The sequence below is a fragment of the Clavelina lepadiformis genome, chromosome 1 (genome assembly GCF_947623445.1).
Source record: "Clavelina lepadiformis chromosome 1, kaClaLepa1.1, whole genome shotgun sequence".
Taxonomy (NCBI): domain Eukaryota; kingdom Metazoa; phylum Chordata; class Ascidiacea; order Aplousobranchia; family Clavelinidae; genus Clavelina; species Clavelina lepadiformis.
The window spans coordinates 3576262-3648350 of NC_135240.1; the positions used below are offsets into that span (position 1 = coordinate 3576262).

At 37.3% G+C, this 72089-nt stretch overlaps 2 protein-coding genes and 3 pseudogenes across 2 annotated transcripts; 2 read left to right on the top strand and 3 right to left on the bottom strand.

Moving 5' to 3' along the window:
• Positions 1 to 1164: 1164 nt before the first annotated feature.
• Positions 1165 to 11904, bottom strand: LOC143448657 (transcription factor COE1-like; annotated as a pseudogene).
• A 9221-nt stretch (positions 11905 to 21125) lies between these two features.
• On the top strand, positions 21126 to 24201 carry LOC143448666 (uncharacterized). Its single transcript, XM_076948494.1, has 2 exons — positions 21126 to 21756; positions 23267 to 24201. Exons 1-2 carry the CDS (start codon positions 21126 to 21128, stop codon positions 24199 to 24201), a joined length of 1566 nt encoding a protein of 521 aa, XP_076804609.1.
• Positions 24202 to 27045: 2844 nt separating this feature from the next.
• LOC143448675 (poly [ADP-ribose] polymerase tankyrase-like) lies at positions 27046 to 33430 on the bottom strand. The gene is made up of 7 exons (XM_076948507.1): positions 33377 to 33430; positions 30688 to 30790; positions 30386 to 30516; positions 30008 to 30166; positions 29719 to 29883; positions 29343 to 29557; positions 27046 to 27175 (listed from the first exon to the last, which is right to left on the bottom strand). The coding sequence occupies exons 1-7, from the start codon at positions 33428 to 33430 to the stop codon at positions 27046 to 27048; spliced, it is 957 nt and encodes a 318-aa protein (XP_076804622.1).
• Positions 33431 to 34767: 1337 nt separating this feature from the next.
• LOC143448678 (transcription factor COE2-like) lies at positions 34768 to 48363 on the top strand (annotated as a pseudogene).
• A 9375-nt stretch (positions 48364 to 57738) lies between these two features.
• LOC143448685 (protein phosphatase 1B pseudogene) lies at positions 57739 to 58811 on the bottom strand (annotated as a pseudogene).
• Positions 58812 to 72089: the final 13278 nt, after the last annotated feature.

Consider the following 72089-nt stretch of genomic DNA (forward strand, 5'->3'; position numbering starts at 1 on the left):
AACCTGCAAATTGATCGTGCGAAAAACATCACTGCTGTAATTTTAATTTTGCGGCACTGAGTGCATTTCCGAGTATTAAATGCCTAATTGTCTTTTGCGTGCTGTAGTTGGGTTCAATGTCGCCAACAAGAAACTAGTAAAGAAAAACTCATTAATGCCTAAAGACATACGTTAAGCTGGTTGTAAATATGTCTCAGTCGCCAAACCGACGGATTTTTATATTTTAGAGCCAGAACCCGTGAAAAATTCCCTTCCGAACACGTTGTAGATAGAACGTTGTAATAGGGTTTGTACTTTGTAGCATACAAGTATTTTTTTATTTATGAGATACTTTGAAGCGAATTAAAAATGTATTACTGTACCATCTGCAAGTTGCAACACAAAATTCCTAACCATTACATCACCCCGAAAGTTAAATTTGCCACAAAATATTTAATTGTGGACATAATGACGTAATAATTAATACAAAGCGTGATTGTTGTGCCTGCAATGTCGGTGGAATTTTTTGTTTCGATAGATTTTAAGATGAAATAAACGAATCATTGCAGTATTTGTTGGCCATGGTTTCATTTCGATAAACAACAAGTTTCTCATATAGAAGACCTTGAGATGCCAAACGTATACGAAATTTTTAGAAGTAGACATTTAGGTAGTAGAGTTATTGCAATCGAATGGTTTTTACATAAATATCAAACCCAATTAAAAACCTTAAAAAGAGTTAGATTCTCACAATTTTATCCACGTCAATTCCAATCATTAATCATTAAAGTCGAAGTCAATGAAATACGACTCATTTTTTGGTACAGCCACAGCGGTAAAATTTTCATTCCCCAGAGAAAATTAGAAATTCTAAATCACCGCGAGATCTGATTAGGCGTATCCGCGAGATCGATCGATCGCGAGATCTTGGGCGTAACTTTTTTCCCATACAGCTGCATGACGCAACATAATGTTATAAATTGGATGAAATGGAATCAATAATGTTCAATACAGTCATCTCCCGGTTAAGTACGCACCCGTTTAAGTTCGCCTCTCAGATAAGTACGCAAAAATTCTTCACAAATTCTGGGTCCAACTTTTTCAACAATTTATTTATTTTAAACAGCAAGCACATTAACTGGATGTCAGGAAAAGTTAAACGTCAACTTAACAATAGTTCACCGCTTAAACATTTCGTGCAAAGTCATCTGATGCATATTTTGCATTCTTTTTTGCTTGGCTTCCAACGTCACCTGGTTCAGTTTTCGCTGAAAGCATTCAAAAGTGCTTTTGAGATTATCGTAAGCACCTCCTGCTTGATCTTGTAAGGCAGGACACAGCAACTGATCCTCAACTTCAAGCACTTTGTTGTAAAGTTGTTTAAGGCCATGAAAAACGATGCTGTTTTCGGCAGGTGCACATTCGTTGCTTGGGCCAGCCTCATCGTCAGTGTCATCATTTTCGGTCTGGATCGTTTCCAACACCTCATGCACGTCACCTAAAATCGCCTGTGAAAGAACATACAGCTACAGTCTTTACAATATCTTGGAAATGCTGCACAGAATTTCTTAGAGGCACGATAGTAGTAGGCATATACTGTAAAAGTTGTCGTAGTTAAAGCTTGGTGAATGCTATTTTCATGTTAATTCGAACCTAATGCAACAGTTTTATGAGTTGTTTTAGAGTTAGAAATACCGCTTTGATTATTTGATTAATGCAATTAATATTTGCAAACCCTGTTTAGCAAATGGGTACAATCAGTCAATATTAAGTTAATATTTTAGCTTATTTTTTAACTTTATTTAGCAAATGGGTACATTCAGTCGCCATTTGTAAACCCTGTTTAGCAAATGGGTACAATCAGTCACCATTTGTAAGTTATACTTCGCACGGGTACAAATGTGCACGACGTAACTATTACCAAATGTATCTCGCAACAAATACGGGTATCAAATTGCACGAAGTAAAAAATATACAAAAAATATACGAAAGATATACCTGTATGAATTTTTGTAGCCATTTGCCAGATTAACTTGCAAATCACTACTCCAAATTAGAAATTTGACGGGGAAACTCGCAAACACATACCTAACTGACAATAAAGTACCGTATTGAATTGTCAAAGACCATATCTCGTATCTCGAAAAAATATACCTGTATGAAATTGCACGATGTATAAATTACCAAATGTGTCTTGCAAAAAATACGGGTATCAAATTGCACGAAGCAAAATTTTTGTAGCCAATTGCCAGATTAACTTGCAAATCACTACTCCAAATTACAAATTACAAATAGTATTTCTTACAAACAAAATAAAATACTACTAACTGTTTGACTTGTAAACGCAATAGCTTGGTATAAAACTTAAACATACCACGATGATAACTCAACTGATAAATAGCAATTTAACTCACATTTAAAATAGGTGGACCATGGATCCTACACAACATGTCCAACAGTTCCACTTGGTGGATGGGTTGTATTTATCATGGCGAGATCGACATTTAGACGCTATATATCGCCGGTCCTGTACTCCGACCAGTACAGGTAACGTATTAATGGTCCAGGTTGATCGTCGTTGTCTAAATCTTCTTCGAAAAAAGTGACGGCAAAAGGATTGCTGACGTAACCATGGAAGCAGGACGTAGTACTGGGCAATAGCACCTGTAGAATTCGGCGAAAACAGATGACTATTTAAATCTAGCAATATCTTACAGACCGTTGTAAATAATCGTATTCTATAATTGCAACACTTTAAGAGACAAGAATTAAGCTAAGCTGCAAGACAACAAGTAAATTAAGACAAAAGCCTAAAAAGGAAACTGGAATACTTTGTGTCTATCCATCCACCATTCGCTGGGATTTATATAACAAATCTTGCAAATGAACAGACGTAAATATTACCAAATGTATCTCGCAACAAATACGGGTATCAAATTGCACGAAGTAAAAAATATACAAAAAATATACGAAAAATATACCTGTATGAATTTTTGTAGCCATTTGCCAGATTAACTTGCAAATCGCTACTCCAAATTAGAAATTTGACGGGGTAACTCGCAAACACATACCTAACTGACAATAAAGTACCGTATTGAATTGTCAAAGACCATATCTCGTATCTCAAAAAAAATATACCTGTATGAAATTGCACGATGTATTAATTACCAAATGTGTATTGCAAAAAATACGGGTATCAAATTGCACGAAGCAAAATTTTTGTAGCCATTTGCCAGATTAACTTGCAAATCACTACTCCAAATTAGAAATTTGACGGGGTAACTCGCAAACACATACCTAACTGACAATAAAGTACCGTATTGAATTGTCAAAGACCATATCTCGTATCTCAAAAAAAATATACCTGTATGAAATTGCACGATGTATAAATTACCAAATGTGTCTTGCAAAAAATACGGGTATCAAATTGCAAGAAGCAAAATTTTAGAGTTAGAAAATTAAACAAAAGCATAAAAAGGAAACTGGTAATCTGAAAATGGTGAATCGTAGTCACGCAAATGAGGCAGTTAGCAAGATCTGTCATGAAACCTCGTCGCTTTGAACTTTGTATGAATATGTTATTTGTAGGGAACATACATACAAGAACATACAGCTAGAGTCTTTACAATATCTTGGAAATGCTGCACAGAATTTCTTAGAGGCACGATAGTAGTAGGCATATACTGTAAAAGTTGTCGTAGTTAAAGCTTGGTGAATGCTATTTTCATGTTAATTCGAACCTAATGCAACAGTTTTATGAGTTGTTTTAGAGTTAGAAATACCGCTTTGATTATTTGATTAATGCAATTAATATTTGCAAACCCTGTTTAGCAAATGGGTACAATCAGTCAATATTAAGTTAATATTTTAGCTTATTTTTTACCTTTATTTAGCAAATGGGTACATTCAGTCGCCATTTGTAAACCCTGTTTAGCAAATGGGTACAATCAGTCACCATTTGTAAGTTATACTTCGCACGGGTACAAATGTGCACGACGTAACTATTACCAAATGTATCTCGCAACAAATACGGGTATCAAATTGCACGAAGTAAAATATATACGAAAAATATACGAAAAATATACCTGTATGAATTATATACCACGCATAAAATATACCACGCATAAAACGGTTGGAGTGGTATCGGAACACAAATTTCTGTAGATTGTGATTCACGCAACTGCTGGAAAGAGTTATTGCCGACGGATTAAATGCGACAACCTAGCAATGCGATTGTATTTAATTGGAAATGCTCATGATTTTTACTGTTATTGTTTACATATCTTATTGTATGATCATCGCCATGGTAATATAGCCTACGTACGGTAATTAGCAACTACCACTGCAAGCATTTAATATAATCAGTTAATCACTACAAAATAATATCGTGTTTGTAACGAACCACGACAGCATTCGAAAATATAAATTAGGCAGCGATAGTATTTCTTACAAACAAAATAAAATACTACTAACTGTTTGACTTGTAAACGCAATAGCTTGGTATAAAACTTAAACATACCACGATGATAACTCAACTGATAAATAGCAATTTAACTCACATTTAAAATAGGTGGACCATCGATCGTACACAACATGTCCAACAGTTCCACTTGGTGGGTGGGTTGTATTTATCATGGCGAGATCGACATTTAGACGCTATATATCGCCGGTCCTGTACTCCGACCAGTACAGGTAACGTATTAATGGTCCAGGTTGATCGTCGTTGTCTAAATCTTCTTCGAAAAAAGTGACGGCAAAAGGATTGCTGACGTAACCATGGAAGCAGGACGTAGTACTGGGCAATAGCACCTGTAGAATTCGGCGAAAACAGATGACTATTTAAATCTAGCAATATCTTACAGACCGTTGTAATCAATCGTATTCTATAATTGCACCACTTTAAGAGACAAGAATTAAGCTAAGCTGCAAGACAACAAGTAAATGAAGACAAAAGCCTAAAAAGGAAACTGGTATACTTTGTGTCTATCCATCCACCATTCGCTGGGGTTTATATAACAAATCTTGCAACGTGTGAACTGAACAGACGTAAATATTACCAAATGTATCTCGCAACAAATACGGTTCAAAGCTGCAACACAACAGTTATTAGAAATACCAACAAATGTTAGCAACTATTAAAGTTAATGAACTAGTGTTTCGCGATACGCAACAAGCTTATTGTAGATCTAAAAATTTACAAGTGTTAACAAACATATCCAACCTGAATCGCTTGCATCGTAGCGATCGGAAATTCCCCCAAACTGAGTTGCGTAACCGTTTATACTTTATAGCAACGGCTGCTACGGCGGCTGAGTGAGGCACGAAGCTACCCGTATCTCCCGGATGCGTAGTCAAGTGTGAAGGGGGCGGAGCAACGCTTCCTGGAGGAGAAATTTGAGGATGAGCGTTGTACTGCCGAGTGAAGGACGCCTCCATGAAGTCTGCCGCTCTCTTAAGGAAAACTTCCTGTCGGAGAAGCGTTTTTGGTTGTTTTTGCTTGTTTTGTTTTCGGAAAACTATATCAAAATTCGGTAACTTACTTTTGATAGGCGATCGGGGTCACCCTCGTACCTCGGTACCGTCTTTAACAAACGTTGAAAACCAGGATCCAATGTGCCAGGGGTGGATAATTACTTGAAACTTACAATTTCAAGTAGCATTCAACATTTACATTTAAAGTAGCCTTTTAAAAAAGCAACCAACGCCGCGTAACGATTAATAATATCCGAGCCGCACTGTATTAACATTTGGAGACCAATTCAAACCGTGACAAATTTTATTGCATGGGACAAAATGCAAAACTCTAGACTCAAAATGTCGTTTTGCCTTCGATCTGTTCGGTCTGGTTCTGGTCCCGTCTGTGACGCCCATATAGCTGAGTTGGCCTTAATTGTCATAAAGATATGTAAGGTTAAAAAATCTGCAAGCTTGTACGAATACTGGCTTGGTTCAATTTTGGTGATAATCAACCCCATTGGGCACATTTAGATAATTTATAGACGTCGATCGTGGTGGAAGGTCGATTGGGGTCGTATTGGTGCAGTAGGTTTCACCAATATGCGGAAAGAACAAAACTGAGTACAAAAATAGGTTATATTTTCTTCTAAAAGGCGTCAGTGGAAATTATTAAGGCACATTTAAGAATTCGAAGTAATAATAAAATCTGCCAAATCAAAATTTAATTCTTTTCCAATTTAAAGATCTCTCGATTTCGTCATTTTCAAGAACCGCTCTTTAGTCATCGTTTAACTTTAAAAGTAATTCATCAAGTTTACAGGGGGGGGGGGAGGGCAACCAAAAATAATTGTTTTGCTATAACTAGACCGCTTTGCAGAAACCTATCAGCGCAATATTATTTTCAAGTTTCTAGGACAATAGCAATGAGAAGGCACTCATCGATTTGAAACGAACTGAAATAACTTTGAATGACACGCGCATGTGGAAATGATAATCTGGTAAAATTATCGGTCGGCTTGATGACCGGGGTTTGCTTGATTGCCTTGATTAACCGCTTTGATGACCTGACCTTTTGATGACCTGGTTCCTGACAGCAACTGTTGGTCTTTGGAAAGCTAAATATTTTTTAACAAAAAAAAAAAACATTTTTCACGCAAAAGCGTAACTTTTTTCCCTTCGGAACAAGTTTTCATACCAGCCTTTTAGCTTTTTCATACCGGTAATAAGACCCGGGTAGGCTTAAACTTAAATCTCTAAACTTATATCATATTTCATTCCGCTTGGGTACAATGCAGGTCCCTAGGTGCACGGATAGTATATGAATAATATTCAGAGCAAATAGTTGTTGAGGAATTCGATCCTGTTTTTAAAGCTCCTGTTTTTAATAACTTCGAAATTTATAGAAATCCCAAAAGTTTCTTTTCTGTGTTGGTTAAAAGCTGATCACACAGAGTATTTGGGCAATAAATTTAATTGACAGCAAGCCGCTTACAGCCACAGGGGTCATTTTTGCGGGATCTTCTACCATGCTTTGAATTATTATGGACGTACATGTTTTGTGACTTTCCCAACACCACCTGATTATCGACAAAAACCGTTGTGGAAACGACAACCTAAAATAAACAAAGAAAGCGGAATTGCAATCCTGTTGGCCATAGATCATCTATATAACCGGAGTTTTAAGAATTTACATACAGGAAAGAAAATATATGCGAATTGTAAAGTAAAGAAAACTCGGAAAGAAAATGATTGATTTAAAACTTACCCGAAAATTTCGCAAATACCTTGGCTTGCCAGCGTTTTTCATGCAACTTTGATTGCATTTCAAAAAAAACTTCAAGTAATACCTGAAAAACATTTTACTGATATCGGTGCGCTAAACTTCCACTTGCAAAGAGTGAGTAACTATTGGTTGCCGAAGACACAATACGTTAACAACATGACTCAGATTATATCAGGCAATTAATCGCAAATGACTGTGGCATGGTCAAACGTCAATATAGGTCATCATCTATGCAATAATAACAAGACCAATATAATGGCATGAGTCTGATCATGCAAGCTTGCATAAGTGAAGACATACAGCCTTTGAAGACACACATCCGCGATGCTACGAAGTATTGATTTTTGTAGGCTATAGCGACTTGCAGATTCCCGACAAAGTACGATCTGTGTTGTGCTGATTATAGTGTTCCGAGCAGATTTAATTAACATAAGGCTTGGTGAATGACAAAAACTTGCTAAAAAACGCAAGCTAAAACTGTAGCGAAAAAACGAAGAACAAAAACGCGAACAACTTGAACAAAAACGCGAAGCTAAACTGTAAAATATGGTAACCACCGTATTTAGCCAAAAATCAACAACTGCATTGAAATGAACAAATGCTTTTGCGAGGAAAAATCCGTTATCAACGCTTCTGAAGTGGCGCTTCTCTGTCACCGTAAACGTTGGTGATTTAAATTGCTGAAAAATATTTTTTAGCTTTTCATATAATTGAAAACAACCGCCAACTTCGTTAAAAAATATCAAAAAGCTGATCAGCGAAAACAAGCCGATTACTTTGTGTCAGAGCCTTTCAAAAATCGTGACAATAAAAAATGATTAATTTAGAAGGGTGAGCCGTTACTTTATACCTATAGCCTAATGTGTTTAAATTTGTCCAAAAACGCACAAGCAGACAACAGGCCATTATTTGTTACGCTCATTAACTTTATAGTTGGCAGATACCATGTGCTACTTTCGCTGCAGAAACCATCAGAGAAACATGCAAGGCGCTGTGTTCTTGGACTGTATATTGGAGATGCATTACTTTAAGGGCGCATTAAGACATTTTAAAGTAATTATTTCGCCTTCTGACTTCCTAACTTTCTCCACTTAAACTTGCTTTCAATTTCTCGTTTATTGCAGGATCCCAAAAGTACGGGCATCTTCGCTGAAATGCCATATCCTTTTTGTGTTAATGCAGATTGGAAATAACATGCGAGAGTTGCAATTTTTATAAGCAAGTCAATATTAATTATACATGCGACAATGTGTTTGTTTTTGCATTTGCTTAATATATAAACCATACTTGACAAACCTCTCAAAAATGAAGGGGTCTGACGGCGTTTCGTTTCTGTTTCCGCAACGTTTCTTGTCGCAGCACCGACTGTAAATTAATTTTAATTTATTAAACTTTTAGTTTTAATCTTTACATATTTTTACATATCTCCATACGTAACTGAAAAATCGTGTGTAAATAAGGATTGAGTCAAATAATTTAATAACCAAAAGTTTCACCTGCACAAGATTTCGTGGGTTAGTAAAACTCTTCGCATTTCGGGGTTCTTGTCTTGGCCTTCGTATGGAATAGCCTAAACGAAAAAATATTTTCAAAAGTATCAACTATACAAGAGTCTCAGAAAATTAAACTCAGAGTCCATCACAGTTATTTCCACTTTACCTTCTCATCGGCGGCATCTACGAGGCGAATGTAAATACTCTGTTCCATTCGTATACCTAAAACATACTGTCATTGTTCTAATTACTCTTGCGGTTCTTATTATTTCTACATAGACATATGTAAGTTTTAAGCCTAGGGTAAGCCGAGCAAGGCGGTTGCCGTTCAGAAAGCGAATTAGAAAGTGAAAAACTGGGAAGAAACGCACGGGGTAAATTGTTTTTTGAAATAAAAGTGTGCATGTTAGAATGCGCGTAAAGTCAATTTTTTTGGGGCGCCATACCCCCAGAACCCGTAGGAAAGATTGCATCATTACATCTCCCGTAATTTTGGGGCCACAAAATCAAGTCGCGCCATACCTCGCTTCTCCTTCACTGTATATAAGCTCCTGGAGCGACTTGACTCCTTGAGCAACCACTGTATATAAGCGCATATGTACATAATTATTAATTAGTTCTTCGTGGGCATTTCTCCATAGCATTTATATTACAAATAATATTTCAATATTTTAATCTTAAATCCAAACGAAAAGATAATAATTCCAGGAGCAGAGGACAAGCGGTTGCAGAGAAGAGCAGCTAAAGATTTGAATAAAGCATGGCCGCCAAAAACGTTTACAGAGTGAAACAAAACTTACATTACAGTATCATGCTGCTTAACTGCACATTCTGTTCATGCCAGAGATTAATAAGCTATTAGCAGCGAAATTGATCAAAATTTGTGCGTACGATTATCACTTTACATATTTCTCGGAAATTCAGAGACTGTCAAGAAAGTGTTATCACGTATTGGCAGCGTACGGTGTGCAGAGAGCAAGTGTGAAGACTTATGTCGAGTAATCTTGAGAAAAGAGTCAGAGGAGGTCTCGCGATCGATAGGTGGGCGACATCAGTAATTTTAGGTGGCATCCAATCAAGACATGGATCGCACTTGCTCGAAAGGGGACTTTCGTTACTTCTGGGACCTTGTTTCGATTCCTAAACTTGTTATTTAGGACAACATAGCAAATTGGCAATAAATGATTCTTAATGAATTTATTATCTCCTGTCGTTGATCGCGGGTCAAAATTTGGAATAGATGTTTCGAGAGAGACACGCGTTAATTGGAACCCGTAGAAATGCGAGTATAGCGCATTGTTTACTAATTGCGGCCGCAAACCAATGCAATAATGAACAAATAATCAAATATCTCACCGTTCTGATATACAAGTTGTAATTTGTAATGCACTCCATTGTTTTTTTTCTGGCCGGAAACTTCCTAAAAATATTGGAATACTGTAAAATACTTTAAGTAAAAAAAAACTACTTTAGCGAAATAGAAATACAGCAGAGGACGACGATCATAACCTTTTCTTTTAATCGTTCACTTGGTACACGCTGATATATATAAGCTAAGGAAGGAAGACTCAAAATTTTAACAGAAAAATAATAAAAATGATAAAGTAAAAATAACTGTACGTTTTTGAGTTGTTTTTCTTAAATTAAAAGTAATAAAAAAACTACCGTTTCATTTTCCACAAAACCAACAAATGCGCTATTTTCTATTTCCACAAGTTGCCCATTTAGATCACGGAACGTCACGATGAAGTTAAAGAAGTTCCTTTTACGCAACTTACTAGGCGGCTTGTTTTTCGAAATGTGCTTCCCGAAGCCAGACCCTGCAAAAAGAAAAATATTTCAGAAAATCCCAAATTCAAAGCGAACAGACATATAAGAAATACCGACATATATTTCTTGTCTAAAAAACATTTTCGTCGTTAAAATTTTACAAGAACTTAAAAACGAATTCTTATTCTAAACTAGATTCAAAATTACCAGAATCACTGACTGCAAATACGGATAAAAATTCCAAAATTGGTGCAAAAGTTCACAAATTCAATCGCGCGACAGAAACGAGATTTCTTAAAAATAAATTACCAATTCGTTTGGTTGACAAATCATCAAAAGAAAATTGGAAAAACAAAAATCCACCCGCTGGCCTTACTCCGGTCTAGGGTTGGATTATCCGGATAGCGGTTAACCGGTTAACCGCAGGTTTTTTTTCTATCTGATATCCGGATATAAATCTGCCGGTTAAACGGTTAAAAGAGTATCGTTGCTAATGCGTTTTACACTTTTTAATAAGTTTGAACATTCTTTGTTACGTAGAGGCTGACTCCCGCTGAGCGCAATTAAACTTTTTTCACACTTCTATTGTCTTATACCAGGGGTGGGCAACCTTTTTGAACCCGAGAGCCGCTTTGGTTGTTAAATTTTTACTGACGAGCCAAGTCATAAGAACTTATGACGTCATAAATAGTTAATCGTTTAATTTTTCCATATCTGCATTCCTCAATCGAAAAATATCATTAAATTTGAATAATTAACAACTTGTCATGAATGCTGGCCTAAATAAGGAAAAGAAAAAGAGAGAAACGTTCATAAACGGTAGTCTTGGTAGCCGATACAATTTCTTTGAAATTTTACGATTCGACTAGAAGAGCCACAAAAAACATGCCGGAAAGCCGCAGTTTGTCCACCCTTGTCTTATACTTTCAACTACGGTGCTCGTAAAATGCACGAGTGAAATTTATTATCACGTCACAAAGAAAGCATAATAAATGATTGAATGATGCATTGTGCTTTATAAGGAGGGCGTTGCAGAAGCAGTGAACATTAAATTTGTGTGATTTTGTGTCGTACTGCGCGTGTGCGTAGATCTGCAATAAAACTGTGTAGTGATTTTACAATCCATTTTTCATGCAAACCTCGTGAAATCGATTGTTTAACTTAGCAGTTATCTAACCGGTTAACCGGTTAGATAAATTCCAAATATACGGATATATCCGTTATCCGGATAGTAAAAACTATTGATATCCGAACTAACCCTACTCCGGTCTAATCTTTACCAACCGATACCATAAGTGTAAAATAAATGTTTCTGAACCGAACCAACTGGTTATACCCTGGCATTTTATCCACCACACTGGTCTGAATCCAACCCCTGGCTGGTGAGGCAAGTTGTTCACCGGACATCGCGGCCGATGTCATTCTAGATGTTTATTCTCAGAGAACCTGAATCTTTCACAAGTATCTCAGTTACAGTCTGCGTGTATAACGTGGTATATTTGACTTGGTAATTTTGAAAAGATTATCGCATTAATTAAAATTAAATTAAATTGAATGAAATAATAAATATTATTAATAATAATAATCATATTTCCACAAACTTGGAAAAAAATACTGAATTGCTATACTATTATGAATATATATATAAATACTATATATATATATATATATATATAGTATAAATACTATACTATTACTAACAAAAAATATCTGGGACAAAATATTACAATGTGTGCAATTTATTAATTTACCAGAAATATATGTAACAAAGTGCACTGCACTATGGGTTACTTTGCTGTTGTAAAATTAAAAGAAAACTTCTGGTTTTAAAATAAAAATGTTAATGCAAGTTAATTACGAAATTGTTTTCACATTTGCCGTTAAGAGTGTATATGACCAAAAATAAATTAACTTGAAAAAGACACGGAAATAAAATAAATAAAGATAAAAAATGAAAAAAATAATGTCACTGAGATAAACGTCAAGGGTTTCATTATTTAAATATTTTCGATACTAAATACTAATAGTTAAATACTCCACACAAAAGAACAAACAAATTTTTCAATATTTGAATGGGCTGAAATAGCCTGCGCTAAACTCGTTCAGAAACTTCTGTAGCCTTTCGTTCCAGAGCTGCAAGTTTTCCTAATTCTAAATGTCATTTTCATTATTAAACTTTCATGTATTTCTACAGACCAACTCGAGAAATATATCTTAATCTAATCTATTTTTGTGTATTCCCGTTGCGGCCTTGCAAATTGCTCTCAAGATAGTGCCTGCACTTCGTATCGTCTCAAAACTACCGTACTGGGATTCAAGTGCAATCATGAAAGTTATTGCACCTAGCCGATGTAGCCTCGTTCTAACTGAGTCCGCTGAGAAATTGTGTATTGTTGACCTTGATGTGTCCTTCGAGAAACGCTACAGTTTTGAAACTACATGTCAATTGCCAACGAGGCCTTCACTTCTAATAGAAGGGTCGGGGGGAAAAAAGAGAAAAGCTATGAGGAAGGCTTATAGTGGCTGTGGGATGGCCAACTTGGTTCACGAACGTTTTATCTCTCTTTTTTGCTGTTCGTTCCGTCTGTTGCCAATTTTTAAGAAGTCCTGTGACTCATTCAGAGAATCTACTCCTCCTGTTTAGAAACGCTCACTAGTATACAGGGCAACATGATGCAACGTCAAATTTTAAATTACATTTGGTTGTTTACAAAATGACCGATTGGTTGAATTCACAATAATGGTGGGCTTAGTAGCATTCAAATGTGTACAAGTGAATGTAGATGGCGTTCAAGTATGTCCTTTTACATAAATCGAAATAGTTTTACAACTAAAGTGTTTGGATAATTTCAATTTGTGGAGCACAACGTCGACTACGATTGTACGATTATATGCTCGCTATTAATAAGGGTAAAATAATAACAATAATAACCTTTACGGTGATTCCATAACCTTTATGATAACGCTCTCATTGTCATTCACAATAAAGTGTCATCGTCATTATGAATACATAAAGGAAATATTTTAAGTCCACATCTTTTGTTGTTGATATTTTGAAAATGGAAGAAAAAACACGTTCGTCAAAAAAATTCAGGTTTTGCAGCCTAACTTTTATAGCTAACTTATCTGCATGTAGGTTATTGGTTGTTTTGTTAATCTTTGGTATAATATGTTTGTTGTATAATGTTTTTCACATGAATCAATGAAGTTGAAAAAATTACAGTGAAATAATCCGTTCTTAGACTGTAAAATACAAGCATATCAATTTTCAGAAAACCGATTTTAGGCCATTTTAATGTTGGGTAAATGTTGTCATTTCTTTACCACATAATACTGTAGATACCACAATTTATTTTACAGCATAATAAACAGTGTCTAGAATAGACTAAGGTTAAGCAATATATTATTAGTTATTATTAACATATATTAGTTATTTTGTGGTTGTCGATATTAATACCATGTGTAAAATGCTGTAGGCCTATTAATGTGAGTAGCCTATATATGAGTAGGCCTGCGCAATTTGATTCCATTGATTTAGACTTGGCTACTTTACCTGAAGTGTTATGTTGTATATATCTCAGCGGGTAAAATAACATACATGTGCTTAATGTAATGCTGCGGAAGTGATGCCTAAAAAAGCCATTTTTTTATTGATTTCTCTCATTTTAGTTCTGGTCTCATCTGTCAAGTTGTCAACTGCTGTTTATTTGGTGTGATGCTGCTCCAGCAGTTTATGATGGCCATTAAAGGATAGTAATCGACTGACACCGGTTCGACACGGTTGTTGAGTTTATTGCTTTAAACTTTGGTTTTCCGGTTTACTTATATCATTTATTTTTAAGGCATTAGGTGCGCTATATAGTTGGTTCTGTTAATATTGCCTGATTTTTGCGTGTTTTTAATTAAACTGTTTATGCGTTTAGTGCGTCCACTGGATGGCGCCGTTTGCGATAACAGTCCGACACAGCGGTCTTCAACCTATGAAACAATTCCGCAGGGTGGCAGCAAGTGACGTACAAAATATTCAAACTCACACGAATAACATTGACACCTTTGTAAGTTAGCGGTAAACAATTCGGCTTATTTTGAACTGCTTTTACTAAGTGTATGTTTTGCTTGTATGGCTCATCGTGGTTAAAGTTGGAATTGAATTTGTAGGATACTGCCATGGAAAATCGCAGCCGTGTCCAGACACAATTGGCTACCTGCCAATCCCCGACTGAAGTGGGAGGTTTCATGACACCTCCTAAGAGCAGTCAGAAACAGTCCATAGCCACGACGCCGCTACCGGGACTCTGCAGCACTTAAAGACAATGGAATGCACACAAGCATGGTCGTATTTGTAAACGGCAAATAGCACCACGCGTGAGCAGTTTGTTTTTCTCCTTTTCGTCACTCGGTGCCGCTGCTGAGAGAAGGCACATCTGCGAAGACGGCGGATCGAAAACACTCAGGCGTGTCTTAAAGTTTTTAGATACGGCGTTACACGTTGCAATATAGGACAATTACTCTCTGTGACGTAATAATAATCCTATACGATTATCTCCACTGTGATGTCATATACCGTGCTTGTTAGACAACATAATAATTAGCGCCGTTCACGATATTTTTCCAGTTTTTGTGTCCTTTTTGCCCATTTTATTCTATTACCTTTGCCATCTAGGGCTGCCAATAGAAATTTTGCAAAATCTTCCGTCAGACTGCTCTGATGACGAGAATTCTGACATTGAAATCGACGCAACAGTAAATTCTGCAATAGCCAGTGTTCAGCAGGCAAGTGAATCTGAATCGTCAGATTCGAGCGAAAGCAAGTCTGATGTACTAAAATGAGTTTTTACATGAAGTTATTTAGAGCAAGTTTCCAAATATCAAACGGCATTTAAAATGTTATCCATAACCTACCTACCTATCCCGACCTTATCAATGCCAAGTTTGTCACAAGGCTTTTACCACAAGCAGTAATTTGAAAACTCTTATGGTAAACCACACTGTTGAACGACCTTATCAGTGCCAAGTTTGTCTCAAGTCATTTATCAGAGGTGGAAATTTGCAAGCTCATATGAAAATTCACAATGGAGATTGACCTTATTATTGCTAAGCCCTTTTCCCAAAAGAACAAGTTGCGGAGTCATGAAACTATTCACACTGGAAAACGACAATGACAATGTTTAATGACAGATGCATTAAACAAATATTAAACCTCCTATAGAGGAAATCTAAATATTTTGAAGTGGTCTTTGGACAAAACTGAGCATCGAGCAAAATATTTACAAGATTTCAAATCAATGTAGTAGGAAGAAACAAAGGAAACGAAAACCATGAACAATGCAATGTCTCATTGAGGCATGCTCTTTGAGGCATTATTTACATTAAAATGATTGAAAACCGATTCTAACTTCAAATTTCATTATCCGATTCTGGTAGCAAGTCTAGGAGCTTTCATCATCCTCATCCTTGTAATTCTCTTCTTTGGTTGTTACCCAAACATGAGGAAACTGAAACAAGCGGATAACCGCAGCGTTGGAAGTCGGGGTGATGCCGAATATGTAACCGGTAAAACGGCTGACCAAGAAATTGTGCCCATGGTGACCCACCAAAGGCAGCAATACCATCATTAGACCAACGTAGCCCTGTTGGGGCTAAACGGTGATGACGCACCCACCCACAGTTACCCATTGAATGGCGCTTCTCCTCAATGCGTGGGTACCCCAAACAAAACGGGATCATTGGGACAGAATAGAAACTCCGGCGTGTTTCATTATTTTTTCAAGGATCGTCCGATTAATCTTACGCGTAAGGCGTCTTCGTCAAGCATCGAGCCATCAACTTACTGTATGTCGTCACCTTCGAGTGCCGTCAACGATAAAAGTAAAATTAAATGAATAACAAAACTTTTCGTAACAATACAGTGTGTCATTGACTATGCCCTATAGGCTAGGCTATACTTGGTTATTTAGAAATTAATATCTGCCATTTGTCATAAAGTCCTTTTTGCTAACCATAAATAAAAATAAGCAAAACGTATATCTTAAAGACTTAAACCGACAAAGACACACACTGTTGTGGTACGACAAAGTATTAGTGAAACAAAATAAAATGCATACTCCTTGTTAACCTGACACATGAGGTGTTGAGGGCACAGAGCGAGGCGCGAATGACGCAATTCTCGAATGCAACCAACATGGACCCGGTTGGTTTGTTTAGATTTAGCGAAAGAGCCCTCTTGTAACAAACAACAATTGTGACATCACAGACCTCTATTACCAAAATTTATTTTAATGACATAGGAAAGCCCCAGCACATCTGCATCACTCTCTAGAAAAAGGAAAAAGAAAAGCAATTCCAGAGATTTTAATGTCGTGGTAAATAGCATTCTAAGCATTTTAGTTTAAACTTTTAATACTGTCACGTCATTCTTGGGAAAGAGTTTTCCAGTTAGTAATTGCCAATTTATGAACTTGCTTTTTCAGAACACTGCAATTATCGTTGGTATATTTGAAAACTTGCTCTAAATAACTTTGTGTAAAAATTCCTTTTAGTACGTTACCATGCAGGTCACTTCCAAGAAACTGTTTCCAGCTTTAACGGAATGTAATTTTCATTGCAAACGTACTGTTTTTCTCGTTCACATTCACACTCACATGCGTTGAAATTTTCATGCCTTTTTTGTCGTATATTTCCGCCACGTCGCATCATGTTTTACAAGCTCGAACTTCTGCGCGAGAAGTGCGCAGACATAACGTTTTAGACATCAAAAATCTATGAGTACGACAGGTTGCTTTGCTCAATCCAACAGGGCAGGGCTTTGTTTTACCAAACCAAAAGTAATATAATAGGAAGCAATACAACAAGCTAGGCTAAAAGCAGAAAAGCATTTTTTAACAAGTTTAACATTTCTCCTTGCAATTGCTATTATTTTCCTTTAAACGCAAATTAATTGTCATGTTGACTTGGCTTTCACGTGGAACTCTTTTTCGCTTTAAGGACAATAAATAAGCATTAAGCGTTCGATTGCCGCCATCGATATTCTAAAATGCAGAATCTCCTATCGAAACGCAAAAAATCGTTTGCCCCTACTGGGCGACAGAAATCAACTTATTTTTTCTCGTTATACAGGGACACTACGAAACCAAAAAATAAAAATTTTTGGAAGTAACTTCCGTATAGATATTGGCGATTTGGCGACAGCATAACAAATAAAATTTGCAAGAAAGAACTGTAGCGGTGCGATCCCGACAGAAGTTTGCATTCGATTGTCAAAGCATAATTTTCACTGAAAACAATACGTACATATCAAAATTTGGTGGTGATGCTGACGTTTTAAAAGTTTAAATGATAGACCTCATGCTGTCACTGAAAAGTCTCTTGAGGTAGTCCTTATGCCGAAAAGTCACATAAACATATAGTTGTGATAAAAATATTAGCAAGAAAACGCAAACTAAAGAGGACATTAGGACATTTTTAGTATCCTTGGAGGACAATTCATTTTTTTAGAAAAGAGGCCCTAAGTAACACTAATAGAAGGCTAGGCCTACAAAACTCGCACCTTTGCTTTAATAATTAGCCTTTTTACATGTGCGGTTCAGTTGCAATCTTTCTGGTGCACGTTTGAACTTAACAGACCCCAACTTCGAATTTAACTCAACATGCGAGGAATGTGGGCATGTAAAACCGCCTAGGGCTGGAACGGCATTGAATAAACGCGTGGTCGGCGATCAAAAAGGTACGTAGGGCTGGATGGGCAATTGGTTGAAAAACCCTTTTTAATTCGGCATTTCAGTAAGTTTCATAAATACGGTAATGTTTTGGAAATAAATACAACGTCTCACCTATACGTTTTGTCAAAAGTATAAACAACTAACTCGAAATGCGGAAAAAGTCGACATTTCGTTATATTTGAGCGTCCTCGGAGGACCATTTAATTTTATGAAAAAAAAGACTAATGGTAGGCCTATTATAATTAATTATAATTATAAACTAATGAACTTTGCAATATTGTGATCTCTTTAGTCAAGCGGAAAGGCCACAGACAGTCCGGCCCTTTGAAATGAATTGGAGGACTTAAATTGAGTCGAAATGTCCAAATGCTAAAACGAAACAAAAGCTGGTTAAGACCTCCCACAGTCAAAAGCAATAAATCAAACCATCGTTCTGATTATTTTCATTTCTCACAACTATTGATCATCAAATAAAAGTCATAATAAATGTAATTTTATGCAATGACTTAACCGGAGCATAAACAACCCCATTGTGTACATGTTTCGGCTTTTTGAAGATAAGCGGAGTTTGGTGTTTGATATATCAGCTAAACTAGCCGACAAAAGAGAAGTTCAGTTGGAATCTTTCTGGCGCATTCAGAGGTCATATGGTAGGCCTATTATAATTAATTATAATTATAAACTAATAAACTTTAGTCAAGCGGAAAAGCTTCCCGCAGAGAGTTAGCAAGGTTTGTAAATTGTCAAGTTCCACGCTGGCCAACGCGACTGCGACGTCTGGTGGTGACCTCTTAAAAAAATTAGCACGAATTCGTTTATTAACTGACGGAGTAAGATTCAAGACAAAGAAAAGCGATTACACAGTTCAAATGAGGAACGTCCTGACGTGTCAGAAATGTTTTAGTTGTCAAAATTAACCCATAGTACGTCGAGTAACTAAAACTTTCAGGCTAATTTTAGTGCTGGTTTTGCAACCGTGCATGTGCTTTTTTCTTGCTTCTCGAATGGATAGTAAACTTGTTGTTACCTTTTTGTTAAATGGGGGTTTGTTTGATAGTCAGTAAATTGTCCAGGGAGCGTAATCGAAAAAAAGTTTGGGAAACACTGGTCTATCGTAACAAAAATTGGTACCGACGTTTCCCGCGCAACAGCGCCGATTTTGTTAACTTTAACGTCTTCACCTGTAAAAATAAAGATTTCGTGACAAGTTTAACTTTCCGAGTCAGGGTTGAGACATTGTTGTTGCCAACTGTCAGTTGTAATGTGTATTGCAGCTGTATTTTAGTAGACCACTGCATTCACAGGGTTTAGTGAAGCCTGGAGTGATGTTGCCTGAGCTAAATTAAGTTCAAGTTACAACCTGTATTTCGTAGATAAATGAAAATAAAGAGCAGATTACTGCTTAAGTTAAATTTGTGTATAGGTATGGCCCTTTCTGTGCGTCATTCCGTTGAACCTGATATACAGAGCGAATACTAGCTTTAATTTCTGTAATTAAACATGATCAATATAAGTTTAAGTTGTCAAACGGTAAAAAGGGACTCTACTACTGTACAGTATTAACCTACGGAAGTGAGGTTCGTAACTTCGAAGTTCGAACTCTCGTGATGTAGCAGGCTAAAAAATCTATGAAATGGTTCATCTTTTTGTCAATGGACTTATTTTGAAAAAGAATTATTTTTGCCGATTAGGATTGCTATTGTTTTATATACGATTAGCTCAACTTTAACTATGTTGCAAATTGTGTAATGAGCTAATAAATGATATTATAAAACATATGAAACGAAATGAAATGAAACAGTTACCGTTTTTCTCTTTTCTTTTACGGCAAACAATTCCAGTGCCCCAAAGTATACTTAGAACCAAAGCCACAAAGGGAGGGAAGGCTTTTCAACGCGTTTGGTGACGTCACGATGTGACGGCATTGCATTTAAAACTGCAAGTTGTCAATTTTAATACGCAGAAACGAAAAAAATCAACACTAGAAAAGCATTTTGTAATTTTTAAATGCAGATTTAGATTAGAAAGTTACTGTAGAGTGTAGACAGTGTAGAGACTATCAGTATAGCGTTTTCAAACTGAAGTCAAAATTTAAACGTTTCAGTGTGCAGCGTATGTATTGTACCGAATCTAGTTTTTCGAGCAAGTATATTTCTGAAATATGGTTATGTTGTAATAATACGCATTAAAGTTGCAGTTGGATGTACTTTAGTTCCATTAAAAGCCTTGTTTGTGGTTTGGAAGCAGTCAAGTAGGTTTGCAGCGTTAATAGAAATATGTTACATAGTGACAGTAAACTGGGTAAATGGGTTATGTTAAAAAACTCATGGATGTTCATAAATTTTGTATGCATTATGAGAAAATCTCATCATCCGAGATGAATGTGAAGTTTTATGTTGAAAAAGGAGACAAAATGAATAAGGATCCCACATGATCTACCTCGCTCCTTCTAAGCTGTCTTTCAAGCCATCCTTTCCGCTTTATAAAACAGTATTTTGGAGGGCACATTCATTCAATGTAAGAAACACCCTGCTGGCACTTATTCTTTTCCCGGGCCGAAGACCAGTTGGTGTGAACACGGCTCCTTGCAGAATTATTCACAGCAATCATCTGCTTGCAAAAATCGCAGAAGAGTTTTTCTGCTTTAACCAGCCAATTTATCGACGAACACCTAATCTAATGTCACACTCGGTCTCAGTTCCACTTAGTCAACATCACTCACCAGAAGATATTTAAGGCAAAGTTAGACTTTCAGAAGATGCGAGTTTTAGATGTGCTAGACTGCAGCGGAGCAGTGATCAGACGAAGTACGTAAAGAACTTATTCTTTTTTGCTTTTATAGCCAGTTTGGTCTGTTAAGTTAAGATCTTGTTTGGATTTGTAAAAATAAATTTTGCTTGGTTGGCCGGTTTAAATTGCATAATGATGAATTGGAGCGCGAACTTCCAGCAAGATCATGTCATGTCAGAGTTTCATGCTCTTCAACCATTTTTTTACCACAATGATGAAGATCTGCTTCATTTCTGCAATTCTGGATCTTGCCTAAGTGAAGAACCCTTCGACAAATTTAGATTGGAAACTTCGACAACACTGCGGTCTCCCGAGCACGAAATTCCCGGTGATATCAGTGAAATACCCGACGATGTTACTTCTTCGTTTTTAAACACTTCCAGTCGTTTGATCGACGCAATGCTTACGAACTTCGTTCCCAATGAATATGTCAATGATGCAATACATTCAAATGATCCTTTACCAAAACTAAAAGTTACTTCCGAAAATTCTTATGATCAAGCTACTTTTGAAAATTTTCAACTCATTAAAGACTGTATGTGGAGTGGTTTAGGACGCAAGCCGCATTCTCAAGTACCCCGGTTAAATATCAGTTCTTCGCCGGATTCGTCCACTTTCTCTCCGGGAAGCGGCTGTATCAACCCCCGATCTGTATTTTCAATTGCAACTGCACTCCAGACGGTAAAGACGGAACGGAAGAACTTTCCAGTTACCCATAATCACATTGTGAATCCCGTAGCTGGCATGGAAACGCCAAGCGACTCCGGTATGTCAATTAAAACTATTTTATGCAATCTTTAAAACTGCATTACAGCAAATATGTCTTAGCATTCGTGTTATACTGAGGGTTGCATGTGTATTTGGATAATGATTTCAATGAACTTGTAAAAAATTGTTCTAAACTTGTAATAAACTTCTGTTCCGCAAACGATGAAGGAAGGCTTATAATGCGCTAATCAACGTGAGTTTAATACTGTAAAATGTCAAGCTAATTGCTATACTTCGATTGCACTTGCGTTTAATCGTTTTTCAAATTCCATAGCCCTTGACATCTGCAGCTGCAGTATAACACACATTTTAACATTTTATTTAGACGTACTATTACTGTACCTTAGTTCTTAATTTAATAAATCGGCAGAAGTTAACCGCGACAACTGGCAAAAGGCGCTCTTGCAAAAGCCCTCCCGCAGCCCAAAATTGTGTGCATTTTTTCAGGATAATTTTAATTGGCAGTTTCTTCCGCCGGCCATTTATCGGGTTTCCGCGTACACCACTACCAAATCCCACCGAAATCTCTGGGCGACGCCTCGACCAAAATCCGTCCACATAATACGTCGGAATAAGATGAAGTAATTTATTGATTAACTGGACTTGCAACCAGTCTCCTGCTTAGCTGTCACCTCTTGTTCTTTCATAAAGTTCCACTTAAGCAATCGCCAGTCTTTTATTTTCTATCCCTGAGAGTAACGGATTACACCGGCGCCGAACGGACAAATCCGCCCTGGATTTTTCTAACAAATAATTACCTAAGCAGCCTGTTCGACGTTTCGCACGAATATAGAGCATACTTGTAATATCGTAATATAATAGTAATATAAAGTAATATATAATATATAATACTCGCATACTTGCGCTGTACGCTTGTTAGGTTTATGCATATCGTTTCACCGATGGGTTGGGGACACGTGCAGACACGACACCAGGTTTCGCGTACACCAGTAACAAATACCACCGAAATATCTGTGCGACGCCTCGACCAAAATCCGTCCACATAACACGTATACTACCAGTCGGAATAAGATAATGTAATTTATTGATTAACTGGACTTGCAACCGTGTAATGCCCCGCTTGCCATAAGGTGTCCAACTAACCCTGGCGCACTCGGTGTTCTAGTTTGCGGAAGACAAGAAATACAACACCATAATGAATGCGATAAAGATTTTATGTATTTATACCTGTGCGGTCTAAAGTGAAGTCGATTGACTTGCACTGTCACTTCGTAGGTGCAGCGCTCTAAACTTTTAACGGTCCACACTAGCACCATAACAACCAACGGCAAACTATGATAATTCGCAAGGAATAAACAAGTGTTAACTGTCAACATGACCGAGTGAAAATATCGGTCTTGTGGTCAGCATTGCAGTCGCTTGAACTTCCTTAACAGCGAATTTAGCGCACATTTACCAATTGTTGTGCGCTGCTATACGTATTAGTTGCGGTAAAATTTTAATGAGGACATTACACTTTTTAACTTTTTCATTTTTTCAAATTACAGAGCAAGAAATCGACGTAGTCACGGTGGAAAATACCCCAAAATCGACACCGAACATCCCTACGACCCACGGCGTTTTCTTTCTAGGACAGAAACTATGGCCTGAACGATCGTGTGAGAGGCAGTTAGAGCTTTTTACGACCAACCTAATCCAGACGCAATCGCTAAAGAAGAACGATGAAACATTGAAACCAAGGTGGACAAGCCCGGCAGAGAAGAACATTGTAAAAGATGAGATTCCTGCCAATAACGTCGCTCATCTCATTAAATTAGCAGCTCCTTCTAGCCTAATGAGCATCACGACATCCGGGAGCAAAAAAGAGAACACGACTCCAAACGGAGCTAAAGCTGTCACAGTTGGAGCAAAGAGAAGATGCCTTTCACTGGAAGGGGTTTCCATGGTAAACAACACTGGAATCAAACAAAATCGCGAAGTGATCAAACCTGAACTGGGAGATGTTAAATTGCTTGAGATTATTCAGTTGACGAAGGGCAGTAACTCCTCGTTTATCGAGAAGAGGAAAGCTTCAGAGAAGATAAGTAAATCGAAGATTGCTTCTGTTCTCGCCGCCCATGAGACTCCAACCAGTAGTCCGGGAATATTAAATGGCGACGCCCCATCTCCGAAGAAGAGAGCCTTGAGTGGAGAGTCGAGTACGTCCTCTGCCACAGGTGAAAAGACAAACAGAGCAGTTCAAAACTTCAAAGAGAAGAAGAGGAGAGAAAGATTGCGCACTTCCGTCCTCGGGCTACAGAATAGCGTACCTCACCTCATGCACCAAGAACGGGCTACCAAAGTCGTCATCTTGAACATGGCTCGCCAGCACATCCTCAATTTACAGGGAGAGGCAGCAAATAACCAGTTGGAGAAAGTGACGGAGCAACAGAGACAGTTAGCATTACAGCAACGTTGCCAAGAGTTGTTACATGGTATGTAGCTTTTAAACACTGTAACTTACAGTCCGTCTAGCAACGGCAGCCTCAAATATGAGGGTTTAGAAGTAAGCTACATTTACACGGAATACGTCCATTAAACGTTTTATGGTTATAAATATATCTCTATCTGTTTTCTTCCTTTTTTGCTTCTGAATTTTTGCTTGCTTTAGTTAATAAGACTGCGTGGTTGTTTTGAAATAAATTGCCGAAATTTTATCCCTTTTGTACATATAAATCGTGTGTTCATTCAAAATGAATTTCCGTTTTACAGTTACGATAAAACCTTAATACGGCTCTATTCTGAACGTCCTTTGAGAAAGTCCCTCATCTGTGCGTCGGTCTTAAATGCGTTTCTACCCAAATCGCGGCATTCGTTTTACAAATATTTCTTTTCATTTTCTTTCTGTGTTTGTATTTTTCGTTAAATCGTTATAGATAATAATTTGTTCCTACTTTTTAAGAGCCACCCAATACTCCATGCTGCTATGTTTTTCAACGCATGAAAAAAATTTGAGATGCCCCCCACCCATCACCGACTCCCACCCAGGTATGGGGATAAGGGTGCATCAGCTTCGGTACTGAGCCGTGAAAACCTCATGCATGCTCCTGTGAAGAGATTATTTACTTGTTAGAAACTTTTTCGTTTGTTTGCTTGTTTGTGTGCGCGAACGCGTGCTCGACTGGAATACATTGTTTAGAGATGATTTCGTTTTCGAAAATAATCGCACCTCGTTCGTTTTGATATGTTTTTGTTTGCAACGTTTTCTTTCGTTGAGCCGACTTTAAACAGAAAAGTCTACATTTGGTTTTTGTGAATACTCTCCCGTGTCCAAGCGTCAAGTGTATGTACTGTACTGTATTTCCATAATCTTCTCCTAAATCTACTTTCTCCTCTTTCAACTCTTACAATGAAGTCAAGGCGTAATTTTAAGTAAAATGTAATTTTGTATTGTTATTACCATTTTCGATTGTAGTTTTTGACACATTTGACAACAGTTGAGTATTTAGGCCAATGACTCTACAATTACAAAGCATTAACATTTTCGGGGTCGCTTAGAAGAAATATACAAGGCCTCAGAATAACTTTTTTCACCAAATGTGTCTTACTAGCTCGGTATTTATATTTTCTTAACTGTGTAAACATTTTTTTTTCTGTTGTAGCCTCACAGTTCATTTTCATCGCGTGAAATTATTCCACCGCTTGGCTGGCGTGCTTACTTTGAAAATATGCTAATAGGCCCGCAAAGTAGAAGGAGTATCATTTGTGCTTTGTTTATCAAACTTAACTTACCGGCATTAGGGCATTTGCCACCCATGTCTGACGAATGGTCTGAAGCTTGGTCAATTGTGGAGGAAAACAGCTCTTATCAGAACAAGTCTCCCCCCCCCCCCAGTATGCAAAAGTAAAGGCAGCGACGTCATTAAACCATATAGTTCACGTAAATGTCAACCAACGCTTAATTACTGAAGATGTGAGTCTATTTATTACAGCAATAAAAATTTAACGGATAAATTCGAGACTGGTGACTTTATATCTCTTGCTCACGCTTACTTGGAAGGAATCAGCAATTACCGGCGGTTTCAAATGGCAGCACGTTAAGCGTCTGTAACAAAGCGTTAATTTGCGGATGCCCCAGCCCCCTGCACAACTTACTCACTATATCAAACGACCTTTCAACAAAAAAGTAACAACGAATTTACTATTCATTCCAGAAGTGAGGAAAAAAACACATGCACAGTTGCAATACCAAAATTTGCCTGAAATTTTTACAATTACTCTAGGTAGGCTACGATGGGTCGTATTAAGCGTCGCGTGATTAAGTGTCACCAAACTAATTTTAAATCAAATAAAGAGGTATCAATGGAATAATATACAAAACAATTTTTCGATAAAACGCGCTTTAGTGTTGAGGACTGAAGAACAATCAGTCCAAACGTAAATACTTTGATAGAGCGGTTTTCCAAGGAATTCCAACGTGGGATTTGTATTCTACGCCGGATAGTTTGTTGTTTTACCTAATAAAATAACACACTTGAATTAGAAAACTTTGCTACGTTACATTTGAATTTTGCTTAACATTTATAATTGCCCTTTTAGCTTTATCTGCCCCTGCTATCTATTCTTATTTTTTATCGGAATTTCACAGGTTAATTTTTGTCTATTATTATTAGAGTAACCGACGCCGACCCAAACCCACCGGGAATGTCTCTCGCAAGAACTGCTTGGGTTAAGCTCAACCGCTTTCGCACCGGCGTCGGACGCTTTCGTTCAGACATGCACAAATGGGGACTGGTTACCTCACCAGGATGTGAGTGTGGTGCCACAGAGCAGACAGCAGACCATGTGATCAATGCCTGCCCAATCCATCGGCCCTCACGTGGTGTGCTTGGTGTGCCATATAATTTTTTTGTATATTGTGTGGAGCGATTGAACGACTAGTGAAAATGTTATGACAGTGTTTATATTGCGAAATGTGCAACAAAATACGTTAGTGCTTCCTGTTTTAAACCCTTTCACCTTAGTTTAAGTATTAACAAGGAAGTCTATATTAGAGGGCGTTTTTTGAAGCGCGTTTTTCTGTAGGTAGGAAGTAGCTTTGGTTGTTTTATATTACAAAACTTTTTTAAAATTTTGTTTCTTTAGGCAAGTTTATCAGAAATCTTTGAAAAGCGCAGACATGTTCATAATGGAATTTTTTAGGCTACAGTTAAGTCATTGTATAAAATCATATATATCATGATGAGTTTTATTTGTTGATCAATAGTTGTGAGAAATCAGAATAATGAGAACGCTGGTTTGATTTATTGCTTTTGACTGCCTGAGGTCATACCCAGCTTTTGTTTCGTTATAACACTTGGACATTTCGATTTAATTTATTTCGACTTCCATTCCTGGGATCGGGTGGCACGAGTTTGATGTCTGATATTGTTTGAAGAAGAGCTCGGATAGCCGGAAGCAGGCTGCGATCGCCAGGACTGAAATGTTAGAAAAACACATACATCCATGTACTGCGTAATTAATGGCATCCAGGCCGGATAGCCACTGTCAAAACAGCGACTGTCATAATGGCGACTTCATAATAGCGACGTAATCAAGTGAGCGACATTCCAAACAGCGATGGTATAAATGCCGACCGCATTAAAACAGGACTGTTATGATAGCGACTTAACTAGGCTTACCATATTTTTTTCATTGAAAAGCGGGACGCTTCAGAACAACAAGCCCTATCAGATAAATGTGGTTTACATTTTACTAGAAGTATGAGACTATTTTGGATTCCTATCGTCAGGGACAGCTAAAGTAGTAAGACACCAAGAAAAACTAAAATAATGGATTTTGCTAGGAAACAAAACAATGTTCAAGCATTTGTAAATTTACATAATCGTCCAATCATACTTTTCTGTAGACAATACTTTCTTCCAGAAGTCTATATTCAACTTTATTTTCTCATAAAAACCACAGCAGGAAAAGTCAGTTTTAATTTTGCAGGTGATAAGGGCTTTCACATTCAAATGGTTTTTGCAGAAGAAAATGCAAACAAGTACCGGAACCGTACGAAATAAGTTCTTTCAATAACCCAACTGCAAAAGGATCATCTCCTCCTCCTAGCCTACTATTACTGAACAGTGAACAAGCGAATGCGCTAACAATCAACTCACCACTGGACCAATTACCCGCTACAATGATGTAACAATTACTTTCACATTTAACACAACGAAACGAGAACACGCATCACTCTTCAGGAAGTTAGCTAAACAGACCAATCACATCATGCTAATATTCGTGTAGTGTGGGGCAATGCTGGCTCAGTAAATGCCAAAGCGGGACTTTTAGTTGACTGATCGAGACGCCGGGACAAAGCCTTTAAAAGCGGGACTGTCCCGGCTAAAACGGGACGTATGGTAAGCCTAGACTTAACTCGTGTTCACTGAGTCGAATGAGGCATTTATAAATGGAAGGCAACACTATGACGTGTCACATTAATTTTAAGGTCGTTTGAAAAATTTGCCCCAATGGATTTTATAATTTCAAGAAAAGGAAGTGACATGATAAGTTATGAAGGCTTTTTGTACAGGAAAGACAAAACAAAGTTAAATACAATCAATTGGAGATGTGCTAAAACAGGTTGTAAAGGTCGCCTAACGACAAGCCTTCAGTATCGTGAGCAACAACAGCCCCCAGTGAGCAGTGGCGTCCACACGCATCCACCAAACCCTACGGAAGTGGCAGCCAGGAGAGTTGAAAACAGTGTAAAAACAGCTGCAGTAAGAGCACGGGATCCACCACGAAGAATCGTGCAGGATGCATTGACCGAAGTTAATGAAGAAGTTGCAGCAGCTGTTGGCTCTTCCACAAATCTGCGTCAAACCATCAGACGGAAAAGGAAAGCAGAAGTAATGCCTCTCGTAAATTACTTCGAAGACCACTACGTGGGCCGAAGAAACAGACGGGGAGACAGACGACAGCCATTGTTTCCCGTACATATGCGGAGTGTGAAAGCCAGACAAGATGCGGGACTGCCACGAACCAACAACCAGCTAGAGAGTTGGCACAATGTGTTTCAGGGATCAACGGAAACTCATCATCCTTCCATCTTTCGATTCATCGAAGCTTTAAGACGGGAGGAAGCCCTTCAAGGGGCAAACCGAACCCAGCTACTACAAGGCAGAGACCTGACTCAGCGAATGAAAAGATAGGTGACAATGAACACACGAATCACTGTTGTACAGCAAAATCGAGGCCAGTATGATCTGCGGCAGTTCCTTCGAGCCCTTGCTCACAATTTAGAAATAAACGTGGCTTGATTTTTATTGCAAGACTTTTGGTTGTTTTAAAGTCCCTTTTGGTTTCAATCTTTCACTACGCAGTGTTTGCCTGTTTGTGCGTGCATACGTGTGTAGAGAGGTGTGGGGGATGGAAGGTATATGTGGAGGGGGTGAAAGAGTGCGTGTGCGCCTAAGCCTTGGATTTAATAAAAGAAGTGAGGTCGCTTTCGTGTGGTCGCTCTATTGACAGTCGCTATTTGGAACCCGAGCCGTAATTAATATATAATACATTAAGAAGTATTTGTGAAGTATTTCGTACAATACTACTGTTTGTAAGTCGGTAAAAACAGGTCATTACACAACCAGCACAACATACCCATGTCTGGCAACAGCAAGAGTTAAAGGAGCGATAGGATATTTGTGCTTAGGGTTGTTTGAGCAAAAGTTTGGCTGAGCGCCAGCATCCAACAGCATCTGTTCAGCGCGACCTTTTCGATTCAACAGCGTCGTGATTAACGGTGAAGCACCTTGGCTATCCAATAGATCCAACTTTGGCTTGTGGCGAAGAAGACATGCCAGGACTTTGCATTCCTTTGAGAAATTTACTTTTGTTAACAGCAAATACCTTTCAAAGCAAATAATTTTCATCTATTAAAGTTGGTGCTAAAAACTTTACTTCTCAGGCAGAAAATGCACAGTTCCATTTTCCAAATAACCCTTTAACATTACAAAAATAGATTGTAGGCACTTACCTTGTCAATGGCTGATTTACTGAGATAATGGGCGGCGGATTTTCCTTCATCATTTGGGTTGCGATAATTTCGACGAGTTTTTCCAACAATCGTACTCACGTCAGACTTAGATGCCATAACCAAAGCTTCAAGCAAAGGACAGGCCTGGTCTTCAAGCTTCTTTGTCTTTAATAAAAACATGGTGGTTTGGAAAGTCTAGACTCTAGGTGCTGCAATTTTTAGGCTGACTTCCTTCTTAAATGTCATATTATCGAGTATCAACTTATCAAGTTTCGATCAAATAAGTCACCCGATCAAAAAGGCCCCGTGTCAATGGTTCTTCAGCAAGTAGTCTTGCTACTATAGTGCGGCCACGCTCATCACGGAAATAGGCATCGGCGTGATGTTCTGCCAACAAGTGGGCAGTTTCTCTGTGATCTTTCAACAAGGTCACTCCTATTGGGGGCATCTAAAACAATAAAAAATTGTTCTTATTGTTGTGAATATCCAGACTTTTGCCAGTTTATAAAAAATTCTTAACGCACAACTACTGACTGGAATTTGTTGTGTAATTTTGGGAGCAGTTAATGAGTGGTAACATGAACAAAACAGCCAACACAGCCTATAAAGCATGACAGCATGCATTCCATTTAACTCTGTGAATACGAACAAAGTGATTTTGGCGAACCTTTCTGTCATTATACACATCGGGGTTGGCAGAAGCTTGTAGAAGTACCAGCACACAGTGGTACCATCCATAAGCTGCTGCATAATGAATGGCTGAGTTGTTTGATGAATCGGCAACATTTTGATCGGCACCTACAACCAAACAACGTAACTGTGTCTGAAATTGAAATCATCAACGTGACTAAAGGCAATATTTGATAAGATTAATGATAAGTTATACAAAATTACAAGGTACTGTAGTTTCACTGTGAGATGTAGTACATGATTATAGCAAAACTTTACAACCTAAAGGCATCCTCTTACCTTTATGTAGAAGATAGGTGATTACAGGATAATGTCCATTCATTGCTGCATGAATCAATGCCGTCCTTTGCAACTCGTCCCTTATTTCTATGAGTGCACCAAACTAGAAAGTAAACAAAGCAAATTTTAAGCATAAAAAAACAGTTCTGCCACCACATGTTAAACAAGGTAAATCTTGTACCTTAAAATGCACATGAAATGCTGCTGTATAACCGCTTATAATGTTTACGTTTAACGAGATATTTTGTTTTTAAAGTCCATTATAACGTTCAGGGTAAATCCAAACAACTTTACAACAGTCAACACTGTCATAACACATTTGCTTTAGTTGTGTAATTTCGTTACTCACTTGTTTTAGTTTTTTTGATACGTTAACACTATATTGTGTTGTTGTTAAAGTGGAATTTTGACAGTAGTATTATTTTATGATTTCCAAGGATTATTCTGTCTTGCATTTGGCAAGCTGTTACTGTTTCATTTAAAACGGTTAAGCTGAGTAAGTCAAGGGCCTCAGGGCATTTAAAACGAATTGGTCGAAATAAATTAAATCGAAATGTCCAAGTGTTATAACGAAACAAAAGCTGGGTATGACCTCAGGCAGTCAAAAGCAATAAATCAAACCAGCGTTCTCATTATTCTGATTTCTCACAACTATTGATCAACAAATAAAACTCATCATGATATATATGATTTTATACAATGACTTAACTGTAGCCTAAAAAATTCCATTATGAACATGTCTGCGCTTTTCAAAGATTTCTGATAAACTTGCCTAAAGAAACAAAATTTTAAAAAAGTTTTGTAATATAAAACAACCAAAGCTACTTCCTACCTACAGAAAAACGCGCTTCAAAAAACGCCCTCTAATATAGACTTCCTTGTTAATACTTAAACTAAGGTGAAAGGGTTTAAAACAGGAAGCACTAACGTATTTTGTTGCACATTTCGCAATATAAACACTGTCATAACATTTTCACTAGTCGTTCAATCGCTCCACACAATATACAAAAAAATTATATGGCACACCAAGCACACCACGTGAGGGCCGATGGATTGGGCAGGCATTGATCACATGGTCTGCTGTCTGCTCTGTGGCACCACACTCACATCCTGGTGAGGTAACCAGTCCCCATTTGTGCATGTCTGAACGAAAGCGTCCGACGCCGGTGCGAAAGTGGTTGAGCTTAACCCAAGCAGTTCTTGCGAGAGACATTCCCGGTGGGTTTGGGTCGGCGTCGGTTACTCTAATAATAATAGACAAAAATTAACCTGTGAAATTCCGATAAAAAATAAGAATAGATAGCAGGGGCAGATAAAGCTAAAAGGGCAATTATAAATGTTAAGCAAAATTCAAATGTAACGTAGCAAAGTTTTCTAATTCAAGTGTGTTATTTTATTAGGTAAAACAACAAACTATCCGGCGTAGAATACAAATCCCACGTTGGAATTCCTTGGAAAACCGCTCTATCAAAGTATTTACGTTTGGACTGATTGTTCTTCAGTCCTCAACACTAAAGCGCGTTTTATCGAAAAATTGTTTTGTATATTATTCCATTGATACCTCTTTATTTGATTTAAAATTAGTTTGGTGACACTTAATCACGCGACGCTTAATACGACCCATCGTAGCCTACCTAGAGTAATTGTAAAAATTTCAGGCAAATTTTGGTATTGCAACTGTGCATGTGTTTTTTCTCAACAACCGTGTCGAACCGGTGTCAGTCGATTACTATCCTTTAATGGCCATCATAAACTGCTGGAGCAGCATCACACCAAATAAACAGCAGTTGACAACTTGACAGATGAGACCAGAACTAAAATGAGAGAAATCAATAAAAAAATGGCTTTTTTAGGCATCACTTCCGCAGCATTACATTAAGCACATGTATGTTATTTTACCCGCTGAGATATATACAACATAACACTTCAGGTAAAGTAGCCAAGTCTAAATCAATGGAATCAAATTGCGCAGGCCTACTCATATATAGGCTACTCACATTAATAGGCCTACAGCATTTTACACATGGTATTAATATCGACAACCACAAAATAACTAATATATGTTAATAATAACTAATAATATATTGCTTAACCTTAGTCTATTCTAGACACTGTTTATTATGCTGTAAAATAAATTGTGGTATCTACAGTATTATGTGGTAAAGAAATGACAACATTTACCCAACATTAAAATGGCCTAAAATCGGTTTTCTGAAAATTGATATGCTTGTATTTTACAGTCTAAGAACGGATTATTTCACTGTAATTTTTTCAACTTCATTGATTCATGTGAAAAACATTATACAACAAACATATTATACCAAAGATTAACAAAACAACCAATAACCTACATGCAGATAAGTTAGCTATAAAAGTTAGGCTGCAAAACCTGAATTTTTTTGACGAACGTGTTTTTTCTTCCATTTTCAAAATATCAACAACAAAAGATGTGGACTTAAAATATTTCCTTTATGTATTCATAATGACGATGACACTTTACTGTGAATGACAATGAGAGCGTTATCATAAAGGTTATGGAATCACCGTAAAGGTTATTATTGTTATTATTTTACCCTTATTAATAGCGAGCATATAATCGTACAATCGTAGTCGACGTTGTGCTCCACAAATTGAAATTATCCAAACACTTTAGTTGTAAAACTATTTCGATTTATGTAAAAGGACATACTTGAACGCCATCTACATTCACTTGTACACATTTGAATGCTACTAAGCCCACCATTATTGTGAATTCAACCAATCGGTCATTTTGTAAACAACCAAATGTAATTTAAAATTTGACGTTGCATCATGTTGCCCTGTATACTAGTGAGCGTTTCTAAACAGGAGGAGTAGATTCTCTGAATGAGTCACAGGACTTCTTAAAAATTGGCAACAGACGGAACGAACAGCAAAAAAGAGAGATAAAACGTTCGTGAACCAAGTTGGCCATCCCACAGCCACTATAAGCCTTCCTCATAGCTTTTCTCTTTTTTCCCCCCGACCCTTCTATTAGAAGTGAAGGCCTCGTTGGCAATTGACATGTAGTTTCAAAACTGTAGCGTTTCTCGAAGGACACATCAAGGTCAACAATACACAATTTCTCAGCGGACTCAGTTAGAACGAGGCTACATCGGCTAGGTGCAATAACTTTCATGATTGCACTTGAATCCCAGTACGGTAGTTTTGAGACGATACGAAGTGCAGGCACTATCTTGAGAGCAATTTGCAAGGCCGCAACGGGAATACACAAAAATAGATTAGATTAAGATATATTTCTCGAGTTGGTCTGTAGAAATACATGAAAGTTTAATAATGAAAATGACATTTAGAATTAGGAAAACTTGCAGCTCTGGAACGAAAGGCTACAGAAGTTTCTGAACGAGTTTAGCGCAGGCTATTTCAGCCCATTCAAATATTGAAAAATTTGTTTGTTCTTTTGTGTGGAGTATTTAACTATTAGTATTTAGTATCGAAAATATTTAAATAATGAAACCCTTGACGTTTATCTCAGTGACATTATTTTTTTCATTTTTTATCTTTATTTATTTATTTTATTTCCGTGTCTTTTTCAAGTTAATTTATTTTTGGTCATATACACTCTTAACGGCAAATGTGAAAACAATTTCGTAATTAACTTGCATTAACATTTTTATTTTAAAACCAGAAGTTTTCTTTTAATTTTACAACAGCAAAGTAACCCATAGTGCAGTGCACTTTGTTACATATATTTCTGGTAAATTAATAAATTGCACACATTGTAATATTTTGTCCCAGATATTTTTTGTTAGTAATAGTATAGTATTTATACTATATATATATATATATATATATAGTATTTATATATATATTCATAATAGTATAGCAATTCAGTATTTTTTTCCAAGTTTGTGGAAATATGATTATTATTATTAATAATATTTATTATTTCATTCAATTTAATTTAATTTTAATTAATGCGATAATCTTTTCAAAATTACCAAGTCAAATATACCACGTTATACACGCAGACTGTAACTGAGATACTTGTGAAAGATTCAGGTTCTCTGAGAATAAACATCTAGAATGACATCGGCCGCGATGTCCGGTGAACAACTTGCCTCACCAGCCAGGGGTTGGATTCAGACCAGTGTGGTGGATAAAATGCCAGGGTATAACCAGTTGGTTCGGTTCAGAAACATTTATTTTACACTTATGGTATCGGTTGGTAAAGATTAGACCGGAGTAGGGTTAGTTCGGATATCAATAGTTTTTACTATCCGGATAACGGATATATCCGTATATTTGGAATTTATCTAACCGGTTAACCGGTTAGATAACTGCTAAGTTAAACAATCGATTTCACGAGGTTTGCATGAAAAATGGATTGTAAAATCACTACACAGTTTTATTGCAGATCTACGCACACGCGCAGTACGACACAAAATCACACAAATTTAATGTTCACTGCTTCTGCAACGCCCTCCTTATAAAGCACAATGCATCATTCAATCATTTATTATGCTTTCTTTGTGACGTGATAATAAATTTCACTCGTGCATTTTACGAGCACCGTAGTTGAAAGTATAAGACAAGGGTGGACAAACTGCGGCTTTCCGGCATGTTTTTTGTGGCTCTTCTAGTCGAATCGTAAAATTTCAAAGAAATTGTATAGGCTACCAAGACTACCGTTTATGAACGTTTCTCTCTTTTTCTTTTCCTTATTTAGGCCAGCATTCATGACAAGTTGTTAATTATTCAAATTTAATGATATTTTTCGATTGAGGAATGCAGATATGGAAAAATTAAACGATTAACTATTTATGACGTCATAAGTTCTTATGACTTGGCTCGTCAGTAAAAATTTAACAACCAAAGCGGCTCTCGGGTTCAAAAAGGTTGCCCACCCCTGGTATAAGACAATAGAAGTGTGAAAAAAGTTTAATTGCGCTCAGCGGGAGTCAGCCTCTACGTAACAAAGAATGTTCAAACTTATTAAAAAGTGTAAAACGCATTAGCAACGATACTCTTTTAACCGTTTAACCGGCAGATTTATATCCGGATGTCAGATAGAAAAAAAACCTGCGGTTAACCGGTTAACCGCTATCCGGATAATCCAACCCTAGACCGGAGTAAGGCCAGCGGGTGGATTTTTGTTTTTCCAATTTTCTTTTGATGATTTGTCAACCAAACGAATTGGTAATTTATTTTTAAGAAATCTCGTTTCTGTCGCGCGATTGAATTTGTGAACTTTTGCACCAATTTTGGAATTTTTATCCGTATTTGCAGTCAGTGATTCTGGTAATTTTGAATCTAGTTTAGAATAAGAATTCGTTTTTAAGTTCTTGTAAAATTTTAACGACGAAAATGTTTTATGGACAAGAAATATATGTCGGTATTTCTTATATTTCTGTTCGCTTTGAATTTGGGATTTTCTGAAATATTTTTCTTTTTGCAGGGTCTGGCTTCGGGAAGCACATTTCGAAAAACAAGCCGCCTAGTAAGTTGCGTAAAAGGAACTTCTTTAACTTCATCGTGACGTTCCTTGATCTAAATGGGCAACTTGTGGAAATAGAAAATAGCGCATTTGTTGGTTTTGTGGAAAATGAAACGGTAGTTTTTTTATTACTTTTAATTTAAGAAAAACAACTCAAAAACGTACAGTTATTTTTACTTTATCATTTTTATTATTTTTCTGTTAAAATTTTGAGTCTTCCTTCCTTAGCTTATATATATCAGCGTGTACCAAGTGAACGATTAAAAGAAAAGGTTATGATCGTCGTCCTCTGCTGTATTTCTATTTCGCTAAAGTAGTTTTTTTTTACTTAAAGTATTTTACAGTATTCCAATATTTTTAGGAAGTTTCCGGCCAGAAAAAAAACAATGGAGTGCATTACAAATTACAACTTGTATATCAGAACGGTGAGATATTTGATTATTTGTTCATTATTGCATTGGTTTGCGGCCGCAATTAGTAAACAATGCGCTATACTCGCATTTCTACGGGTTCCAATTAACGCGTGTCTCTCTCGAAACATCTATTCCAAATTTTGACCCGCGATCAACGACAGGAGATAATAAATTCATTAAGAATCATTTATTGCCAATTTGCTATGTTGTCCTAAATAACAAGTTTAGGAATCGAAACAAGGTCCCAGAAGTAACGAAAGTCCCCTTTCGAGCAAGTGCGATCCATGTCTTGATTGGATGCCACCTAAAATTACTGATGTCGCCCACCTATCGATCGCGAGACCTCCTCTGACTCTTTTCTCAAGATTACTCGACATAAGTCTTCACACTTGCTCTCTGCACACCGTACGCTGCCAATACGTGATAACACTTTCTTGACAGTCTCTGAATTTCCGAGAAATATGTAAAGTGATAATCGTACGCACAAATTTTGATCAATTTCGCTGCTAATAGCTTATTAATCTCTGGCATGAACAGAATGTGCAGTTAAGCAGCATGATACTGTAATGTAAGTTTTGTTTCACTCTGTAAACGTTTTTGGCGGCCATGCTTTATTCAAATCTTTAGCTGCTCTTCTCTGCAACCGCTTGTCCTCTGCTCCTGGAATTATTATCTTTTCGTTTGGATTTAAGATTAAAATATTGAAATATTATTTGTAATATAAATGCTATGGAGAAATGCCCACGAAGAACTAATTAATAATTATGTACATATGCGCTTATATACAGTGGTTGCTCAAGGAGTCAAGTCGCTCCAGGAGCTTATATACAGTGAAGGAGAAGCGAGGTATGGCGCGACTTGATTTTGTGGCCCCAAAATTACGGGAGATGTAATGATGCAATCTTTCCTACGGGTTCTGGGGGTATGGCGCCCCAAAAAAATTGACTTTACGCGCATTCTAACATGCACACTTTTATTTCAAAAAACAATTTACCCCGTGCGTTTCTTCCCAGTTTTTCACTTTCTAATTCGCTTTCTGAACGGCAACCGCCTTGCTCGCCTTACCCTAGGCTTAAAACTTACATATGTCTATGTAGAAATAATAAGAACCGCAAGAGTAATTAGAACAATGACAGTATGTTTTAGGTATACGAATGGAACAGAGTATTTACATTCGCCTCGTAGATGCCGCCGATGAGAAGGTAAAGTGGAAATAACTGTGATGGACTCTGAGTTTAATTTTCTGAGACTCTTGTATAGTTGATACTTTTGAAAATATTTTTTCGTTTAGGCTATTCCATACGAAGGCCAAGACAAGAACCCCGAAATGCGAAGAGTTTTACTAACCCACGAAATCTTGTGCAGGTGAAACTTTTGGTTATTAAATTATTTGACTCAATCCTTATTTACACACGATTTTTCAGTTACGTATGGAGATATGTAAAAATATGTAAAGATTAAAACTAAAAGTTTAATAAATTAAAATTAATTTACAGTCGGTGCTGCGACAAGAAACGTTGCGGAAACAGAAACGAAACGCCGTCAGACCCCTTCATTTTTGAGAGGTTTGTCAAGTATGGTTTATATATTAAGCAAATGCAAAAACAAACACATTGTCGCATGTATAATTAATATTGACTTGCTTATAAAAATTGCAACTCTCGCATGTTATTTCCAATCTGCATTAACACAAAAAGGATATGGCATTTCAGCGAAGATGCCCGTACTTTTGGGATCCTGCAATAAACGAGAAATTGAAAGCAAGTTTAAGTGGAGAAAGTTAGGAAGTCAGAAGGCGAAATAATTACTTTAAAATGTCTTAATGCGCCCTTAAAGTAATGCATCTCCAATATACAGTCCAAGAACACAGCGCCTTGCATGTTTCTCTGATGGTTTCTGCAGCGAAAGTAGCACATGGTATCTGCCAACTATAAAGTTAATGAGCGTAACAAATAATGGCCTGTTGTCTGCTTGTGCGTTTTTGGACAAATTTAAACACATTAGGCTATAGGTATAAAGTAACGGCTCACCCTTCTAAATTAATCATTTTTTATTGTCACGATTTTTGAAAGGCTCTGACACAAAGTAATCGGCTTGTTTTCGCTGATCAGCTTTTTGATATTTTTTAACGAAGTTGGCGGTTGTTTTCAATTATATGAAAAGCTAAAAAATATTTTTCAGCAATTTAAATCACCAACGTTTACGGTGACAGAGAAGCGCCACTTCAGAAGCGTTGATAACGGATTTTTCCTCGCAAAAGCATTTGTTCATTTCAATGCAGTTGTTGATTTTTGGCTAAATACGGTGGTTACCATATTTTACAGTTTAGCTTCGCGTTTTTGTTCAAGTTGTTCGCGTTTTTGTTCTTCGTTTTTTCGCTACAGTTTTAGCTTGCGTTTTTTAGCAAGTTTTTGTCATTCACCAAGCCTTATGTTAATTAAATCTGCTCGGAACACTATAATCAGCACAACACAGATCGTACTTTGTCGGGAATCTGCAAGTCGCTATAGCCTACAAAAATCAATACTTCGTAGCATCGCGGATGTGTGTCTTCAAAGGCTGTATGTCTTCACTTATGCAAGCTTGCATGATCAGACTCATGCCATTATATTGGTCTTGTTATTATTGCATAGATGATGACCTATATTGACGTTTGACCATGCCACAGTCATTTGCGATTAATTGCCTGATATAATCTGAGTCATGTTGTTAACGTATTGTGTCTTCGGCAACCAATAGTTACTCACTCTTTGCAAGTGGAAGTTTAGCGCACCGATATCAGTAAAATGTTTTTCAGGTATTACTTGAAGTTTTTTTTGAAATGCAATCAAAGTTGCATGAAAAACGCTGGCAAGCCAAGGTATTTGCGAAATTTTCGGGTAAGTTTTAAATCAATCATTTTCTTTCCGAGTTTTCTTTACTTTACAATTCGCATATATTTTCTTTCCTGTATGTAAATTCTTAAAACTCCGGTTATATAGATGATCTATGGCCAACAGGATTGCAATTCCGCTTTCTTTGTTTATTTTAGGTTGTCGTTTCCACAACGGTTTTTGTCGATAATCAGGTGGTGTTGGGAAAGTCACAAAACATGTACGTCCATAATAATTCAAAGCATGGTAGAAGATCCCGCAAAAATGACCCCTGTGGCTGTAAGCGGCTTGCTGTCAATTAAATTTATTGCCCAAATACTCTGTGTGATCAGCTTTTAACCAACACAGAAAAGAAACTTTTGGGATTTCTATAAATTTCGAAGTTATTAAAAACAGGAGCTTTAAAAACAGGATCGAATTCCTCAACAACTATTTGCTCTGAATATTATTCATATACTATCCGTGCACCTAGGGGCCTGCATTGTACCCAAGCGGAATGAAATATGATATAAGTTTAGAGATTTAAGTTTAAGCCTACCCGGGTCTTATTACCGGTATGAAAAGGCTAAAAGGCTGGTATGAAAACTTGTTCCGAAGGGAAAAAAGTTACGCTTTTGCGTGAAAAATGTTTTTTTTTTTTTGTTAAAAAATATTTAGCTTTCCAAAGACCAACAGTTGCTGTCAGGAACCAGGTCATCAAAAGGTCAGGTCATCAAAGCGGTTAATCAAGGCAATCAAGCAAACCCCGGTCATCAAGCCGACCGATAATTTTACCAGATTATCATTTCCACATGCGCGTGTCATTCAAAGTTATTTCAGTTCGTTTCAAATCGATGAGTGCCTTCTCATTGCTATTGTCCTAGAAACTTGAAAATAATATTGCGCTGATAGGTTTCTGCAAAGCGGTCTAGTTATAGCAAAACAATTATTTTTGGTTGCCCTCCCCCCCCCCCTGTAAACTTGATGAAATACTTTTAAAGTTAAACGATGACTAAAGAGCGGTTCTTGAAAATGACGAAATCGAGAGATCTTTAAATTGGAAAAGAATTAAATTTTGATTTGGCAGATTTTATTATTACTTCGAATTCTTAAATGTGCCTTAATAATTTCCACTGACGCCTTTTAGAAGAAAATATAACCTATTTTTGTACTCAGTTTTGTTCTTTCCGCATATTGGTGAAACCTACTGCACCAATACGACCCCAATCGACCTTCCACCGCGATCGACGTCTATAAATTATCTAAATGTGCCCAATGGGGTTGATTATCACCAAAATTGAACCAAGCCAGTATTCGTACAAGCTTGCAGATTTTTTAACCTTACATATCTTTATGACAATTAAGGCCAACTCAGCTATATGGGCGTCACAGACGGGACCAGAACCAGACCGAACAGATCGAAGGCAAAACGACATTTTGAGTCTAGAGTTTTGCATTTTGTCCCATGCAATAAAATTTGTCACGGTTTGAATTGGTCTCCAAATGTTAATACAGTGCGGCTCGGATATTATTAATCGTTACGCGGCGTTGGTTGCTTTTTTAAAAGGCTACTTTAAATGTAAATGTTGAATGCTACTTGAAATTGTAAGTTTCAAGTAATTATCCAAGCCCTTCCTATTGTGAAATAAATTTCACCTGGCAGCCTATTTATAAGCTTCTGGTTATATCTAATTGTTTTTTAGCTCTCAATGATGCAACATTGGATCCTGGTTTTCAACGTTTGTTAAAGACGGTACGAGGGTGACCCCGATCGCCTATCAAAAGTAAGTTACCGAATTTTGATATAGTTTTCCGAAAACAAAACAAGCAAAAACAACCAAAAACGCTTCTCCGACAGGAAGTTGTCCTTAAGAGAGCGGCAGACTTCATGGAGGCGTCCTTCACTCGGCAGTACAACGCTCATCCTCAAATTTCTCCTCCAGGAAGCGTTGCTCCGCCCCCTTCACACTTGACTACGCATCCGGGAGATACGGGCAGCTTCGTGCCTCACTCAGCCGCCGTAGCAGCCGTTGCTATAAACGGTTACGCAACTCAGTTTGGGGGAATTTCCGATCGCTACGATGCAAGCGATTCAGGTTGGATATGTTTGTTAACACTTGTAAATTTTTAGATCTACAATAAGCTTGTTGCGTATCGCGAAACACTAGTTCATTAACTTTAATAGTTGCTAACATTTGTTGGTATTTCTAATAATAAACTTAATATTGTTTTGTTCCTGGGCACAGTCGTTTTGCAAAAGCCATCATGGATCTATTTCAGTTGACATTCAAAAATAAGCGGCATGTCAGCATTGAGTGAACTTTACAGGTTATACAAGAGGTAAAGGCGTTTCACCCAGCAATAGGGGATATTCACCACAAAGGACGCCGAACAGCGGAAATGGGGGCGTGGGAAGCATGGTCTGGCCGACTACAGTGGCCCTCGTTGTGCCATCTCCGTACAATTGTCCCCCGTCGTTCAGTTGCTACCCAGCCTCTACCCCGTCCTTTACAAACATGGAAAATCCGTCTTCGGGACTGGTCAGTGGAACCGGAAGTGAGTACAGCTGGCACTTAGTGGTTTCTACCTCCTGTTCGATTCTAATTAACCCGGTATGCAGTACATGAATGTAAGTGAGTTATGGTTATAGTTATAGTTATGTTGTAAGCCGCTCTGTAAAAAGCAAAAAGAAAGAAAAAGAGAAAACTTAAACAACTTCACGAAATGCAATAAACTTTTTTCCTCGACCATACCCCAAAGCTCTAGTTAATAATTGTAAAGGTATACGAGGGTGCTAAAAAAGCAAGAATGGAGGTTTCACCGCAATTAAATCGACACAACATTGCTTTAAATCCTCACGTAATTAGCGCAATTTAAAAGCAATGCAACACGTGCTTTGATCTGAGTTGGTAGCTACAGCTCATTGTTTATCAATAGCAGTAGTTGTAGTTTGTGTAGTAGTAGTTTGTAGTAACAGTAGTAGTTTGTGTTGACTGAAATAGCACTTTCATCAAATAAGTTAGTACTGGTTCCATGTCGATTCAACCCACAGACGACTAAACCTCCGACGATTCAACCCACAAACGATTTAACCCACAGACGACTCAACCCCGGACGATTCAACCCACAGACGATTCAACCTGAAATGTGAGGTTTTAGATGTAAGCGACACTTACACGGTATACGTCCATTAAACGTTTTATGGTTATAAATATATCTATATCTATTTTCTTCCTTTTTTGGGCACATTTCGTTTTTTTTTGCCTCTGAATTTTTGCTTGATTTAGTTAATAAGACAACCCTGACACGGTTAAATTCAGTTTGCGATTTCAATTATTTTACTTTTTCCGTTTTGTTCTACAATATTGGTTTAATAGTGTTTCGCATACGCGTCTCGAGGTTCTTTTTTATATTCTTGGTCAGTCATGTACATTCCATGATTCTAGCTTACGGCGAACCGTCAGTTTACACTTTACAGTCCGCTACACTGCGTGGTTGTTTTGAAATAAATTGCTAACCAGTCCTGAACGTCGTTTGAGAAAGTCCCTCATCTGTGCGTCGGTCTTAAATGCGTTTCTACCCAAATCGCGGCATTCGTTTTACAGATACTGTATTTCTTTTCAGTTTTTTTTCTGTATTTGTATTTTTCGTTACATTGTTATAGATAATTTGTTCGTACATTTTAAGAGCCACCCAATACTATATGCTGCTATGTTCCCAGCTTTGGGGATAAGGGTGCATCAGCTTCGGTACCGAGCCGTAAAACTGAAAACCTCATGCATGCTCCTGTGAAAAGACTATTTACTTGTTAGAAACTTTTTCATTTGTTTGTTTGTTTGTTTGTGTGCGCGAGCGCCTGCTCGAGTGAAATACAATGTTTAGATTTTTTCGACCGGAATTGCCGCTTCGTTCGTTTTGATATGGTTTTGTTTGCAACGTTTTTCTTTCGTTCAGCCGACTTTAAACAGAAAAAGTCTACGTTTGGTTTGTGTGAATACTCTCCCGTGTCCAAGCGTCAAGTGTATGTACTGTACTGCATTTCCAAAATCTTCTCATAAATCTACTTTCTCCTCTTTCTCTTTCAACTCTTAAGTCAAAGCATGATTTTGCGTAAAATGTTATTTTGTATTGTTACTACCATTTTCTGTTGTATTTTTCGACACATTTGACTATAGTTTAGCGTTTAGGCCATGACTCCTCAGTTACAAAGCATTAACATTTTCGCGGTCACTCAGTAGAAATATACAAGGCCGCAGAATAAAGTTTTTCACAAAATGTGTCTTACTAGCTCGGTAATTAAATTTTCTTACTGGCTGTGTAAACAATTTCTTTTCTGTTGTAGCCTCACATTTTTTTTCATCGCGTTAAATTATTCCACCGTTTAGCTGGCGTGCTTACTTTGAAAATATGCCAATAAAACGCTTTTCTCTTTGTTTATCTTCTTTTGCTCACGCTTTCTTGGAAGGAATCAGCAATTACCGGCGGTTTCAACTGGCAGGACGTTAAGCGTCTGTAACCAAGCATTAATTTGCGGATTCCCCAGCCCCCTGTAAAACTTACTCACTATATCAAACGACTTTTCAACAAAAAAGTAACAACAAATTTACTATTCATTCCAGAAGTGAGGAAAAAAACACATGCACGGTTGCAATACCAAAATTTGTCTGAAATTTTTACAATTACTCTACGTAGGCTACGTTGGGTCGTATTAAGCGTTGCGTGATTAGGTGCCAACAAACTGATTTTAAATCAAATAAAGAGGTATCATTGGAATTAACAAACAAAAGAATATTTCGATAAAACGCGCTTTAGTGTTGAGGACTGAAGAACAATCAGTCCAAACTCCAAACGTAAATACTTTGATAGAGCGGTTTTCCAAGGAATTCCAACGTGGGATTTGTATTCTACGCCGGATAGTTTGTTGTTTTACCTAATAAAATAACACACTTGAATTAGAAAACTTTGCTACGTTACATTTGCGATTTGCTTTTTTTCATCGGAGTTTCACAGATTAAGTTTTGTAGATTAAGATTTTTAATAGAGTATTATTATTATTAGTAAATTTTTTATATGTCGTGTTGAGCGATTGAACGACTAGTGAAAATATTATGACAGGGTTTATATTGCGAAATTTATAATTAATCAAATACGTTAGTTCTTCCCGTTTTAAACCCTTTCACCTTAATTTAAGTATTAACAAGGAAGTCTATATTAGAGGGCGTTTTTTGACGCGCGTTTTCTTGTGGGTAGGAAGTAGTTTTGGTTGTTTTATATTACAAAATTATTTTTAAAACTTTGCTTCTTTAGGCAAGTTGAACATAAATCTTTGAAAAGCGCAGACATTTACATAATGGATTCGCTTATGCTCCAGTTAAGTCATTGTATAAAATTACATTTCTCATGACTTTTATTTGATGATCAATATTTGTGAGAAATGAGAATAATGAGAACGATTGTTTGATTTATTGCTTTTGACTGAGTGAGGTCATACCCAGCTTTTGTTTCGTTAAAGCGCTTGGACATTTCCATTCAATTTAATTTCTCTAATTCGTTTCAAATAACCTGACTCTCTGTGGGAAGCCTTTTCGCTTGACTAAAGAGCTCACAATGTGCCAAAGTTCATTAGTTTATAAGCAATTTGGGACAATGATGATGATGGATTATATTTGGTCAATTACATACTCTTATTTAAAAAAAAGCCAGCGTTCTTAATTTTAGGGATTTAGTTTCAAATTGGAATCTTGAGCTCCTTTTTAGGGGGTTTAGGTCCATCTGAAGCCCTATCTAAAACAATGCAAAGTACAATTTTTCAATTTGAATTTGCTTCTAAACAAGCCCGGTCACCTTGCTGAGTTTTTGTATCCGCCGAGATGTAGGTCAAAAAGACTTAATGCGGTATTTTGAGAAAATTCTCGTATCTAGAATTCCCGCACCAAATGCTTCAACTTTTTAACAACCCTTTCCCTTACATTTCCCCAAAAAATCAGCCAAAAAGCCTTAACTTTGAACCAACACAAAACGTTAACTTTAGCCCGAACTTACACTGCGCAAACGCCATAACAACAGCAAACCTCCACAGATTAAGGTCATTTTGCGATTGCTGATTAAGGTCACATGCGCACTGGACCGGAACCATTGATACTTTTTCTATAGTGACGTCTTGGATGCGACCTTCGTAACAATCGCCGGGTTGCCGTTTTAAAACTACCGAAAATCGTACTACACCCCCTTCAGGGACAAGTTTAAGGATTTTGATGATTTGGGGATTTTTTGGGTATTTTTGAAATAATTTTCTACGCGTATAAACTAGTTATTAAGACTAGACACTTGCTTCCGACATGTCATTCCTTGCCAAATCACAACAGATTGCAAACTATGGTCACTTTGTAGGCAGCCTAGCATGGCGTCAGCTGAGCCGAGAAGTTTCGCGGCCATTGCATCTGTAGTTGCCTTGTAGGCGTTTTTAATACCATTATTTCATTCGTGGGAACGTATTCGCCTTCTACTTTTTGGATTATTATTTATTGATAAAACTGAAACTTACATTTAATATTTAAAAACTTGCTCTAAATAACTTTTTGTGAAAACGCCGTTTAGTACGTTACCAGGTGATTTCATAACATCCTAGTTTTAACTGAATGTAATTCCCATTGCTAAAGCTTTGTGTTTATCGTTCGCACGTTTTGAAATGTTCGTGTATTTTGTGTCGAATATTTCCGTTCACATCGCTCCACGCTGTTATAAGCTCAAACTTCTGCGCGGGTAACGCTTCTGACGCTCAGAAGGAGATACAGAATCTTACGAACGTACTACGTTGTTAGCGTTAATTGTAATTCGTTAGAATTGTTTTAAAGCTAAAATTAGTTGAACGTGATAGCCACGTGAACGCCACGTGAACCATAACGACGTGAAGTCAACTTGACATATTGCCTTTGAAGGGCCCGTACTATTTTCAACAGTTTTAAAACGGCAACCCGGCGATTGTGACGAAGACGTCACTATAGAAAAATTATATCAATGGTTCCGGTCCAGTGCACACGCTACCTCAAACTGTGAACGTTTGCTGTTGTTATGGCGGGTGCGGAGTGTAGCGTTTTGTGTTGGTTTATAGTTAAGGCTTTTTGGCTGATTTTTTGGAAAAGTAAAAGGAAGAAAGTGAAAAAATACTGCGTTAAGACCTTTTGTCCTACATCTCGGCGGATACAAAAACGCAGCCAGGTGACCGAGCCTGTTTAGAAGCAAATTCAAATTGAAATATGGTACTTTGAATTGTTTTAGATGGGGCTTCGAATGGGCCTACAGTCCGTTAAAACGTTGAACGAGAGTCGTTTGTCCAGTGATGACTTTAACTGCTGATCCTTCAACTTGGCTAAAACTCAAACACTGTTTGAAGCACAAAGGTTTGCTTTCGACAACGTTGTTTATGAATATCCCAACACGAATCACTTTGACACAAAAGCATCATAGCATTTAAGAGGATTATTTGGGCTATGAAACTACCAAAACACATCATGTACATAGTGGTGCACATGCACCATCTTTTGGTTACGACGATTCCATCGTCATCACTAAAACTTTGGGCTAAATTTGAAATGGGTTAAGACTCTTTGCACCAACTAGCGTAAGAAATATTTAATTTAATTGAGAAAGAGTTTTGTCCATTTTTACCGCACAGGCCGTGGGCGCGTTGATGTTTACGTCAACATATGAATAGAAGACTAAGTTATATGGTGTCTTGGTTGCTTACAGTCGAAAGTCGAAACAGTTGCAAAGGTTATGGTCACCAAAAGGTCAATAAAATTATGTGGGTCACTAAAAAGTGTGGCCAAGGGAAACCCCAATGCACAAGTTTTGCATTTATTACGTCATTGACGATGCGTTGCCGAAGTTCTGCTAGTGTACAGTACAGCACAAGTAATTTGTTGGGTACAATTTTCTCGTTCGCATGATGTAAGGTAAAGGTAAGCGTTTAATTGAATCCCAAAGATTGGAAGTCATCGCCAAGTTGTGTGTGCCGTCCGCTCCGAGTAAAAGAAGTCTCGCAAGAAAGTATGGCGTGAGTGAAGCTGCTATCCGAAAGATTTCGAAAAGACGGGAAGTTATTCGAAAGCGTTTTGCTTTGATGTCTGAGGAGACTAAGACAAAAACCTGTCGAGCATCCGTTGGTCGGTTTTCTGAGCTGGAAGATATTCTATATCTTTGGATTGATAGCATGCACCGTGCAAGTCTTCCTGTTCCCCCTCACTGGTCATTGCAAAAGCAAAACAAATCGCTCAACAATTATCGATATCGGAAGATGATTTTCAAGCGTTGTGGCAGTGGCTTAGCCGATTCAGGTGTTGCTTATGGGAACCCTGCTCATTTGCTGGATGCTGCTCACTATGTAAAGCAAGCATGGGAGTTAATATCGGATGCGTCGGTAAGAAACTCGTTTAACAAGGCTCAACTAATAACTCCGTTGGATGGTGACGTTGAGAAAGCAAACTTCATGTCTGACATATCTGAAATTTTGCGCTGTTTTAAGTCTATGGATATTTCGATTGACAAAAACGAGCTAGAAGGATTTATGCATGTTCATGACGAGAATAATGAAGAGTATTCACAGGCGATTTTAGGTGACGTGAATGAGGTGTTGGAAACGATCCAGACTGAAAATGATGACACTGACGATGAGGCTGGCCCAAGCAACGAATGTGCACCTGCCGAAAACAGCATCGTTTTTCATGGCCTTAAACAACTTTACAACAAAGTGCTTGAAGTTGAGGATCAGTTGCTGTGTCCTGCCTTACAAGATCAAGCAGGAGGTGTTTACGATAATCTCAAAAGCACTTTTGAATGCTTTCAGCGAAAACTGAACCAGGTGACGTTGGAAGCCAAGCAAAAAAGAATGCAAAATATGCATCAGATGACTTTGCACGAAATGTTTAAGCGGTGAACTATTGTTAAGTTGACGTTTAACTTTTCCTGACATCCAGTTAATGTGCTTGCTGTTTAAAATAAATAAATTGTTGAAAAAGTTGGACCCAGAATTTGTGAAGAATTTTTGCGTACTTATCTGGGAGGCGAACTTAAACGGGTGCGTACTTAACCGGGAGATGACTGTATTGAACATTATTGATTCCATTTCATCCAATTTATAACATTATGTTGCGTCATGCAGCTGTATGGGAAAAAAGTTACGCCCAAGATCTCGCGATCGATCGATCTCGCGGATACGCCTAATCAGATCTCGCGGTGATTTAGAATTTCTAATTTTCTCTGGGGAATGAAAATTTTACCGCTGTGGCTGTACCAAAAAATGAGTCGTATTTCATTGACTTCGACTTTAATGATTAATGATTGGAATTGACGTGGATAAAATTGTGAGAATCTAACTCTTTTTAAGGTTTTTAATTGGGTTTGATATTTATGTAAAAACCATTCGATTGCAATAACTCTACTACCTAAATGTCTACTTCTAAAAATTTCGTATACGTTTGACATCTCAAGGTCTGCTATATGAGAAACTTGTTGTTTATCGAAATGAAACCATGGCCAACAAATACTGCAATGATTCGTTTATTTCATCTTAAAATCTATCGAAACAATAAATTCCACCGACATTGCAGGCACAACAATCACGCTTTGTATTAATTATTACGTCATTATGTCAACAATTAAATATTTTGTGGCTAATTTAACTTTCGGGGTGATGTAATGGTTAGGAATTTTGTGTTGCAACTTGCAGATGGTACAGTAATACATTTTTAATTCGCTTCAAAGTATCTCATAAATAAAAAAATACTTGTATGCTACAAACCCTATTACAACGTTCTATCTACAACGTGTTCGGAAGGGAATTTTTCACGGGTTCTGGCTCTAAAATATAAAAATCCGTCGGTTTGGCGACTGAGACATATTTACAACCAGCTTAACGTATGTCTTTAGGCATTAATGAGTTTTTCTTTACTAGTTTCTTGTTGGCGACATTGAACCCAACTACAGCACGCAAAAGACAATTAGGCATTTAATACTCGGAAATGCACTCAGTGCCGCAAAATTAAAATTACAGCAGTGATGTTTTTCGCACGATCAATTTGCAGGCTGGTGCCAAACACAATTAGCAAACATAAATTGAAGACAAAGAACTAAACTCGGCCCGGTTTCACACATTCTCCTGCAAAAGAGCAGCTGGAACCTCCTAATGCAAGTGGCACAACAAAAGCTTTAAAAGATATCTCATTTCAGAGGGGCCAGAAACTCACGCCTAACATCAACCACTCGACAGGCCAACGTGAAAGCAACCCTGGCATTTAGCCAACGTCCTCTCATCCTATATCGCGATCAAAACGGCCACAGTCAATACGGCCAACTCATTTCAGACAACATTGTTTTACCTGGAGTACATCTGCTAGAATCGTATCGACCAGTAGGAAGTTTTGTCTTCCGAGTTCTGGGACACACTGTCCTTTATCACAAATACACCTTGTCGCAGGAACATGTGCAGGTGCACCAACTCAACTTACCTATGTCGCTTATACACATCAACTACAAAGGCACCCGATCGCGAGAAAATTCTCTACGAGCTACCTGACTCTGACTCGTTTACTGATCTTCAATCACTGCTCAGCTCTATGTCTGAAGCCAACCTTCTCAAGGAACAAATGCGACATGTCATGACAAGCCTTACTGCTACTGATGAAACTATGATCAACGGATCCTACCTCGCAGACACATTCGCGCATGCCGCAAAACAAACGTTACTCCTCGCACTGTCGCAAATTACGAATCCATTTCTATCAGCCCTGATATTCACCCTGTAACTACGTCACATGCGCATTGGACAGGAAAATAACTTCCTTTTTTAATATGACGCATTGAGTCCGAACACGAAATAATCAAAGAGTTGCCGGCTCAAAATTGTCTTTCTATTGGGAAGTGACCCCTTAAGGGTTTAATAAATCATACAACGCGTTATTTTTGTACAGTTTTTTTGTGTAAAGTAAGCTTTCCTGCTGCGTTAGTTGCATAAAACTTTGCATCATTAACTTTCTAGGCATATCTTTTTTTCTTCAGTTCTAAACTCACCATGGTATAATTGATAACGTTTTTGATCGTTAGGTCAGTATCCCATGGTGAATTAATTTTTACGCCCTATTTGTCTCATTTATTTTGTAAAATTTATGGTTTATCAAACCGAGTAACTTATTTCTAGACATTCGTTCATTGGTCGTCATTTTTTCCCCGCAGTTTATTGTCAAATGGGAACTGGCATCACTTTTTACCACAAGAACCATATACTGCTGTTCAGTTTACCAGGCAGCTGAAGCAAGACACGTGGCTTGGACAGAAAGTTTTACAGTTTTTTAAACATTTTTAATTTAGCCATGGTCGTTGATCAGATAGAGCTCAAAAACAGTTAGAGTATAGTAAAATGTTTCCCAATTCGCTAAAAAGATGCTAAAGTAAATGTATGAGTTAATTTCTACAGGTGATATCAATAAACAAATTAACGACATTGAATATGAACCAAATGTTTTAAATATAAAATATTTATTTTGTATTTTTATACCTTTATTGCAATTGTATATGGTTTTATTTTATTAGAAAGTTGCAGGTATAACTCGTATAATAATATATTATGAATACATAAAGGAAGTATTGTAAGTCTACATCTTTTGTTGTTGATACTTTAATGGTTGTTTTGTTAAACTTTGATATAATATGTGAAATATGGTATGATATCGTATGGTATTTAATATGTGAAATATGGTATAATATACGTGGTAATATGGAAAACATTACAGTGAAATAATCTAGTCTTAGAATGAAAAAAATAAGCATGTCAATTTCCAGAAAATCGATTTTTAGGCCATAAAATGTTGGGTAAATGTTGTCACTTCTTTAGCACATAATACTGTAGATACTACAATTTATTTTACAGCTTAATTTACAGTGTCTAGAATATACTAAGGTTAAGCAATATATTATGAATCCAAGGCACGCTTTGATTTTTAATAATAGCATGCTGCTTGTCAAGAGCCTATATTGTACATATTTTGTGGTTAAATTTGCTCAATTTTTGAGAAGAGTTTTACTACTAGAAAGTAACCTTTTTAATTACAGAAGTTTTTTGAGATTAGAGGTTTTTGTGATATCACTGATTAAGATTTTTATGTATGATTTTGGCTGTTTAGTGTTACAGTAACTTTCGTTACAGTAACAGACGACTTTCGACATAAGTATTTTTATTCATATTCTTCAGGTTGTTACTACTAACCCTTACGAGTATGCCCGTTCAATTGGATTCCATTAAAAACGTAAAAAGTAAAACGAAGTAAACTTGTCCACAAAAATGAAGGTAATCGTCCCGGAGTGGGTATTATGGTAAAAAAGACTATCAGCAAGTATTTGGAGCTCAGGAAAAAACGTACGATAAATTATTTCGGAAACATCAGTATGACCTCTCATCTAATCGCAAAAAATTGTCAAAATTTAAAAAAATTTTCCAGATCAAACGAACAAAGTGATGTAAAACCGGAGAAAAAGAAACGGATTAGAGTATTATACCGAAGAAAAAGTGTCCGTAAGTTCTAGTATAATTTTGGCCAGCTTTCAAGTATAAAAGGAAGAGAATTTAAAATACTTTCAGCTTATCAATGCTGTGTTTGATTTTTAAGTGTAAAAGAAAATGAAAGCCAAACTAATGACATAACGATGTTAGCAATTAAAACTTCCATGTTAATAAATATGCGTTTGCTAACCACTCTTTATTACGTAAAGTGTTGCGTTTTCTAGGAGGCGAGTTATTAAGGAGAGGGATCGCAGAAATGCGTTGGACCCGGCAGATTTGAACAAAGTTATGACAAATCTACTTTTTCGTAATACTGCGCTGACCACAAAACGTAAATGACAGTTACAGTTGTTTTATATTTTTTACATTATTTTATTTCTCGTTGAATGGGTAACTCACTATATGAAAAAAATGTAGTATGGAGAAGAGAAGAGAAGAGAGAGAGAAGACAAGGTATATTTTTACTTATACCTGGCGGATGCCGACCAAGATGCCCGACCAAGAAAGAACGATGAACCCACAAGTCTGCATCAATTTTGCTGAGTTACAAGTAAAATGGTGTTTTTGGTTAATTTGGCGTCGCTGATTCCAAAAATAACATCAGATTTTTTTTATCGCGCCAATTGTTTTCACAAAACGCAATTCAATATTTTGACAGTATGAGCAAATAAATACCATTATTCACAATATGTAAATATGCCGGTGTATGTATGTAAATATATGTATGTAAATATGTAAAATTGTAAATATGTAAATAAGGCGTAAAAAGCAAAAAAAAATTAATAACAGCACATATCTGCATAAAGGTCACAACTCGCAACACTGAAATTAATATTATTTTATGGAAGAAGCTTTCTTTTTTTTGACTTTCGATAGTTTTTATATGTTTCCTTATCTCTCATAAGACACCAACAGCAATCGACCATCATACTAACATTCCACCGACCTTGATATCTTTTTTCCATGATTTTGATATCTCGGTGGAAACGTTCACCTTGTTCTTCACTGGTAGATCCTAAATTTTCTGGAAAGTAGTCCAAATGACTATGCAGAAAGTGCACTTTTACACTCATGTTGCAGCCAAGTTTTTGAAACGAGTAAAGCAAGCGGTTGACAATTTCTTTGAAATCAGGTGATTTGGTATTACCCAGAAAGTTCTCACAACCTGGCTAAAAGCCACCCAACCTTCTTTTTCATCTTGATTCATGGCTTCGATAAATTTCTTGTCTTTCATTGGCTGTCTTATTTTTGGCTCATCAAATATTCCTACTTTTAACTTTTCATTGCTCAAGGCAGGAAATTTTTGGCAAATATACCCAAAACATGCCCCATGTTTATCCAGGCTTTTTACATATTGCTTCATTAGCACCAGCTTAATGTGAAGAGGTGGTAGTAATACTTTGCTTGGATGTACTAATGCGTGGTTAAGGATGTTTTTTCCTCCATGAGTAAATTCTTTTCTTTCAGGCCATTGGTCATGTTACCAATGTTTCGATTTAGCTCTACTATCCCATAGATATAAAAAGCATTGATACTTAGTGTAGCCACCTTGTTGGCCAAGTAACATGTCCAAAACTTTCAAGTCACCACATATTAGCCAGTTGTGCTCAAAATATTTACATTTAGTTATTAAGCATCTTGCAACGCGTCAGTTTTATTTTTTCTACTTCTGCAAAATATTTCTCCCAGCTGTGCACCCTCTCTCTCTCTTTCTCATAAGTGCGATAAAGTTGTTAAATGATAAGCAGAATTACGTCTTGGAGTAAAAAGAAGATTGCCAAAGTCGATATAGACGAATTCCATCTATTTGATCTATTTGTACCCCCAGCAGACGCCCATAGTAACTATGCAAAATAAAACTTTGCTGATCAAAGATCGTGAGATTGTAGCTAAACGCAAGAGGATGGACAATGGACCCATTTGCTAAACAGGGTTTACAAATGGCGACTGAATGTACCCATTTGCTAAATAAAGTTAAAAAATAAGCTAAAATATTAACTGAATATTGACTGATTGTACCCATTTGCTAAACAGGGTTTGCAAATGGCGACTGAATGTACCCATTTGCCAAATAAGGTTTGTAATTTACTAAGTTTTCTGTTGCTGCTGAAGCAGAGTTGGATCAATTACATTATTTCAGTTCAATTACAATTACAATTACAATTACTCTCTTACATGTTTCAATTACATTACAATTACAATTACTCCGTGCTAAAAAAATCAAATTACAATTACAATTACAATTACAATTATAATTACTATTAAACATGTAATTGATTAATCATAAATTCAACTTCGGTAGAGAGGTGCTCTTTGAGAACCGTAGCGACGTAATTAGCAACAATGACAAACTATTCATGTTTCATTCATGATACGTAGAATAACATTTAATTTAAAAAAAAACTCGAACGTTTTCGAATATTTCAACTACTCCTAATCATGAGTACTGAAAAATACAATAACAGAAAAATTTTCGCCAGCGATAAGGTGTGTAAAATTAAAATAAATGCAAAAGAAAATCGAACAGTTTTTCCGCTTAAACTTTTGTTTGTGCGAGTATAAACGTGATTTTGTGCGTTCAAGAAACAGCTCTACCGACGACAAACATCGTCACGGGTCGGAAATGTGCTGCAGACGTTTAATTAATCTTTAATTTTGATATTTGTATTTCGGTTGTAAACTCAAAAGCTTGCTACGTTTGAAAGTTGTATTTGGGTACACGTAACCTGGATATTGAGTGTTACGTGTTCCCAAACTTTGACCGCTTTTTATCGAGTGACAAAGGAGATATTTACAAAATTATAACATTTGACCGTATAATGTTCTAATTACGAAGTACTAACTGATCCTTACCCTAAGACTTAATCGTTTTTTTTATCGGCAACGAAACAAATTTCTAGATCCAACCGTTGGAAAACGCCCTACCCCAGAAATTATTGTCAGCTTGTTTTTCGGTCGAAATAGCTTTGTAATTGTCCAAAACATTGTACCACAACGGAAACAACTTGCCAATATTATTAACTTCTAACTTTTATAACGCTCCAATTTAACGGCGCATTCACCCTAACCCTTAAAAAAATTTTTGTCATAAGATGTCTATGCCGTCGCGACAAAGACTTCCATGCCATTTTTCTTCCCACGAGGTGTTGGCGCGAAATGTAGCATTTTCTAATTACGAAATACTAACTGATCCTTACCCTGAGACTTAGTCGTTTGGAAAACGCCTTACCCCAGAAATTATTGTCGGCTTGTTTTCGGTCGAAATAGCTTTGTAATTCTCCAAAACATTGTACCACAACGGAAACAACTTGTCAATATTAGCTTCTAACGTTTCTAACGCTCAATTTTAAGGGCGCATTCACCCTAACTCTAAAAAATGCTTTGTCATAAGATGTCTATGCCGTCGCGCCATTGATATCTATGCCATTTTTTCCCGCGATATGTTGGCGCGACATGCTTGTGAGAGATTTTCGCGCGAGATGTTAGGGCAGTCATTTGGGGCAGTCAGTCGTGGAAGTAATAGTGTTTCAGTTTGACGATTGGAGTACAGTTAGAGAGGAAAAAGAAGTTGTTTCAAGTACAGCATCGGATAAAAGGTTAAGACCTGTGGCGAAACATATTTTCTCAAGGCTATATTAGGAGAGGTATTCCTTGCACCAAGGAGTTTTTACGAAGCATTTTAAAGATAAGTATCTATGTCGCGATTGCAAAGGCAGATCGCCACGAAATTCGGGACACAGAAGGAGAAGGCTCGCTGATGTGGAGGTAAACTTTCAGCGGCTTACAATCTTTAGGTTTTCCGTGAACGCCTGCAGAAATTCGAACAGTTTTTCCGCTTAAACTTTTGTTTGTGCGAGTGTAAACGTGATTTTGTGCGTTCAAGAAACAGCTCTACCGACGAAAAACATCGTCACGGGTCGGAAATGTGCTGCAGACGTTTAATTAATGTTTGATTTTGATATTTGCATTTCGATTGTAAACTCAAAAACGTGCTACGTTTGAAAGTTGTATTTGGACACACATAACCTTAATATCGAGTGTTCCGGATTGCCAAACTTTGACCGCTTTTTATTGAGTGACAAAGGAGATATTTACGAAATTATATCATTCGACCATTTTCTAATTACGAAATGCTAACTGATCCTTAACCTAAGACTACGTTTTTTTTATCGACAACGAAACAAATTTCTAGATCCAACCGTTGGAAAACGCCTTACCCCATCAATTATTGTCAGCTTGAATTTCGGTCGAAATTGCTTTGTAATTGTCCAAAACATTGTTCTAAAAAGGAAACAACTTGGCAATGTTAGCTTCTAACCTTTCTAACGCTCAATTTTAAGGGCGCATAACCTTTAAAAAATGCTTTGTCATTAGATGTCTATGACGTGGCGCCAAAGATTTCTATGCCATTTTTCCAGCGAGATGTTATGGCACTCATTTGTGGCAGTCAGTCGTGGAAGTAACATCGTTTAAGTTTGATGATTGGAGTATAGTTAGAGAGGAAAGAGAAATTGTTTCAAGTACAGCATTATGTATCAAGTACGTTTGCTAAAGGCTATATTAGCAGCGGAATCCCTTGCCCATCACTGTAGCCTTAATCTTGACACGTGTATGTTTTATTTCCTTTGCTAGGATTGGAGCTTTTAAATTTAAAACTTGAAAGCATGGACAATATGAGTGACTGCACCCAGAAAGAGATTCCAGTTGAAGAAATTAACACAGTGAATGCCACGACGTTGGAAAAGAAATGTACAGCGGAACAGGTTTGTTTTCTCATCTCGTGTAGTTTGTGCGACTATCCTTTATAACCTACTTGCTGTTTGCAGTATGATAATGCCCCAGCTGAAGTGGTGGCGGACAAGGAGACAGGCCTGCTTCGCAGTTGCACCCTGAAAGTGATGCCAATTAAAGGATGTAACGAAGTAAGTAAAACACTTGATGCCACGTCCATGGACGAGAAATGTTCAGCGGAACAGTTTTTTAGTTTTCTCATCTACCGTGGTTTGTGCGACTATCCTTTATAACCTGCTTGTTGTTTGCAGTGTGATAATGCCCGACCTGAAGTGGTGGCGGACGATGGAAAAGACGTGCGTGGTACCCAGAAACAGAAGAAATGAAGACATTTGAAGACAGTTAAACATTCGTATAATCGAATTGTGTTTCCTTTTCTTTCCGTTCCTACTCAATATTCGAATGTGCTTTCGTGGCGGTTTTAAATTTGCAAATATGATCACTTTTTGGCAATCTGACTAATTGGTTTGTTGGAATCAGAAAAACGTTACTCTGAGTGAACACTGGGTTTAAGTTCATTAACACATCAATTATAAGGGCGGACTCACTCTAACACCTAAAAAATGTTTTGATCTGATATGTTGCACTTACACTTATCGAAGGTTCCTCAAACAGATTAACAAAGCATCATTACCTTTCAAGTTCAGCTCACATTAACACATTACTCAGTATCTTTTGCAAAGGTAAAATTTAATGAAAATGAAAATTTACTGAAATTGAAATTGAAAATTTACGAAAAAAAATAACTATAAAATAAAAATAATACTAACAAACTAACTACAAAACTTAACAATGATAACAGTCATGTTATCACTGCTTCCTCGGAATAAACAATAGTCAATCAAATTGCAGCAAACATTGTTAATCGGTATGTCTTTAATATTAAATTTTGCTTTGATATAACTGCACAACTCTTCATTGGTCGATACGCCGTAGATGCCATCACAAGCGAGCACGATAAACTCATCATCTTCCATTTTCGTTTCTCTCAATCACTGTGATGTCTGGCTCTGGAGATATTAACTGTGCACTAGGTCCTTTGGTTGTGTCATTCTTGAAAGAATAATCGCCAAGCGCCCGTGATACGGCAAGTGATCCATTCACTCGCTTACTGACGACTTTACCTCCCGCATTTTCAATCCTTTCTTTTTCTGCAGGATTGCAGGGCTTGTGGTCCGCGGTAGCAAAATAAACTTTGCCTTTTCTATACAACATAGCTCTCGAATCACCACAGTTTATGAAATAGTATCGTGACGGGGATATCAGAACGCAGACCGCAGTTGAACCACTTTGCTCATGGCGAATGTCTCGCATGATCATGTCAAATTTAAAAAACGCTTCAGCGACGGCATCCTTGATGAGCGTTTCCTCTTCATCTATCTTATCGTCAGCAACCAGTTTTCGTACGTTCTCGTGTTCCAATATTACATCAATAAGATGCTGCGATGAGTATTTTGCTTTTACTTTTTGAAACCAGATGTATCAACCACCTTGGAACCAGAGTGGCCGTCAAAAACGCCAAAATATGCCCAGTTTGGAAGGCCGCTTAGGCTTGTTTGGGCGGAGTGGCTATCTTCCATTTCACTCCACCAGCCTTTCATGCTGGCTAACCAGAAAGAGAGATCCTTGGTCTCCCTCATTTCGCTGTACTTTATTTTGCCTAAATAATGAACATCGATAAGATACCTTTGTTGATATATACGAATAGGCCTAAATTAAGGATTTTTTTGAAACGGAATGTGAAAATGAATGTTTAAGGTAAGAAAGTTGAAATTTTCTACAGATTATATGTTAGTAACAACACTTAAACTTTCGCTTTGACTGGCGTAATCAAAAATAAATTTATCTACATTTTTCGGCTCTGTAATTGATGAAGACAGTTACTTTGTAACCCTAAAAAAGTAATTACAAACAGCATTAATACATGCCAACCAACAATTACATAGTCTCGACCTGGAGGAGTGGACTCGGCATAACTTAGTGGGGGGTTCGTCTTCTTCTTCTTGTCGCTTCAACATTATTTCTAGAGCTCTACCCATAGTAGTTATATGAAAAAACGACGTGAAAAATATAAAAGGACAAAGGTTTAGAGGCATACTTTACCAAAACTTCATACAGGTCTAGTTTGAATCTCTAGTGTTTAGGCAATTCTCAAAATTCAGTTTATTAAAAGTAAAGAACTGGACATTGTCTACTAAACGTTCAAATTCAAATAATCGAACGATTAACTTTCGTATGCGAAACGGCTTTTGGGGCAAAATTTGCAAATGTTACAGTCAAGTCTACAAAAACACACACATCATAGCATCGAAACCAGATGTATCAAACAACTTGATATATAGGTTAAGCTTTTGTGCACACACCAGATTTCGGCGAATAATGCCACGAAATACAGACCAACGAGATAGCCTATTAGCTTTTACATCCTATATGAGCCAATCAGCGAAAAACATGTTACTTACATTGTTATGTATAGATATGTAACATATTATACGTTAGGCCTACCGTATTTTTAGCACGGAAAAAGAGAACATTTTTTTGCCGGCAAGTAAAACAAAAGTAGAATTGTTATGATAAAATTCAGTTTGTTAAAAGTAAAAAACTGGACATGGTCAACTAACCCTTCAAATTCAAATAATCGAACAAGCAAATTTTGTATGCGAAACCGTTTTTGGGGCAAGCTTTGCAAATGTTACAGTCAAGTCTGCAAAAACACACACATCATAGCATCGAAACCAGATGTATCAAACAACTTGATATATAGGTTAAGCTTTTGTGCACACACCAGATTTCGGCGAATAATGCCACGAAATACAGACCAACGAGATAGCCTATTAGCTTTTACATCCTACATGAGCCAATCAGCGAAAAACATGTTATTTACATTGTTATGTATAGATATGTAACATATTATTTGTTAGGTCTACCATATTTTTAGTACGGAAAAAGAGAACATTTAATCGAACAAGCAAATTTTGTATGCGAAACGGTTTTTGGGGCAAAATTTGCAAATGTTACAGCCAAGTTTGCAAAAACACACACATCATAGCATCGAAACCAAATGTATCAAACAACTTGATAAATAGGTTAAGCTTTTGTACACCCCAATAGGTTGCACACGCCAGATTTCGGCGAATAATGCCACGAAATACAGACCAACGAGATAGCCTATTAGCTTTTACATCCTATGTGAGCCAATCAGCGAAAAACATGTTACTTACATTGTTATGTATAGATATGTAACATATTCTACGTTAGGCCTACAATATCTGAAATCAGATATGGTCTATCACGTAAGGTTTTCAAGATATGAAAATTTTCAAAATTCTGATTTTGCATTGATTGGCACTAAACTATAAGGTGATAAAACTGATAAGGTACAAGGTATTGCGCAATTTTCATTCCCAGCGAATTGTTGGTCATATTATGTCACAATACATATTACGTAAGATTAATATTGACATAATTTTGTAAATGCAATGTTCTATTATTTGACAATTAATGCATTTTTGAATTTCTTGACAATGACTATAGAGGGGGGTATTTACTGGTCATTAACAACCGGGCTTATAACTGGAACATATGTGGAGACTTTAAAGTTGTGTCACTTTTGCTCGGATTGCAGTTGGGTTACACCAAGCATATGTGCTTTCTCTGTTTGTGGGACAGTCGAGACGATGCAAACCACTATAACACAACCGAATGGCCAATGAGAACGGACTACATTGTCGGAAGATGTAATGGCAAGTGTCAACCCCAAATCGATCTCAAAAAAGTGTACTTGCCATCACTTCATATTAAACTGGGCCGGATCAAACAATTTGTGAAGGCAATGGATTTCAATGGAGATGGATTACTACATATAAAAGAAAAATTTAAATTGAAATGAGCGAGGAATAAAAAACAATTTGTAAAATGTTGTCCAGTGTTATTTATCCACTAAATCGCCTACGTAAATTATGGCGAACTTACATTCCAATAAATTAGCAGTTATTTTTTTCTTGCGAGCAAGTATATTTCTGAAATATGGTTATGTTGTAATAATACGCATTAAAGTTGCAGTTGGATGTACTTTAGTTCCATTAAAAGCCTTGTTTGTGGTTTGGAAGCAGTCAAGTAGGTTTGCAGCGTTAATAGAAATATGTTACATAGTGACAGTAAACTGGGTAAATGGGTTATGTTAAAAAACTCATGGATGTTCATAAATTTTGTATGCATTATGAGAAAATCTCATCATCCGAGATGAATGTGAAGTTTTATGTTGAAAAAGGAGACAAAATGAATAAGGATCCCACATGATCTACCTCGCTCCTTCTAAGCTGTCTTTCAAGCCATCCTTTCCGCTTTATAAAACAGTATTTTGGAGGGCACATTCATTCAATGTAAGAAACACCCTGCTGGCACTTATTCTTTTCCCGGGCCGAAGACCAGTTGGTGTGAACACGGCTCCTTGCAGAATTATTCACAGCAATCATCTGCTTGCAAAAATCGCAGAAGAGTTTTTCTGCTTTAACCAGCCAATTTATCGACGAACACCTAATCTAATGTCACACTCGGTCTCAGTTCCACTTAGTCAACATCACTCACCAGAAGATATTTAAGGCAAAGTTAGACTTTCAGAAGATGCGAGTTTTAGATGTGCTAGACTGCAGCGGAGCAGTGATCAGACGAAGTACGTAAAGAACTTATTCTTTTTTGCTTTTATAGCCAGTTTGGTCTGTTAAGTTAAGATCTTGTTTGGATTTGTAAAAATAAATTTTGCTTGGTTGGCCGGTTTAAATTGCATAATGATGAATTGGAGCGCGAACTTCCAGCAAGATCATGTCATGTCAGAGTTTCATGCTCTTCAACCATTTTTTTACCACAATGATGAAGATCTGCTTCATTTCTGCAATTCTGGATCTTGCCTAAGTGAAGAACCCTTCGACAAATTTAGATTGGAAACTTCGACAACACTGCGGTCTCCCGAGCACTTGCGTTTAATCGTTTTTCAAATTCCATAGCCCTTGACATCTGCAGCTGCAGTATAACACACATTTTAACATTTTATTTAGACGTACTATTACTGTACCTTAGTTCTTAATTTAATAAATCGGCAGAAGTTAACCGCGACAACTGGCAAAAGGCGCTCTTGCAAAAGCCCTCCCGCAGCCCAAAATTGTGTGCATTTTTTCAGGATAATTTTAATTGGCAGTTTCTTCCGCCGGCCATTTATCGGGTTTCCGCGTACACCACTACCAAATCCCACCGAAATCTCTGGGCGACGCCTCGACCAAAATCCGTCCACATAATACGTCGGAATAAGATGAAGTAATTTATTGATTAACTGGACTTGCAACCAGTCTCCTGCTTAGCTGTCACCTCTTGTTCTTTCATAAAGTTCCACTTAAGCAATCGCCAGTCTTTTATTTTCTATCCCTGAGAGTAACGGATTACACCGGCGCCGAACGGACAAATCCGCCCTGGATTTTTCTAACAAATAATAGCGGTTTTATGTTCGAAAGTTTATACAGTCAAACCGGTTAAATTCATTCTGGATAATCGCATAACTTGTTTTATCGCATAAAGGGCGCAAGTCCCTAATCAATAATCATAGTCTATTATTTGTAAAGATGACACTGGTCAACAGCCAATTTGCTTCTGAAACAAATGAGGTCAATCATGGCTAATTTGAGGATCACCAAAATAAAGGATGTGTTTATAGGTCCCCAGTTAAGTTGTGTTTATAGGTTCTTCTTGAAGACGGTGAATTTGATCCAGTGTTATTTGGCAAAAAGAAAATTGCTTGCGAAGCGTTTAAGATGCTGGCCACAAAATTCTTGGGAAATAAAAGAGCTGACAACTACACGCATTTTGTGTAAATCTTATTAAAGCATATAAAAGCATGGAGTGCAATATGTCACTGAATATACATTAGCTAATTTAATCAGCTAACCAGCAATTTTATTTAACCTCCAAAAATGAATAAGAATTAACTGTTTTCTTATCGGAAGCAAACAACTTTTGAAAAATTTTTGATCAGTATAATACTCCGGTTTATTGCACAATCCGCTGAATGAATGAAAACTGAAGTTGATTTATTCAATTATTAAAATGTTTTTAAACGATAAAATTAAAAACAACGCGCACTGGCAGCTCACACGCAATACGTAAGCTTTGTGACTTTTACTGCGCTTTGTTACGAAACAATGAAACCAACCATTCTCAATTTAAGCATTAACATGTGGCTGTCAATACACAGACATTAACATTTGCACTGTTTTAGTTTCATTTAAGGCTAAGCGTTGCGTTAAGTCGTTAAGATGATGCCGTAATATGTGACGAAGTTTACGAAACAAACAAGTTGAAAAAGACGACAATAATAAAGAAAGCTCTGCTGACGCAATCGCTGTGACAACACCAAAAAAATAAAGAAGTTCTGCATGCACTTCATACAATTCGCCAACGACTACAGTTTGAAGGGGCGGACATGGCCACATTTGTGCGCTTAAAAACACAAATGCAAGAAAGCATGTTTTCATTTTTTGCGTGCTTGAATGATTGAATGAACGCTACACACAATAAAAGTTAGTGTTTTGCGTGTTGACGTCTTTACAGGTGACCAGCGTCGCACGTCAAGTAGAAAATTAGTGGAATTTGCACTTTCTCATAAACGCATAATTCGTTTAATCGCATAAAAAGTTTGGGAAAATTGACTATGCAATTGTTATGTTTTGCTATTCTCACTCTTAGAATTCCAGGCATATTTTTTATTTAAAAGCAGTTAAGTTAAGTTTGTCTTCAGACAGCTCATCTCAGGACCACCACTACAAAACTGTCAGTGCAACTACTTGTCGGACACAACGTTGATAAAAAGACACATGCGCTTAATTAACCATGAAAACGCGCAATCGGCCGCAAGGGACAAAAGTAACAGATACAGGGCAAAACAAGTGTAGCACAATTAACCGGATTCGACTGTATATGTTTTGTTGGAAGTGTTTTCCATTCTCTGGTGTCTGTCTGTACAGACAAACATAATGACCAAAATTAACCTTGGGACGACACATGCGAACCGTTTAAATAAGATAACGACTGCAAACCTAGAAAAGGTTGCGGAAAAGCACAGACCACATACTTCACTCAACTGCATGGTTGACAATTTTAACGTTTTTGATTAATTATTATGTGTCAAATAGAAGTATATTCAGTAATCGTGGCTGCTAATTTTGTTAGATCTATTCCGTTTTTTTTTATGCAAATGAAATGAAAAAAGAAACATAAATAAAGAATAGATAATATATAATTATTAATTGAATAATGCGTATAAGAATTTCGTTCATTTTTGCCGTAAGCTTCACAGAACTAAAAGTAGAACGTATGGCAGAACAAAGGACATGCTCACAGCTATCCGGAGGCAGAAAAAAGTGGCAAAGCACTAAGTTATATAACTTTAAGCTATAACTTTTGTTCGTTTAATGCGATCAGTGCCAATTACTGCAGTATAGGGCAGCTGCAATTCATTTATTACGCATTGACACATTTCTAGAATTTTTTCTTGTTACACCGCGCCCCTACTGTGCGGAAAACCAGCTGACGTTGAGAAGAGAACGAAAGAGAATAGTTAGTCATTTTATTGGTGCGTTATTGAGTAATACGCTTCAATGCGGAGTGAAAGCAAAATTATATAAACATCACAATATCTCAAAAATTACAACATCCAACTTTATCAAACAAACATGGACAGATAGTTGAACATTTTTTATGGAAAGTAACTAAATTTCAATTTTCTACAGCAAACAATCCAACTGTACGCCACGTTATGCTATGACTGTGTGCGGGAGAAGCAATAGTCGATTCGATAAAGTGTCTTTCGATTAAGTGTTAGGCCGTTAGGGCATTTTGCAGGTCGGCAGCGTACGATCTTATAGTCTTATTGTCCGCCGCACCACGCTCCCAATACGGTCACGTCTCCTTGCTTTGGGATTTACGAAACAGGTAGCTCTTCTAAATCTAATAACTTTATCCCGTGTTCACGTACTGTACAAGGAAATGTTAATTGTTACTGCGCTTTGAAATTCTAACGCGAAAAGCCTGGAGTTGTTTGACCGGAACTTAATTGCTGCAAAAATAGTATCGGTGGAAAATTTAAATAACCATTGTTGTTCTTGAAAGGTTTCGCCTAAACAGTTGTTCTTTGCTCATTATTATTTATTAATCTGCACGTTCCCACCGTTTAATTGTATATTACTCAAAATATTAGTTATATACTGAGCGTGAATGGTTATTATCTAGAATCTAGATTCTAGGAATCTAGACGATGGCTATCTAGAGTCTAGACCTACACTATGCGTCATACTACGGTATGTGTTCATACTCAAATGTTATCTTGCTTTAAATCTTTGCTTGTTGTTTCCCAAAGACCGACTCATCAAAGCACCCGTGAGTCGTCTTACGTCATCGTAATTCGTTTAGAATTGCGTTCTCAGGCAATTTTCGCCTATGCGTTCGCAGTATGTCGATGTCAATCGGAATGCCACCTAAATCATAGTCGGAAAAGGGTTAACCGTTTGCGGACAAATTATTTACCTAAGCAGCCTGTTCGACGTTTCGCACGAATATAGAGCATACTTGTAATATCGTAATATAATAGTAATATAAAGTAATATATAATATATAATACTCGCATACTTGCGCTGTACGCTTGTTAGGTTTATGCATATCGTTTCACCGATGGGTTGGGGACACGTGCAGACACGACACCAGGTTTCGCGTACACCAGTAACAAATACCACCGAAATATCTGTGCGACGCCTCGACCAAAATCCGTCCACATAACACGTACACTACCAGTCGGAATAAGATAATGTAATTTATTGATTAACTGGACTTGCAACCGTGTAATGCCCCGCTTGCCATAAGGTGTCCAACTAACCCTGGCGCACTCGGTGTTCTAGTTTGCGGAAGACAAGAAATACAACACCATAATGAATGCGATAAAGATTTTATGTATTTATACCTGTGCGGTCTAAAGTGAAGTCGATTGACTTGCACTGTCACTTCGTAGGTGCAGCGCTCTAAACTTTTAACGGTCCACACTAGCACCATAACAACCAACGGCAAACTATGATAATTCGCAAGGAATAAACAAGTGTTAACTGTCAACATGACCGAGTGAAAATATCGGTCTTGTGGTCAGCATTGCAGTCGCTTGAACTTCCTTAACAGCGAATTTAGCGCACATTTACCAATTGTTGTGCGCTGCTATACGTATTAGTTGCGGTAAAATTTTAATGAGGACATTACACTTTTTAACTTTTTCATTTTTTCAAATTACAGAGCAAGAAATCGACGTAGTCACGGTGGAAAATACCCCAAAATCGACACCGAACATCCCTACGACCCACGGCGTTTTCTTTCTAGGACGGAAACTATGGCCTGAACGATCGTGTCCAAGCCTCCAAGGGAAAGCGGCGGCCAGAGGCAGTTAGAGCTTTTTACGACCAACCTAATCCAGACGCAATCGCTAAAGAAGAACGATGAAACATTGAAACCAAGGTGGACAAGCCCGGCAGAGAAGAACATTGTAAAAGATGAGATTCCTGCCAATAACGTCGCTCATCTCATTAAATTAGCAGCTCCTTCTAGCCTAATGAGCATCACGACATCCGGGAGCAAAAAAGAGAACACGACTCCAAACGGAGCTAAAGCTGTCACAGTTGGAGCAAAGAGAAGATGCCTTTCACTGGAAGGAGTTTCCATGGTAAACAACACTGGAATCAAACAAAATCGCGAAGTGATCAAACCTGAACTGGGAGATGTTAAATTGCTTGAGATTATTCAGTTGACGAAGGGCAGTAACTCCTCGTTTATCGAGAAGAGGAAAGCTTCAGAGAAAGCTTCAATGAACTTTGCCACATTGTGAGCTAGTCAAGCGGAAATGCTTCCCACAGTAAGTCAAGGGCCTCAGGGCATTTAAAACGACACCAAACTCCGCTTATCCTCAAAAAGCGCAAACATGTACACAATGGGGTTGTTTATGCTCTGGTTAAGTCATTGCATAAAATTACATTTATTATGATTTTTATTTGATGATCTATAGTTGTGAGAAATGAAAATAATCAGAACGATGGTTTGATTTATTGCTTTTGACTGTGGGAGGTCTTAACCAGCTTTTGTTTCGTTTTAGCATTTGGACATTTCGACTCAATTTAAATCCTCATATTCATTTCAAAGGGCCGGACTGTCTGTGACCTTTCCGCTTGACTAAAGAGATCACAATATTGCAAAGTTCATTAGTTCATAATTATAATTAATTATAATAGGCCTACCATTAGTCTTTTTTTTCATAAAATTAAATGGTCCTCCGAGCACGCTCAAATATAACGAAATGTCGACTTTTTCCGCATTTCGAGTTAGTTGTTTATACTTTCGACAAAACGTATAGGTGAGACGTTGTATTTATTTCCAAAACATTACCGAATTTAAGAAACTTACTGAAATTCCGAATTAAAAAGGGTTTTTCAACCAATTGCCCATCCAGCCCTACATACCTTTTTGATCGCCGACCACGCGTTTATTCAACGCCGTTCGATCCAGCCCTAGGCGGTTTTACATGCCCGCATTCCTCGCATGTTGAGTGAAATTCGAAGTTGGGGTCTGTTAAGTTCAAACGTGCACCAGAAAGATTGCAACTGAACCGCACATGTAAAAAGGCTAATTATTAAAGCAAAGGTGCGAGTTTTGTAGGCCTAGCCTTCTATTAGTGTTACTTAGGGCCTCTTTTCTAAAAAAATGAATTGTACTCGAAAGATACTGAAAAATGTCCAAATGTCCTCTTTAGTTTGCGTTTTCTTGCTAATATTTTCAACACAATTATACTTTTATGACACTTTTCGGCATAAGGCCTAACTCAAGAGACATTTCGGTGACAGCATGAGGTCTATCACATAAACTTTTAAAACATCAGCATCAGCATAAGCATCCTTTAAACGTAAAACTCTATTTACATTGTACTAGCTGGCGAAATTGTATCGTTTTGATATGCACACAATGTTTTCAACGAAAAGTCTGCTTTGACACTCGAATGCAAACTTCTGTCGGAATCGCACCGCTACGGTTCTTTCTTGCAAACTTTATTTGTTATGCTGTCGCCAATGTCTATAAGGAAGTTGCTTCCAAAAATTTTTTTTTTGGTTTCTCAAGCGCTTCCGTAGTGTCCCTGTAAAACGACAATAAATTAGTTGTTTTTTGCGCCCAGTAGCGACAACTACGGTAGCCTGTAAAGGCCACAACAATTATAATTTGGGTTCCGCAAAATATTTATGATCACCACAAAAATATTTCACGTTAGCGCAAAATATTTATGATCACCACAAAATATATATTTTTTCTCAGCAAAATATTTTAGAAATTCACAATATATATTTTGTCTCCCTCTAAAATTATTTTGTGCGTTGAAAAAATATTGCGACTTCGAAATATTTTGCAAAGTCGTAATATTTTGCGAAGTCGAAATATATTTCGCTGTGAAACTTCCACTACCGCAACAAATATAAATTCATCGCACAATATTTCAGAATCGCATCGCAACATTTCAAAATGTGTGCTTACCGTATGGCAGGCGTAGTTGATGAGGTGTTCGGGAAAGGAATAAGGTTACCAGTCACAGCCACAAATAGTGAGAGATAGTAAGCTTTTGCAAGCCTTAGCAAGCTTAGGTGTAGGCTACACGTTGAACATTGTAAGGTCTTTTGCAAGTTCAGTATGCAAACAAATTGTCTAGGGCTTGGCTGTATAGGTTAGGCCTACCGAATGTAAGGTGTGGGGCTATAGGCTATGTTGTTTTTTTGTCGCGAAAACATTACAATAATTTTTTCTTGTTCACTATAGGACAGGCCAAAGCTGTTCATAACAGCAAAAATTTCAACTAACTTTTTAAGAAATTTGTTTTATAAAATGAAGTGTACCTTCTTAGTGTGAAAGCTGATCTTCATTGCAATGAATTGTGTTGAGTGCCATAATGAAATACCTGACATTTTTATGATATGTTCACACTGTGGTCACCTCGAAACTCAAGGTCACTAAAAAGTTGCGCCACCAACAGGCACGAAACCTGGAGAATATTGACCACCAGCTTTCTATCCGCTGATTTCGGGGTGATGGTACATAACGATGCGAGTTAATTTTATCTCGAAAAAAGCACTGCGCTGCTGCCAACAATCCATTTTCTGTACCCAAATCTGATACTACTTCAATCGGACAGCCTTGGAAGTGAGTGACAGCTTTAATATACATATTAGCGACAACATGTGGACATTTTTTTGATCGTGTAACATTAAGCCACAGCACTTCTCGACTAAATCCATCAATTGCACCATGTATAGAAAATCCGAATGGTTTCAGCTTGTCGTGTACCATCTGTGTGCCATGCATAGTTTGGGCCAGGGTTGTGATACTCTCTTCGCCTTAAACGGTGAGCTCTTCGAGCCTCACACCCATTCGGATCAATATTACGTAGTACATCAGCTACATACAACCTTGTTACTCTTAAACCTTCCATTTGTAATGTGTGCCAAACTGACCGATATCCACGAAAAGAAGACGGTCCATCTAACAACGCCTCGATACGTCTTCGTCTTTCTTCGATACGTCTCCTCTTCGTCTTCGAGCCTCACACCCATTCGGATCAATATTACGTAATACATCAGATCAAGCCATCAGATCAGATCAGTATGTTAAAAAATATGTTAGTCTACAGCCAAATTTTCATTAAAATATTTATATCTTCACTTGAAAGGTACGCTACTCACCGTGACCACAGTGTGAACATATCATAAAAATGTCAGGTATTTCATTATGGCACTCAACACAATTCATTGCAATGAAGAGCAGCTTTCACACTAAGAAGGTACACTTCATTTTATAAAACAAATTTCTGAAAAAGTTAGTTGAAATTTTTGCTGTTATGAACAGCTTTGGCCTGTCCTATAGTGAACAAGAAAAAATTATTGTAATGTTTTCGCGACAAAAAAACAACATAGCCTATAGCCCCACACCTTACATTCGGTAGGCCTAACCTATACAGCCAAGCCCTAGACAATTTGTTTGCATACTGAACTTGCAAAAGACCTTACAATGTTTAACGTGTAGCCTACACCTAAGCTTGCTAAGGCTTGCAAAAGCTTACTATCTCTCACTATTTGTGGCTGTGACTGGTAACCTTATTCCTTTCCCGAACACCTCATCAACTACGCCTACCATACGGTAAGCACACATTTTGAAATGTTGCGATGCGATTCTGAAATATTATGCGATGAATTTATATTTGTTGCGGTAGTGGAAGTTTCACAGCGAAATATATTTCGACTTCGCAAAATATTTCGACTTTGCAAAATATTTCGAAGTCGCAATATTTTTTCAACGCACAAAATAATTTTAGAGGGAGACAAAATATATATTGTGAATTTCTAAAATATTTTGCTGAGAAAAAATATATATTTTGTGGTGATCATAAAAATTTTGCGCTAACGTGAAATATTTTTGTGGTGATCATAAATATTTTGCGGAACCCAAATTATAATTGTTGTGGCTTTTACAGGCTACCGTAGTTGTCGCTACTGGGCGCAAAAAAACAACTAATTTATTGTCGTTTTACAGGGACACTACGGAAGCGCTTGAAAAACCAAAAAAAAAATTTTTGGAAGCAACTTCCTTATAGACATTGGCGACAGCATAACAAATAAAGTTTGCAAGAAAGAACCGTAGCGGTGCGATTCCGACAGAAGTTTGCATTCGAGTGTCAAAGCAGACTTTTCGTTGAAAACATTGTGTGCATATCAAAACGATACAATTTCGCCAGCTAGTACAATGTAAATAGAGTTTTACGTTTAAAGGATGCTTATGCTGATGTTTTAAAAGTTTATGTGATAGACCTCATGCTGTCACCGAAAAGTCTCTTGAGTTAGGCCTTATGCCGAAAAGTGTCATAAAAGTATAATTGTGTTGAAAATATTAGCAGGAAAACGCAAACTAAAGAGGACATTTGGACATTTTTCAGTATCTTTCGAGTACAATTCATTTTTTTAGAAAAGAGGCCCTAAGTAACACTAATAGAAGGCTAGGCCTACAAAACTCGCACCTTTGCTTTAATAATTAGCCTTTTTACATATTGTGATCTCTTTAGTCAAGCGGAAAGGCCACAGACAGTCCGGCCCTTTGAAATGAATTGGAGGATTTAAATTGAGTCGAAATGTCCAAATGCTAAGAAACAAAAGCTGGTTAAGACATCCCACAGTCAAAAGCAATAAATCAAACCATCGTTCTGATTAGTTTCATTTCTCACAACTAATGATCATCAAATAAAAGTCATAATAAATGTAATTTTATGCAATGACTTAACCGGAGTATAAACAACCCCATTGTGTACATGTTTGCGCTTTTTGAGGATAAGCGGAGTTTGGTGTTTGATATATCAGCTAAACTAGCCGACAAAAGAGAAGTTGCTGCAGCATTATCTACATAAAAATGAATGCAATTGGCGTGATCATAAACAGTTAACAAGGGACAGTCTCTTTTGGAAGTAGGTGCGATTGACCGGGCTAACCGGGTTATTGTAGCTTTGATCGCCAAATGTTTTTTGTTGTCCGCAAATGATTTTCCCACAGGGAGCATGATTGATGACAGTGGCGCCCATCCCTTCCAAAGCGAGTGTGGTAATATTATAAGTTATTAGAAGCTTTAGACGCGCAAAGGTAATTGCTGCGTTGATAGTCTGGTTTCTGAAAGGTGGGTGATGAATATGAGAAATTATCATTGCGTTTGTTAGGAATTGAAGAAATCTGTGGTCGGCGATTATCTCGACTAAAATCGATCGTTGTTGCCATTTTTAGTTAAATTAATTGCGTTGGTTTGGTGACTTATGAAATTATTATTTCTTTGTCCGGAACTTTTTGTTGCATTGTTAGCGTTAGATCGTGTGTAATGAGGTGGTTTAGAAATTCTAATTTGTTGTATTTGTGGCTGTAGTGGGTGAGAAATGTCATGCGTATTAGTGATAGCAACAAAAAGATTCCCTGGAGGAGTTTTTCGTTGTTTAAGGTAATAATAATTCGCGTGCTTTGTTTGCAAGATTTTGAATATTATCAAGTTCCACGCTGGCTAACGCAATTGCGACGTCTGGTGGTAACGCCTTAAGAAATTTAGCACGAATTAGTTTAACAACTGGCGGAGTAAGATTTTCTTGACCTACTGCACTCATTAATTTACGCATTACATGTTTGGGAGATTAATCATAAAGTGTCAGATCGGCCAATGAAAAATCTAACTGATCGTCACGT

Excerpts from the sequence above, each read along its gene's own strand:
- LOC143448675 (XM_076948507.1), bottom strand. The coding sequence starts at position 33,430 with ATGGTGGGCTTAGTAGCATTCAAATGTGTACAAGTGAATGTAGATGGC. Across the intron at positions 29,884-30,007 it reads CACGGGGCCTTTTTGATCGG|ACAAAGAAGCTTGAAGACCA; the intron begins GTGACTTATTTG and ends TTTTTATTAAAG. Across the intron at positions 27,176-29,342 it reads CTTGCTGTTGCCAGACATGG|TCCTGGCGATCGCAGCCTGC; the intron begins GTATGTTGTGCT and ends CTAACATTTCAG.
- LOC143448666 (XM_076948494.1), top strand. The coding sequence starts at position 21,126 with ATGAATTGGAGCGCGAACTTCCAGCAAGATCATGTCATGTCAGAGTTT. Across the intron at positions 21,757-23,266 it reads GGAAACGCCAAGCGACTCCG|AGCAAGAAATCGACGTAGTC; the intron begins GTATGTCAATTA and ends TTCAAATTACAG.